Consider the following 61,308-nt stretch of genomic DNA (forward strand, 5'->3'; position numbering starts at 1 on the left):
GGAGCACAATGATAGCAGTGTACTCGCTGTTTGCACACAACTTGAAATATCAGAGCCCCACAGGCCCTAAAATGCACAATTAAGAATGAAACAACTCCTTGGAGCCCAGAGATTACCCACATCTCCCCCTCTGAAAATGTTTCACTCAAGTATCCTATAAAACTGGTAATTGCTTATGGCACCTGCACAACGTGGCTGTTGAGAAGGAACCTATGAAAGACCTCAGGTCACATGCCCAGGTTTGTGTCCTCCAGTGACTGTGCTCTCTGCAGGGGGCAGAAGGTTCAGGCAGCACATAAATGGTCTTCCCAGTTTTGGGAGAGGTAGGACAACATTGCCAACCTGTCCCATAGGAGATCTGAAGTTCTCCAGCAGGACCCTACAAGGGAATTGTCCACAGGGGAAAGGGGGTCAAACAAATCCACCACATGGGGTTTCTCTGGTAGAAACACAGAATATGCTGAATTGGAAGGAAACCACAAGGATCATCCAGTCCAACGCCTGGCCCTGCACTGGACACCCCAAGAATCCCACCATGGCCCTGAGAGCATTGTCCAAACACTCCTTGAATTTTGACCATCTTGGTGCTGTGACCACTTCCCTGGGGACCCTGTTCTGGTGCCCAACCACCCTTTCCTGCTCTGCTGAGCAAGCACAGACCTGTTCTTGGATGTGCTCCCTCCTCGAGGCTCTCTCATGGTAAAGGCAGAGCCCAGGACAGCAGAAGGCAGTGATTTGCCACTTGGACAGAGGGCAAAGGTGGGTTTATATGACTCTTGTACCCCAGTGACTCCCCTGAGCACTGTGGACCAACCACCCCAAGCTGCTGGAGGGGTTCTGGGCAACTTCAGGCATCTAATGCAGACAGAGGTGGTACCAGTTGTCAGCCAGGGAACAGGTAGTGAAAAAAATCCTCAAATCCAGTGCTGAGACTGGGACCAGAGGCAGCAGCACACTGGACAGTCCATGCTGGCAGCAGGTGGATTGAAACACAGGGCAGCACTGCAGACACAGACCTGGTCATTATTAACTGCTGGGCACTGGTTGTGGCACCCATGGGATGGCAAACATGCTGAAGAAATAAGTGGAATTGCAAACCAGTCAAGCCTGTTTGGACACTCACCTGCCAAGAGGGGTTTGTTTCAGGGCTTCCCTGCCCTGTCAGACCCACCTGACTGACTCTGAAATGGTCACAAACACCATTCGCTTATTTTGCCACCTTGATCCCATAATCTTTGCTAATGGGGCTTTTACAACTGCGGGATCAGACTGTGGAAAAGCAAAAATCAAAAAGGAAAAAATCAACTGTAGTGAGAAATTTCATTGCCCTATTTGACTGAATCAGTGAAGCACAGAGAAAAACAGACCCTTTTTGGGATGGTTAAATGTATACAGGAGAATTTTATATCACAGAGTCACAGAATCATCAAGGTTGGAAGAGACCTTCACGATCATCCTGTCCCACCCTCACCCAGCACCACCAGAATCACCCCTAAACCACGTCCCCAGGATATTAAATAATCATAAAAAACACAGACCAATGTTAAAAACTGAGAGGTCGAGTTTAAATTATGGCTTTAAAATATTAACATAGATTAATATTCACAGTTTCCAAAGGAGATAAGTTATTCATACCACGTAATGGAGATATAAATCCCTCTGCAGTGCCAGTCATTTTAGCTGCTGCCTTCAAATTACTTCTTCTCAACAACTACAAACAAGAGGAAGGGGTGTTAAGAATCTCACAAGACCGGCTTGGATTTTCTTATAGTAACAGCAAAATGTTCATTTAAAGATAAAACCTGCAGGCAGCAGCTGTCTCGACCAGACGGTGGCACTATAAGCACTTGCTATCGTGAGGGTATTTTAACTAGAAAATAAATAAATAAATAAATAAATAAATAAATAAATAAATAAATAAATAGAATAGAATACAGTCAACCAGGGTAACAACTGCAGTATCATTTTACAAGCGTGGCATCTTTTAATTTGTGAGATACCCTCTCAGATCGCTGAACACGCAGGAATTTTCTGTGTTACTGAGCCCAAACCATGAGTTTAATGAAGAGAATACTGAAAAGAAATGGAGTAAAAGTGCCTCATGACATTTTTTTTTTTTTTTTTAAACAAAGCTTTCAAAACAAAACCCAAAACCTCAAATAGCAGGGAGGAATCCCAGTGTGCTGCCAGATGACCTCTCTCACCGCACCAGCAGCAGCAGCACATGGATATCAAAATATATCCCAGTGAAAGTCTGGGACACTGAACTCCAAACTGAACCAAAGCAGGAAGGTCGTGGAGGTGCAGAATCCAGGAGGAAAACCTGGCTCCTCTGATGGCACAGTGGCACTTTTGCCACTGGCTTCTGTGCAGCCAAGATTTCCTGTTAAAGCTCACATCAAAATATCCCGGACTTTTCCAAGGGGTGTGAATCTATGTGCATGGGCAGGACCATTCCTGGTTTACAGAAGGAGAATCAACCAGAAAATGTGCCTGAAGGCACAATGGATGCTCTGCCTGTTGGAGGGGCAAAAAGGAACCATGCAGCCCTCTGGACATCACACCAACCAAGTTCCCTGAGTAACAGCAGAGTTACTGAATGTTTTTCTCCTACTTAAATTGCATTTCCTGCTGTTTCTCTGGAGGCAACCAGCAGTAGGAGGAGAGGGTACAGTTTTAAGATGTGCCAGGGGAGGTTTAGGTTGGATACTAGGAAGAAATTCTTTACAGAGAGAGTGATCAGACATTGGAATGGGCTGCAGAGGGAGGGGGTGGAGTCACCAACCCTGGAGGTATTGAAGATGAGACTGGATGTGGCATCAGTGCCATGCTCTGGGTGACACGGTGGTGTTGGGTCAAAGGTTGGACTTGATCTTGGAGGTCTTTTCCAACCTGGTTGATTCTGTGATTCTGTGATTCTTTACCTTCTTTCCTGAGTCACTTTTGTGGGATTATTCCTTTTTAAGAACTATTTCTTGATTTCCCAGGTTAAACTCTGAAGTGTTCTACCTTATCATTCTTTCTTTGAAAGAATGTGGAAAACACCCATTTTTGTTGACCGGTATTCCTTCTCTCCCCTGACATCAATGAATGGCCCATTCATAGATACTGCTTTAAATTAAGTGATTTTAAAGCATTTTCCAAATGAATCCTGCACCACTGCTGGTTTACAGATGGGGAAACATGAGAGAACTCCAATTAGAACAATGGTCCTGCAAACACTTTACAAGAGCATTAATGTGGCAACTTAGATACATCAAATTACTTGTGTGCTAAAGTGTTTGTGGATCAAGTCTTTGTCCACCCACAGCAGCTGCAAATGGCTTCTCTCCTTCTTCAAATACCTTGAAAAAATTGTAATTTTCAAGCAAAACATTGTTTTTAGCGATAGCTAATGGGGATTAGTAAATGGAAATGGGAAGTAGTAAAATCTAAAACTGCAGTAAAAAGAAATAAATCTCATTTGAAAACCAGTACAGATTAAAAATAAACAGAGGATTTTCCTTTCTTTCTTTTTTTTTTATTTTAAATGTAAAAAAATACCCTATACAGTAAAAATTTCCATGGTCTTCTTCATGTAGAAAAGTCAAAAATGGTGTTGCCAAACACTTTTGAAGTTTGATGGCAGCAACTGCATGTTTGAGGTTACACAGGATGTTTCAACACATGACACTGCAAATGCCAAGACATGAGACATGTCAGGGCTAATATCAGGCTAATATATAAATATCTGTATTTTTATATACAAATATATAATTTGTCTCAATTGTATAAAGTTGGATTTTTTTTCCTTAGCAAAATCACCATTATTCACTGCAGTGCAAATAAGAAAAACTAGACAACTGAACTCCAGAAGGTCACCTTTCTTTTTTTTAATCCTGGCCTAATGGAGACTCCCCTAATGGGGAGTTACCTTGCCTTAGGTTTACAAGAGGTTAAATTATTGTTGTGTTTAGTTCCCTCACTGAAATAAAAATGCCCTGAATCAAGGTGAGGGAAGAGTGGTTATCAAACCACAAATTTAAATATATATATGTGTGTGTGTATGTGTGTCTGTATACACACACACACACTCACACACACTTCATTTATTTATTTGTTAAATTTTTCTTCCTAGAATGCAAAGAAAGCTAAGGATGTGTCTCAGAGTGAATAATCAGACTGACTAAATGTTTCCTTGAGGAAACAAAAAATGAGGAAATATAATCATAGTTTGCTTCTTGCTTTTCTCAGAAAGAAAAAAAATATATTTTGACTTCTGCTTTCCCAGAAAAAAAAAAAAAAAACCAACAAAACAAAACAAAAAGAACCCAAAAAACACACTCACAAAATCTATATCCTTATGGGGACATGAGCTCACTTCTGCACACTTTGACAAATTAGTCATTCCCACTTGGTTCCTCTTGTTCAATAGCTTATCCTTGCTCAATTTATGGAAAATAAATCCAATGAGAATTTACCAGGCTACCAGAGCAGGAGGGGAATAGGTCACACTTCCCTCTGATGTTGTTCAGCTCTGCCAGCTGAGGTCAGAGCACTCAACAGTAACCCAGGAGCAACCTCACAGGAGACCCTCAGTCTCACAGGAGACCCTCAACCACCACACTGTGGGCAGAGTGGTGATGAATGGACAAATTTGGACATCTGCAGAACTCCTTGTGCAGAAATGAACCACCAGAAACCCCCTGATTTCATATACACTCTAAGCAGCCTTTTTTTGTGTCAGACTCATTTCATGGAGTCACGGGACCATTCAGGTTGGAAAAGACCTCCAAGATCATCGAGTCCAACCTTTAACTGATTTTCTCCGGCTCCCCAACTTCTCTGCCAGATCTTTTCTCCTTCCCAGCAGTGGTCTGAAGGAGAAGGAAGCCCATAAGGCAGAATCACACAGGGCTCTGGCTCCGTTTTGTAGGATCGCGGAGTCACAGAGTCATAGAATTGTTAAGTTTGGAAAGGACCTTTTAGATCATCCAGTCCAACCATCAACCCAGCAGCACCACCATGTTCCCCATTAAACCCTGTCCTCAGGTGCCAAATCCACATGTTTTTTGGACACTCCCAGGAATAGTGAGTCCCATTTGCTGGTGAGAATCACTCAGTAGCAGAACTAACCCCTGGTTTGCTCTGGCAGTCCAGCCTGCTCTCCTGTTTAAGGTTTTCTGAGGGCTCCATGTTCTCACTGCTGCCAGGGGCAGAATCACTACTGCTGTGAGCAGGAGCAGGATCTAACCCCAGGGGAGATCATTGTGTTCACACTGAGAGGCTGTTTGGTAAGTCCTGCCCAGAAGAGCATCAGGTCACTCCTTTTGACCCACTTCACTTGCTAATTTTGGTTTATCAGTAAGACAAAAAAGTAATTTTTCTCCCCAGGTTTGGTCATTACCTTCTGCCTCTTACCACAGCTTATAGCTTATAGGATAGTCTGTGATGTAAAATGGAATAACAAACTCAACAGAATTTCCTCTCCAAGTGCATCAGTGCTGTTTCCTCTGACTTAAGCTTTCAGCCAGGGTAGATAAAGAAAACTCTGATTATCTGATGGATGATACATGACCCTGAGAAGCTTGTACAGAGCAGTCCTTCTCCAGCAGGCACTGTGCCAGGCAGGGAGCAATGCTCGCTCCACGGAGAGCACTGGGAAGATGTTGGGAGAGCTCAGGGGGACAAGCAGGGTCACCCTGCCCGGAGCAAAGCAAACACGTGAGATTCAACTAAGCACCAAGAAAACTTGTAAGGGACCAACTCCACGGGCCCACTTGTGAAACAGCGTCTGTAAGCCCTCAGAAAATGCCTGAAGACAGCCCCCAAATCCCTGGTACTTCATTCCAGTGCAGGGGAACACACCCAGCACTGAACTGCCTCAAAATCAGGCAATCTGGAGCTTTCAGAAGCTCATGACACCAGGAACTCAAGACATAAATTTCTTCAGGCTTTATTTCACCACATCTGTCTGGAGTGCAGTCTCAGCACTGAGTTGTATCACCAAGCAGGGCCAAATTTACCCTTAATGTTCCAGAGAAGGACTACAATGTAGAGAAACCCTCAGAAAAACGCTGGTTTGCTCAACGTGAAACACTGTGTTCATTCAATCTGTTTTAAAGGTTTTTCATCAGCATCATGATTCCTGGCCTGTCATCCCTGTGACTGGAAACCTTTAAAATTATGGGGTTCCATGGCTACTGGGAACAAGGATTCTCTGGTGGCTGATGACTCCCTGAAGCCCTGGTAAGGCTGAGCAGCTTTCCCAAAGTGACATCCTTGTCCAACTGCACCAGGGGCAAGAGTACTGCAACTGTACATGTCACATATTTTACTGATCTATCAGAGATTTTGGAGATCCTACCCACTCTAGATGCAAATCTAACTTTAGAATTATTTTTTTCTGAACTGGGAAAGAAAACTTTTTTTTTTGCCAGCTTTGTGCACAAATACTAAAATACTAAAACTCCCTGAGCCACAGCTCTAAAACAGAGCTGGGATAATTCACTGCAATCATCAGCACTCAGGAAATCATAGACATCTTTTAGTGGCACCTCAGACACAAAACCAAACTCTCCCTGGTGCTGTAAAACACAGAAACTGAATCTAGATTAAAAATACATGCTGCTATTACGTACTATCATTGCCAGGCTCCAGCAGAACTAAATCATCTTTCTACTAAGGGAGAAAGCAACCTCAGCTAAAACCAGGGAGAATAACTGAAGCAAAAATCCAAAGTGGTGGTAGAGCAGTGACTGCAGAGGGAAGATAAAAGCTGCTGACAAGAACAAGCCAGGTTGTGACACGGCCTTTTGTGAGATGGTTGCCCTTGTTGCAGGAAAACCTGCCAAACCCAGGCAGGATCTCGGTATCCATAAATTAGAAGCAAAAAATGGCAAGATAAAGCCCTCTAAGAAACCCAAAGGGAGCAAGTAGGTGGCTGTGGTGAGAGAGCAGAGGCTGCTCCAAGGAGCTGCTTTCTGGCTCAGTGCTGAAGCTGTAAAGGAGGCCAAGACAATGCTGCTTCTTCAAGATGACTGGGAGGAAAAAATGACAGAGCTTTAATTAAAAAGTTTGTGTGTGGGAAAGCTGTATGGGGTCCTGGAAGGCAGGGAAGATAGTAAAGTTCTTGCTGGATAAGCAGCCTCATGCCAAATGAACGCTGAAGGACTGCCAGGCAGATACAGAGGGTGCAATCCCAGTGGGAATGGGTGAGCTTGATCCCCTGGTAGATAAATCTGGCAGCTGCTCGAGGGTCTCTGCCTCTCACACTGTAGAACCAAACCAAGCTGAGCCCCCACAGTATGGGGCCCAGGAGTTCTGCCTCCATTGCAGCCCTTTAATCACAGCTCTTTAATCACTCCCTTTTCATTCCAGACACAGGTCGCTAATCCCACAGGAAGGCTGGTCAGCAAACCTGGATTTTATAATCTTGTTCCTACCAGCATCTTCACTCTGATGCTCCTGCTGACAACAGGGACAGAGGTGAGACATTCCCAAAGTGCCCTCATGGCCAGGATGTCCCTCTGGAAGAGGCAAACCTGGAAGCAGCACTGGCATGGTTTGCCCGGAGAAGCTGTGGCTGCCCCATCCCTGGAAGTATCCAAGGTCAAATTGGATGGGAAACAACCTGGTCTAGTGAAAGGTGTTCCTGCTCATGGCAAGGGGTTGGAATGAGATGAAACTTGTCCCACCATGGGAGAGGGTACTTAGGACTCACACAGCTCTTGGAGCTGTGAGGGAAGGTTGCCACGTCACACTGACAACTGAAGACATCCCAGGAAAGCCAGGAAAAAGGATTTACTGGAGCAAATCTAGACAGAGGAAATTTCAAAGGTGTTTCCTTTTGAAAAGTTGAATGAAATGATGACAATTCTTCCTGTTCTTCAAAGGGAGCCTCCCTCCAGGGGTAAAAACCTGAAAGATTAAGAAAGAGTGAGACTCATCCAAGTAGAGTCAGAACTGGAACGAGAAGAGATTATTTTATTTTGTACTTTTTGTCTGACTTTTGAACAGTTACGGAAAAAAAAAATCTTCACTTCAAAACTTCCTGAGGCAGGAGCCACACCTTCCACCACAGAAAAACTCTTCCAAGTAATCCCATCAAAGCCAAATACTGCTTAGCTTATTTGATATACAGAGACCTAATGATTCCAAACCACCTTTTCCCTCTTCAATTCATCACCTTCAGGGAGAAAATATTCTTCTGGAATGCACATGTATTATCACCCTCACACAAATCTATTTCCAAGGCGTACAAGTGCCCCAACTCTTGCCCTGGAGTTACCTGTGGCAGTGATTAAAACCTCTTTTAATGCAATAGTAACATTGAATATTTGCAGTAAGTATCTACCAGGAGCCAGCAGAAGCTCCAATCAAGATAAGAGGCTGTGGTGGGATTTATTGACTGTCAGAAAGCTCTTGGTAGCTGAACTCAGTTGGAAAACCTCTCTGCATCGTGTAGAGGAGGCACAAGTTAACAGGCAAAGGTCAGAGGAGCTGGAGTTTTCTTGCCTCCCCCATAAACTCATATAAAGAGGGAGGAAGACAATCCTATGGAGCTGCTGAGAACAGCTCAAAGCTTTTCCAGAAGTATTATCCTCCCTAGGTCCTTCCTAAGCTGAGAGGGATGGTAAGTCAGGAAACAGAGGAAGCAGCAATGGCCACTGTACATTAAGGAAAATATATGAAGCATATGAGGTCTGAAATATTATAAAAATGGGACCATGTAACCACTTCTTATGGAACCCATACAAAAAAAAGGTGTGGACATCACATCTAGTGGCTTGTAACTGTCACACACACTGTACTGAGCAGGACAAAGCCAGATTTGATGAGAGAGAATGATTAGGAAAAGTCATGGTTGTGGTTAGAAAGCTGCATTAGGAAGAGATGAGAAGATCAGAGAATTTACACTTTGAAAATACCCCATCAGAGCTTCGTTCATTTGGCCCTGTAAACATGTTGCACTTTCCCTAAATGGCTGGATTCCAAAGCAAAGGCAGGGATTTCACCTGACCTGCCTCTACCTGCCACCAGGTAAGATAGCTGCACAGAGAGACACTTTCACAGCCAGGGAAGAACAGCCAAAGGGGGGGCACTACATCTGACCTGACCCATACGTGCAGAAGAAGGAGGTGAATCATGTCCTACAGGTGCCTGAACAACCCCCTGGCTGCAGGTGGAGCCTAGATGACTAACTCTGACACAGATATCAGGGCCACCTGATAATCTCTTCCCACTCCTGTCCATCCCATCTGTGTGTGTGTCCAAGCATCCTTGTGCCCCAGTACAGAAGGTGTGGTTGGTACGTTAAGTCCTCTTGAGAGTACAAATCACACTTGGTGTGTTCTGGCTCAGTAGCCCAATCCACAGGTCCATCTGGAAGGACTTTTGGGGCTCTAAATCATAGAATCATGGAATGGTTTGGGTTGGAAGGGACCTTAAAGATCATTCAGTTCCAACACCCTGCCATGGGCAGGGACATCTTCCACCAGCCCAGGTTGCTCCAAGCCCTGTCCAACCTGGCCTTGGACACTTCCAGGGATCCAGGGGCAGCCACAGCTTCTCTGGGCAACCTGTGCCAGGGCCTGACCACTCTCACAGGGAGGGATTTTTTTCTAATATCTAACCTAAACGTCCTCTCTGTCAGTTTGTAGCCATTCCCCCTTGTCCTGTCACTCCACACTCCTGTAAAGCAAGGCTTTAATCTGCCCTCACCTCCCAGAGGTTAGTGCTGTCTGGTCATGCTGATTGACAAGGGGACATGTCACCATCATGTGGGGTCATGTCACCCTCTCTGCCCCCAGCATTGCTGCCCAGCCCTGGCCAAGTTGTCTCATGGGAAGCCAACCAAAGCAAACGAGATCCAGCAGAAACCTCCTCCTTCTAAGTGAAGGAATAGTTGTCCAAACAGGCAAGTTTGGCTAAAATAAATTTAAAAAAAAAAAAAAAGTCTGTTGTACTGTGGAAATTTAAGCTTTTCTAAAATGTCAGACCACTCATCAGCCTCAGAGCCAGGTTCAGTGGAGCAGAAGCTAAGTTCATGCTTGGTTTCACACAGGTGTTGGCCAGGGAAGGACTTAAAGAAGCCATTGGCTCACATGAGATCTGCACAGATCATCAGAGCCCCTACCAAGTGTTCCTATACCTGTAAATACCACAAAGACCTGCCCCTATTCCAGCCAACAGCAAAGCTACCACTTGTCCCACCACGACCAGAACTTCACCCCGGTCATCCCTTTGTTTGTGTGCACAGCCAAAGGGGGAACATTACAGCCTGAAGGCAGGGAATTTATGGTCCTGTAAACAGCATTTCGATAAGCCATCCCCCTTGCCCTTCCCTGTTCTCAGTTGAAAGACTAACTTTCATTTACGGCGCAGTAAAAATAACCTTCCCCATATCAGCTTCGGTTTCTTTCTTACCACTTCATCAGAATGTTTGTTCTCCTTTATCACCCGGATCAATATTTATCCATGTGGGTGGAAACCGTTCCCTCTGCTCACCACGCCGTTATCGCGTTAAAGTTTAACGTCACTGGAGAGGTAGTAAATGACAACTGAGCCCACAGAACCTAAAAGGTTTTATTTATTTAATTAAATAATGCTTTTCTCTCAGAAAGCCTGACCGTATCGTTCCTAGACAGGATCCTAAACACATTTTTCACAGTAACGAGCCTCCATTGACTGCCCTTCTTTTGATAGTACAACTCCACCTTAAGAAGTGTCCGGCACAATCTGATCTCAGACTGGTTTCACATCACAACAGGTAGCTCCAGAGTAATGCTGATGACTTACAAAGAACTGGAATCAAATCTGTCACCTCTCTGTTTATCAAATATCTTTTTTTTTTCCTAACTGCACAGTTTCCCAACAGGAAAATTCGAAATGTTTCTTTCCCTTCAAAGGTTTTTCTAGACTGTCTGCTGAGAGAAATGTCTGCTCCAAACTCCCTGGTCAACACAATTTAAATAAGAGGGTTTGTTTATGTCTTTTTGGGGGGGAATTTATTCATTATTGAGATTACTCTCCAATTTTAACAAGCTTTCTAGTAATTATTAGCCACTACCAGGCAAGCTCTGAAGTGGCTCAGAGTTCGAGTTCAGTTCAGATAAACACACGAAAGTTCAGATGTTTATCCAACTGCTTGCCCTTCTTGAGTCTGCAGAACTTGTCTGGAGGCCTATCAAGTTCCCCATCTCTCTGCTCCCACATGCCAAGTCATGCCAAGAATGTTCCAGTTGTGTTTTTTCGTGGTGCTTTCGCATGTCTGGTTTTGGTCCTGTGCAGAACCAAGAAAGGCAAAGGTTCATGAAGGGGAAGATAATAAGTGAGCCTTTGAAGGAAGTTCCTTCCCTCTCTCAGCACACAGGGTGTTCTCAGGAACCTGCCAAAAGCTGTGCAGTGACCCATTCCTTGACAGAGGGCTGGTATCACAAAAAGTGTGAGCCCACCTATAACTTATGGCCCAATAATCTACGCCCTCCCTCCCCCAGTCCTTCAGATTAGTTTGACATTTCTAGGTGCCCTCTGCTCCAAGTTCTGCCCCACTCTGGTGCCTTCAACTTCCTCCTAAACTCCAGTGGTGTCCACACACTGAGCTAAATTCCCTGGAGTGACCCTACTGCCAGGGATGCTCAGGGCACACCTCAAGCAGGTCCAGGTTCCTCACCAAAGTTGCTCAGAAGGATTTATTTTTAAATAATGCTAAGGAAACAACACACTACAGCCTGTGGGGAGTCCAAAAAAGAACATCAGTCTCTAAAGTGAAGTCCCAGGTTCATAAACCCCTCCAAGCACTCAGGTCCTTTGATAGTCTGGTGATGAGTAAGAAAAAAATTATTCTACCTGTGGTAGTACTGGAGCATTTTCCAAAATGATGGAATTTAGGCTTTCTTTACATTTTCATAGAATCAGGGAATGGTTTGAGTTGGAAGGGACCTCAAAGATGATCCAGTTCCAAACTCCTTGCCATGGGCACATTCCACTAGACCAGGTTGCTCCAAGCCCCATCCAACCTGGCCTTGGACACTTCCAGGGATCCAGGGGTAGCCACAGCTTCTCTGGGCAACCTGGGCCAGGGCCTCACCACCCTCAAAGCCAAGAATGTCTTCCTAATATCTGATCTAAACCCACCGTCTTTCAGTTTGAAGCCATCCCCCCCTTGTCCTGTCACTCTAGATCCTTGGAAACAGTCCCTCTCCATCTTTCTTGTCAGCTCCTTCAGCTACTGGAAGGCCACAATGAGAGCTGTCCTTGTTTTAAGGAATAGCTGGAAAAGATAAAGCAAATCCATCTCACAGGTTTTGAGAACAAATGAAAGAACCCTTAACTTATATAAGCCAAAAAAAAAAAAAAATCCCAATTTTAAGACCACCTGTGCTTCTGTGCAGCTATGCACTGTTTTGTCTCCTTTTTAACATAACACATGGCCATTTTGCTCTAATAAATTATCACATTCACCTCTGCAAAATATGTTGAAATATTTCCCGAGAGCTGCTGAGGGAAATGTGTTCTTTTGTCACAATGCCTCGCTTGCCACAGCTCCAGATGGAAACAGGAGTCTTTAAAGTCTTGCTCTTTAAAGACTTGTTCATGCAAGATGGTCCCTCCTTCACTCGTGAGACAGAAAGAACAGGCTGTACACATTTTGCACCAGGAGATGTTCAGGTTGGACATTGGGGGGAATTTCTTCATGGAAAAGAAAACGTTGGAAGGGGCTTCTCGAGGAGGTGGTGGAGTCCCCATCTCTGGGGGTGTTCAAGAAACAACTTGACATGGTACTTCTTGTGACAAGGTTGTGATCAGTCAAAGGTGGGACTCAAGGATTTTCGAGGCCTTTTCCAGCCTGAATGATTCTGACTGTGAGGAGCGAGACAATTAAAACCAGGAAAAAAGGAGGTGGGGGAACATGGGAATATTAATCCCGTTGCATTACAACTTTTCTTATTTAGTGAAAAGGAAATACAATTAGGAGGAACATATTAAACACACCTACACAGATATCTAAACATCTCCCTGGTGCCCTCAGACTCCTGCCTGTGGAGGAAACAGGCAGGCGCCGCTTCCTTAATCAAATTAGAAAACTAAACTTAAAATTATCCCCCTCCAGAGAGATATTTACACCTCCAACCATATTCAGCGAAGTAGAATATGAAGCTGAAAGGAAATCACTGAATTATTTATTATGGTTTCCTAATGGTCTAGGCTTACAATTTCAGACAGTAAAAAATACAGTAGAAAATGACTGATTACAGCGTACACCGGAAATTTTGGGGAATTAAAAGAAAACTGCTTTGCATAATAATTGCACACTTCCATTTGGGGTGGAAAATTAAAAAGCCATTGCTCCTCACTAAAACAGACTGTAATTGCAAATAAGGGAGTTTGGGGATGGGGGAGGGAAAGAGGGAGGATAGGAGGAAAGAAGAATGATGGCAAAGATTCACGTGGAGTTTAACATGGAGGATTAGGGGATGCTCCTGAACACAGCCGAGGGCAGGAGGGACAAAAATCACCAAAATGCATCAGACAATGGGCCACTTTCTCTCCAGAAGGTATAAAATCACTTGGATAAGCTCCCACATGGTCAAGCAGCTCCCAAACAACAGGGCTTTCTCCTCATGAGTGAGACTCATGGGAGTCCTGGATGACACAGACCCTGCCTGGCACCCTGCCAGGTGTATTCTGCACTGGGAGCTCTGCTAGCAGCCCTGGGAATACTGCCTGGCACAGGAATCCGTTGGGAGATCCCTCGGTGGAAGTGGCAGCGAGGGGAGCAGGGCACTGAGTTCCACTGTGGGTCCCTGAGGTGTGGGGAGGGTGGAGGTTGGGGAGTGAGGAACCATCAGTGTTCCAGGCAGGGGCACTCCAGGGGGTTTGCACAAGCAACCCACACTCATGAAACAGAGGATTTGGGAACCAATTACATGTTCTACTGCACACACCGAGGACAGTTTCTCTCCCTTCTGTCCCAGCAGAATTCAGATGCAAGCTGAATTTTTCGCTCAGAAAATCTCTCCTCTGGTGCTCTCAAAGGCTTCCAGACCAGAAGCAGAAATCAATCTTTGTTGTTGGGTCCCCAGCACAGGAAGGACATGGACCTGCTGGAGGGAGTCCAGAGGAAGACACCAAGATATTTAGAGGGATGGAGCAGTTCTGCTGTGAGGAAAGGCTGAGAGAATTGGGATTGTTCAGCCTGGAGGAGAGAAGTCTTTGGGGAGACTAATTGTAGCCTCCCAGTACCTGAAGGAGCTGACAAGAAAGATGGAGAGAAACTATTTCCAAGGGATGGGGTGACAGGACAAGGGGGAATGGCTTCAAGCTGAAAGAGAGTAGGTTATATACTGCACACACAACCATGTCATTGGTATGCCGAGATGTCCCACAGCAAAGTGTAAAACTCGCACCTGAAGGCTTTATTGAAGGAAATATTCCAAAGTAACAGGTAAATTTATAGGCTTGGAATAGTCCCACATGAGCCCCTGAAGCAGTCAGAGAAATTGCTCTCTCAGCCTTCTGCCATAAAGGTTTTGCTTGCATTTGTGACCTAAGTCTTCGCTCACACCAACCAAAAGCTTTAAATGTGTCTGCACAAAAAACGCGCAGAGCTAGACTGTGGTGGACTTTCAGGGTGGCTTGCTGAGGTGCTGTTAAGGGCAGCCCATGAGTAGGCAGGCAGTTCCTGGATCCCAGGAATCTCACTTCTGAAGAGATTCCAGGGGAAAAGTTGTGCAATCTTTACGACTCATCCTGCCCATCCCACACAGACACACTCGGTGACCCGCGGATTGCTCCGAGACATGTCAGAAGCTCACCAAAGTGCTGGCACACAGGCAACTGCACGGATCGAGACTGTGGTTTACAACGTCTTTTCTGGAAAGTTCTTCAAGACTTTCAGGCACAAAGTAGAAATAAAATTTAAAAAAAAGTAAAACCAGTAAAACCCACTGGTTCATACCCAGCAAAGCCAACGCGGTTTTTTGTCCACCTGGAAATCCTCCCCAAGCAGCCACTGCAAACACCTGCAGAAGAATTCTGCCTGTCAGACTTCCTCTCCCATTTTTGAAGCTGCTGATGTCTGCAGGTCTGGGCTGGATGGAGTTCTCCATCCCTGGAGTATCACTTCTTTCTATTTTCATGCGTACCAAGGCAGGAGAAGGAACTGTATGTGGCTGGTATCTCCATGGGGTTTCCAGTCCTATTGCCAAGACAACAAAGGACCAGGGACCCACAGGGAGACCTGCCCAGCTAGAAACCCATGGAATTCTGTCCTACTGAGCTGCCCCAACATCCTAAGAAGAGAAAGCCACTCTCCAAAGAGCAGGGTGGATGCACCCTTTGCTCCTCTAAAATACAGGCAGAGCAGTGTCAGAGAGAAGGAGACAGAACAGGTACCTGCGGAGAGCTGGGAAAGGCATCTGGGGACATGAGACATTTCTCTTTTGAGACCCCACCCCCTGGAATACTGTGTGGAATACAGTTCTGGTGCCCCCAAAATAAGAAGGACATGGAACTGTTGGAGCAAGTCCAGGGGAGGCCACAAAGTTGATGAGGGGGCTGGAGCACCTCCCATATGGAGACAGGCTGAGGAAGTTTGGGCTGTTCAGCCTGGAGAAGAGAAGGGTGTGTGGAGACCTCAGAGCACCTTCCAGTGTCTGAAAGGGGCCTGTAAGGAGGCTGGAGAGGGACTGTTCATCAGGAACTGGAGTGACAGGATGAGGGGAAATGCGTTCAAAGGGAAGGAGGGGAAATTCAGGTTAAATATATAGAAGAAATTCCTTATTGTGAAGGTGGTGAGGCCCTGGCACAAGTTGCCCAGAGAAGCTGTGGCTGCCCCTGGATCCCTGGAAGTGTCCAAGGCCAGGCTGGACGGGGCTTGGAGCAACCTGGGCTAGTGGAAGGTGTCCCTGCCCATGGTTGGGGGTTGGAACAGGATGATCTTTGAGGTCCCTTCCAATCCAGATCATTCTGTGATTCTCTGATACATATTTCCAGACATGAGAGCTGTGACATGGATGCATATTCCACAAAAAAATCCATATACGAATGAATGACAGTTACACAAAGATAATCTCAATTTAAGGAGTCAGTACAAAACCAAATTACACAGTAGCCATGCAGTAAGTGCCAACCTAATGGGAGGTTTTTATTTTGGGGTCAGCTGGGAAATTTCAGTATTTTTTTTTCTCTTTGTTCAACTTCCAGTCATCCAAAAACATGCCGACCCAGCTTTCTGACCAGAGATTATGTAAGTGACTTTTCCTCATAACTTGACAAAAGCTGTTTCTTAACTGTGGGAAAGGGATAGAAGAGACTTCTTCCCCCCTGGACAAAGCACTTTGCTTCCAGAGCTTTCTTGTCTTGGCTACCAGAGGAGCTAAGTCAGCACATAACACATAGACTCCCTTCAAGCCTGCCTTGCATTTTTCAGAGCTGTTATTCTGAGATGGTGCTTAAAGCAGCACAGAAAATTTACATTATCCGTGGAAAAAAATGTCACTGACCGAACCAAAGCACAACACCAGGGAGGTAACACAAAACAGGACATGTTCGTATAAATGCACCCACATCCTTGATTTTGTAAGAGGACAACTAGAGAAGTTCAGATTTTATGCAAATTGGGTAAAAAATAGCCATCAGGAGATGGGAAGCCCTTGGCTTGCACAATGGATGACACGGGGAGTTGGAGGGGGAGAGCGTGGCCGCCCGAGTGATGGGGAGGAGGCAAACACGAGATGTTCCCACTCTGTTTCTCACACTGCAAGACGTGGGGAAAAGAGGAAATAGGTATAAAACACGCACAAACACACACACACACTTTTTCACAAAGCGCACAGTTACGCTCTGGGATTTATTACCGTCGGATGTTACGGCGGCCAAAAATACAACTGGAGAGTTTAGTCCAATTCATGGAAGACAAGTCCACCGTGAGCTGTTAAACACAGGAACAGCCTCTGGGCCAGGAAGTCCCCGTGCAGTGACTGCCAGGAGTGGGGAGGATGCACTGGAGGAACATGAGGATGTGCTTGTCCCCTTCTTGCCCCCTGCTCTGGGTGTCCCCTGCCTGGGGATGGGACAGACAACTCGCTGCTTTTTGGGCCTCTTGCAGTGGGGCTGCTCTTCTACAAGGCACTGAATACTCAGGTCAAAACCTTCAGGAATTTGAGTCATAAACACCCATCAGTCCCCTCAGGGAAAATGTTGTGAGCATTTAGGAAATGTCTTTCCATTTCTGTAACTTTTACCAAGATCTTGGTTTTGCTGCATCTGAGGATAAAAGACATAAGTGATAAAAGCTTCCAAAAGTGAGTACAGCTTTTCTGGAGAAGATGGCCAGGCTGGAACACTGGCATTCCCACCTCCACCCACCCTGTGAACAGGTCCGGTCATCTGAACAGCTCCAATATTCTGAAATATCCACTTACATCCAGAAATACAGGATCTGTGCATGATGAGTAGCTATTTGGGGGGATTTCCAGGTGGATTGCTCCCTAAAGTAACAGTACAGACCTGTCTCAGCCTGGGGAAAAAAAGAATACTGTTTATCCTTTCACTTTTCTTCTTAACTTAGTGCTTTCTGTATCTACCTTTTACAAGCAGATATTTAAAAATATTAAGTTTTGAGATCTCCAGGAATGCAAATATCCGGAATCATCCTCATTAGACAACTGAAGCCAACGTTTCACCATCCTACACGTCATCAATTCCATTCCTGAAGAGGCCACGGGAATTGATTTGGTTAGCAGTTTTTGTGGAATGCTCCAAGTATCAGTTGTTAAGTGGAAGCAGCCATTGCTTAAAAAAGGAAAGAGATTTGTGCTTGTTATGTAACTCCCAGAATCTCTTTTTCTCTTGTTTTTGCCAAGATCCTCTTGATAATGGTGTGAATTGTTTAGGCAAGCTCATGCAGCCTACAGACATATGCACATACAATCTCTAAAAGAACTTTCTGTTCCTTGTTCCCAGGTACACACCATACCAGGCTGCATATTTTAAAAACCTGCTATAGCCTGTTAATAGAGTGTGGAAATAACCCTGGAGGATAAGGCGCACAAGAGTTTATTACATAACTTCAGAAATTTTGGCCAGGAAAAAAATGTTGATCCCATTAAATGGGTTTTAATGAAGTCAAGACTTAGTGATTTTTATGATAATATCTTCATTCCAGTTGCTGCTCCAGCATGCCAAGTTCTGTGTCCCATTAGCCCCTCACCAAAGAACAAACTGTTATTGGGGGACTTCGTTTCTAATGTTTATTTGTAAAGGACAGGATGGGAGGCTGCTTATTTTGGCTTTATCTCGGTGCTATTATTCCCCTAAAATCTGATTATAAAGGGAATTCCAGCGAAGCTATTAATAAATGAAACAAAACTAAGTAATTCAGAAAGAAACACGCAGGGGACTGTTGTTCCTGCAGAATGCAGAGCCTGAGTGGTGCTTTTTGGTTGAGGCCCACTTAGAGATGAAGACCTTCACGTGAATTTAATACCTTTTAAACCAATCTCAGCTAAAGTGCTGTGGCTGCCTCATCCCTGGGAGCGTCCAAGACCAGGTTGGACGGGGCTTGGAGCAACCTGGGCTAGTGGAAGGTGTCCCTGCCCATGGCAGGGGGTGGGACTGGATAAGTTTTAAGGTCCCTTCCAACCCAAACCACTCTATCACTCTGTGATTAATGACTCCCCCCAAGATACTCTGTGCACTGAGATAACACTCCTCTAAGAATTGGACTCAAATTCCTGCAGAGAGCCCCAGGAAAAACCCCTCATTACAACAAATGTTTGATCCCAGAACCAGCGTGTACCCAACTGGCCACATTTCATTTCACTGAGGGGTTGCTTTTATCCACACTAAAATAACCTGGGAGGGGGAAACATCAAACCAAATGAAACTTTGTATGATTACACAGCATTTAAATCAGCCATGGAGACAAACCCTTCCTTTGACAACAAACTGGAAAAGCCCTTTAGCTTCCAGCCTCAGGACAAAAAGGTTTCGTTTCTGTCCTGGAGGGATTTTGTTGCTTCATAGCAGAAGTTCTTGACTATTTTGTGTCTCAGTTTGAAGAACCACAGTGAGCTTTATGTTCTCTGCTGCAGTTGACTGAGGAAGTGTTAAAATGGAAATGCTAAATGAATTGCTTTGAAAGCCTTGATTTTCCATTGAAAGTAGTTCACTGTATACTGTGGCTGAAAACTCAGTATATTTATGTGTCATCTAAATGTCTTCATCCCTTTCACAGTGTTTGATGAGATATTACTTTAGTCATGATGTTTATGCTATTTACTGAACATGCTTGACTACAAGAAAAAGGGAACCATGTCTCAAATTCCTGGAGACAAGTGGAGGAAAATCCCCTCTTCCTATAAAGATGCCCACCCCAAACCATGAGCACTGTGGATTGTATTTTGCCATAGGTAACCTGCTACACATTCCACCCACCTCCTGTGAATTCAAGTTTTCCATTCTGTACAGGAGTCCCTGCCACTGGGATGGGACCCACAGTAGAATTAATAAACGAGCACCAAGACAGATCTCCCAGTCTCTCCATCCCACAGTCTCTCATCTGGAGTGAATTTCCATGGGCCACATTAGCATGATCCACGAAGGCTTCTTGAAGGCTGAACTACTGGATGCTTTAAGTTTTTGACTTGTAAATCAGCCATCTGGTAACAGCATCACTAGAAGAAAAGAAATACATAAAAACCTACTCAGTCTGCTAAGTTCACAAAGACAGCACAGCCTGCAGTTCTTCCTTAATATTTTTCCCCATATTTTTTTTTCCTTCTTTGCCCTGGGTTGTTCTGATCCTCACACTTTGTGAGGATGAAAAAAAAAAATAAAAACATAACGCCTAGTGATGGTCCATACAACTAAAGAAAATATATGGAGGTATATATTGCATAAACCCCGTGAGATGGGCATGTACCAGTGTTCACAAGAACCAGAATGAATGATATAATGAATATATTTGAGACTGGGTGAGATCAATTACACACAGCAGTAAAACTGATGGAGGAGCTCCAGGTAAATGTCACGGGGCAGGATGCCAAGAGCTGTGAGTTCTTTATCTGAACAAACCCCAAGGTGCTTTAGCGTCAAGGGAAAAAAAAAAGACACTAAAGGAGGCAGAGCTACACTTACTCAGGAGCCATGACATCACTGATCTGCCTGAAGTACAGTGCAGAGACACATTTGCTTGTTGTTGCAAGTTCCACTTCTGATTTTACTTCTACTGGGAAACAACTCCATCAAGGTCACTGAAACCACAGATGTGAAAACACTGATCCCTCCGAGCCCAGAGTTGCTCAAGATTTGGTTTAATGATGATCTTTCAGGGGTGGCTTTTAAAACTCCTCCTCCTCCTCCCACCGTGGCAGTGGAGATTATTTCACATGTGGTGGTTACTGCCAGGCCTCCAAGGGTTAAGTTTCTGGGGTGAGATTTGCTATATTCAGAACTAAACTTCCTTTGCCCATCAGCACACTGAGTGTGTCAGGATATTGCTGCTGCAACAAGCAACAAAGCCTCCTCCTGTGTTTTAATGTATAAAAAGAAACACTTCCTGAGCAACAGACTCCGTCCATTGTGTTTCAGGTCTGATTTTTAAGTGGAATTGAGTGTGGGGACATGCAAGGGGCACAACTGCTTACAATAGAGGGAACAATGGGTAATGACAGGCTCTGGCAGTGGTAACTCTGACAAACCCTGCTGCTGGGGGTTCCTTATCACCCCACCAGGCTGGCTCACCCTCCTGCTGGAGATGGGCACCCTGCATTGGAAGTGCCAGGAGCCACATGTTTTTGTGTGTGTGTGTCAGGAGCTTGGCTGCTCTGGTTCACAGCCTGCAACTCCAAATAGGCTCATTTGCCAGGAAAAAAAAGGGTTATGTGAAAGCTGGGAAGCAGAGCGTGATCCTACGTTTCCTTCTGGAACCTCTGTCAGAGGAGTAGGAGCAAAATGCCCAGAAGAGGCAAGAACCTCTGAAACCACCACAGCTGTTTTCTCAGGGAGAAAGCACCAGGCTTTCAAACAGACTTTGTGACTTGTCATTACACTTTGGTTTCACCCTAGTCCTGCTGAAAACCACCAAAACCCTCACAGCTGACTCCAGATGGAACTGAAATCGGGTCTGTGCTGTGGCCCACAGGAGAAAGGATGCTAAAACTACTGACTTGGTGTTGTTTTCCCGGCCTTCCTTCCCACAGCTGAACAGAAGCACCCTTCATGCTTGCCATTGATCCCCAAAATGAGTAGCAGTGACCATAGGAGCTTAAGCAAGTGAGCTTAGAAAGGCTTAATGGCCAGCTTGAAATGTCTGGTGAGCACTCAGTTCAGCAGGAGCAGCAGCCAGCTGGTTCTGGGCTCTCCTAATCTGGTATTTGCAGAGCTCCTCGCTGCCAGATGACATTTGAGGCCTTGGATGGTTTCTCTCCCTTTGCTTGGTTTGGTTTCAAGTTTACACATAAACAGCCACTACACGAGACGCCAACAGACTTCGACTCAGCTCCTCATCAGAAAACGATTTTGTACTCCCACACCAATCCCACAAATGCTTCTGACTCTCTAACAAAGCAGCATTAAAAATGTGCTCCCTGTCATGACTTAGGGCTGAGATATGGCCAGTGCTGGATACAAGAGGGTACAGAAGGGACTCAAACCACCATTTCTGAAGTGCCAACTGTTCTCTCTTCTCTTGGGACATCACCTTTTGGTGGCTTTGTGGGGCAGGTGAAACCTCAGTGACATGCTCCTGTGAAACGCCTGCCATTCCACCTTTTCCAACCCCACAAATTAATTCTTACACTGCAGGACTAGTCAGAGGCCCGTGAGCATTACCACAGACCTGATTGGTGCGAGTGTAATTATGGCTCAGGCAGTGTTGATCTAAAAATAAAACCATGACTTCAAACTACAGGAGATTTTGGACCAGGAAATAACTGGTCCTGAGCAAAGGGAACCAGTTCAGGGGGATGATCCTTTTCAGACCCTGGGTAGCTTTGATGGAAGGCTTCTGTAGGGTCACTGGAAGGAGATCCAGGCTCATTCCTCATCTCCATCAGGCAGATGCACAAGTTGCTCTTTGCCTCAGTTTCCCATCCAGGCACAGCACAAGTCATGACCTTTCCTGGATTCATTATTTACAGCTCTTCTGAGCAAGGTCTATTTGTCCTCATATGTTTACACAGGACACAGGGAACAAAAATTTCCATTGAGACTCTCCAGGTGACAATACCCCACAAGAACAATGTGTGCCCCAACAGGCCCAACAGGATGACCCTGTGGGGAGGTGTTGGGAGGCTGAGGCACAGGGATGCTGGGGGTGTAAATCCACCCAGCACAGCCAGCAAGGGGCTGGACACAGCATGGATCATAGAATCATGGAATATCCTGAGTTGGAAGGGACCCACAGAGATCATCCAAGCCCAGCTCCTGGCCCTGCACAAGGACACCCCAAAATTCCACCATGTCCCTGAGGGCATTGTCCAAAATGCTCCTTGAGCTCTGTCAAACCATGACCACTGCCCTGGGGAGCCTGTTCCAGTGCAAAACCACCCCCTGGGAGAAGAACCTTTTCCTGAGATCCAACCCAAACCCCCCCTGACACAGCTTCCATCTGCCTTCCAGAGTTTATCTGCAAGGAAAGTTAAGGCATGGAAGTGCCAGGTCACAGAACTCAGGATGAAACACGTTGAAGCTCCTGGAGAGCCAGGTAGACCTTCCTTGAGGACTTCATGGATTCAGTTAGCAAAGCACAGTGTGTTGTGCAAGGTGTTCATTTTGACTAAAACAGGTTTTAGTCCTCCCATCCCCACCCCTGCCCAAGGAACAGGTCCACCAGGGGATGCAACTAGGGATAATTTTGCATGGGGAAAGCATTGATAAGCTCCATTTGGCAGAACTGCAGCCAGGAGAAGGCGTGAATCCACAGCCCAGGCTTCAGCCAGGGGTTTGGGATTCTTGTTTTCCCCACAGAAATTAAAACCTCTTGCATCAGCCTGAAGCAATCTCATTCTGATAAATTTATTTTGCTCTGGTTTCATCTGGCTTTGTCTGAGCAGCTCCAGCTCCAGCTCGAGAAAGCCAGTGCCTCCTTTCCTACTCCTTTGAATTTTGTTGCTCCCGAGAAGCAACCCAGGCAAAACCAGCAGCTGAGCCGGGAAAGGAGGAGTGGGAACTGGGACCGGCCTCTCCTGGGATGCACAGAAATCACCTGAATGAGTTTTGTAACCTGGCTGTTCTACCTGAGGGGAGGGGGAACACTGGTGTTTCCAAAATCTAGTGCTGACTTCAGTAACACATGTTCCTAATGGGGAATAAGTCTGTGATTCCCAGAAACACCAGGAGTATCAGGTCTTTTCCCCTTTCCCACTCCCGATTCCCTGTTAGCTCAGAGAAACGTCCTGGATGCCCTCTCTGTTCCTGGAGGGGCAGCACTGAAACAGAAGCAGGGAGGTGGGGCAGGAGGTCGACCGCTAAATCTCCTTTGTTTCTCCAGCAGGAGCAGCGATTTGGAAGCATTCAGGGAATGCCACCAACAACAAACACCAGGAGCTTTCCAGGCTGTCCTTACACATTTCGAAAACAAACAAACAAGAAGGGCACTCAGACATCCCCTGTGTGTTTGACAGAGCACTTTAACGCCAACACTAATAATTCCCAGAGGTTGTCACAGGACAAAAAAAAAAAAAATAAAAAAAAAAGGGCGAGTTTTGTCTATGATCTAAACATCAAATGCAGCTCAGGCTGCATCTGTGCACCTCAATAGCCAAAGCCTTTCCATCGCAGGAAGCTGAAAAGCTCACCCTGTCCAGATGTTTCCATAGGATGTTATCAGTGGTTCACAGAGGGAGCCCTTTGAGAGGCTGACAAAATACTCGATAAAGTCGAGAGGCAGGAGAATTGCACCCACCCTCCTCCAGGGCAGCATTCCCAGCAATCATCCCAAGCAGTTTTAACACCTTGGGTTAGGGAACAAAGAAGAATAACAGTTTACATTGAAACTGAAGGCAACTAAGCAGAAAACAATTATTAAAACTGGAATTCGGCCAGGACCGCCTGGATGAACAGTCCCAGTCTCCTCACACATAAAAAACACCATGAAACAGTGATGAGGGTTGAGCAGGGAAGGTCTGTTTTCCATCCCACCCAAAAGGTAGAGTCCTACCAGGGCTTCAATGGGACAGAGTTTCGTTAATGGTCGAGAGAAAGAGTGTCAACGACTTAATCACCAAACTGCTTCCGCAGCGCCCACGGCCCCTGTGATGAAACCTCACCAACTATTGATTAGTCCCAGCCCTGTTGAGTGTGCAAGATCAGATAAGGTCACAGCCTGAAGTGATTCACTGGCAACCTGGAACAAAAAAAAATAAAAAAAGGCCTCCTTACAACTAGCAACACTCATTAGCTGCACTACTTCATGGAAAATATGCATTTTAGAGGGAAAGAAAAACCAGTGCCAGGATTACTGTTCTAAATCCAGTTACACATTGCTAAGCATGAATGAGTGCTTACACACAGCTTTAAAATTCCTTCCAATTTGGAAAAAGAGAAAAAAAAACCCAACCAACCAAACACACTAAAATCTCTGCCTCGATTCATAGGCAAGATCTGAAAGATGTTTTTCACTTGTGCTGTAGCACTTAAAGAGGGTGTCCAAAGGTTTCTCAGGCTTTTAATTAGTATTTAAAAATTCATTTATCCTAAGAACACGTAGAAAGTTCCATCAGATCACTCAGGTGTTTATATAAGGAGCCTTTCTTTTGAGAGCATCAGACACCACTTGCACTGACTCATCCATCTGCGTTGTCTTCTTCCAGATCACAAACAACAAAGAACTGTGACTTTGATTGGAAAATTTCCTCTTCAACTTTTATTTTCCCCCTCCCCACATGATATTCACCAGCTCTCATAACAAACAAACAAACAAACAAACAAACAAAAAAAGAAGTCTCACTGGAAGTTCTTTGGCGACAATCGAAACGAGTGAAACACCGCAAAAAAGTGTGATGGAACCGCATCAGGCAGCAGAAATGAAACAGCATTTGAGAGCAGCACAGCTTTGGATGTATCCCAAAGAAGAGATATGCTGAGAATGTTTACAAATACAGGGATGTGAGTGCTCAGCCTGGAGTTTGTTGGCACGAGGGGGAATTCTCCAAGGGTTACTGTTTTCCTGTGGCAGACGTTCACCGGGAAAAGGGAAAGCCACAAGAAATGTGAAAGTCTCTGGGGTGGGTGATGGGCCTGTCCTAGTTCAGGGATGATTCCTTCAAATTAAGACAAAGAGTGCATTTTCTGCCCCCACTGCATCCCTTTGTACTTCTTGAAGAAGAAGTATAAAAGAACCACTTATAGACCAGTTTTTACAGGTCTATAAAACTGACCACTGGAAATTCTTCTGCTGTACAGGGGGTCTAAACACACATGGTCATTGGTTCTGTAATCCCAGAATATCTCTGTTTTCTCAGGATGAGGGAAGCTGTATCCAAGCAGCTTCTCAGAGGTCTTCTTCAGGCCACTAATCCCCCAGCTTTCTTCCAGGAGTTGAATTCCCTCTCTGAGCAGGCTGCTTACACAGGAATATCCTCCTTTCAGTGTTATCCTTTCTGCTGAGGTTCTCTGGAGCTCTGGGCGTGAGCGTGAATCTCCTTGGCTGAGCATTCCACATCACCACATGGAGTCAGAACCTCCCTTCTGGGGTCAGTGGCAAGGGAAACCAAACTGCTGGATTCATCCAAGCTGCTTTCCACACTGTGATGGAGAAATCCACATCCTAAGGACCCCATCCACGGCACTCGGGGAATCTGCTGAGTATCCTGGTTTCTCCCTGTGAGGACCTACAAGATGTCTCGCTGAACAGGGAGCATACTGTGGACATCATCATGTTTTGCTGGTCTTCTCAGCAAGTCTAACTCATGAAGAAACAAGAGTTTCAGCCGAAAGAATATTAACTCTTTCCTTTCTTTGTGAATGGGAGCGTTGTGAAAAAAAAACCTGAGCTAACACTGACCTAAAATACCTTTATCTAAAGAGTTGAGTGTGTCCTGCCCTGGGCCATCAGGACTATTAAACTGGAGGTGAAAAAAACAGAACAATACATTTAGGCTTCATCCACAGGGCCAGACCTTCGACTGGGGTGTACTGGCCAAACTGAGTGAGAAAAATGAGTATACAATGTAGAACATGATGAAATCTTCCTTGAATTTTAGACCTGTGCCTTGCTCTAGATTTTAGCACCCCCCGAAGTCTTATTCCCATTTGCACTGAAATGACTTATTTCCACACAATTTGACTTTTCTTTCACTTTGAGGCAGGTGGCCCTCTCCCAGCTCAGCTACCAACCTCTGGGGTGCACCTGCAATCCTCTGCCCCTTCCCAAGGAGAATCTCCTGCTCCCTTCGGAGCCCCCAGAGGATGAGAGGGCTCAGCCTCCCTCCCCAGCTCAGCACACGGCTTTTTTGTGTGTCAATACCATATATGGGAATATTTCAGCCCCAGCAAGCTGAAATTTCAGTGGATTCCATGAAGTGAACACACATTTCCTGTGAAAAACAGTGTGCCTGACAGCCCAGGCAGGGTCACAGTGCTCTGACAAACCAGTGAGTGTGGGCACTGCTGCCCTACACTGTCCTTGTTCCCAGGTCCTGCCTCTGATGATGGAGAAAGCTGAGCTCCAATCATGGAATGGATCTTTGTTGAGGTAATTATTACTAATGAGTACCAGTTTCTTTATAGAAATCCCAGGAGAGCAGCAGAGAGGCAGAAACAAGCAGTGCTGTGCAAGAAACGCTGTGCCAAAGCTCAAAGAGGTTGTATGGACCTGTAAAAGAGGAATCAAGGAATGACAGAATCATTTAGGCTGGAAAAGACCTCCCAAGATCATCGAGTCCACCCTGTGCCCCATCCCCACCTTGTCCCCCAGCCCAGAGCACTGAGTGCCACGGCCAGGCCTTCCTGGGACACCTCCAGGGATGGGGACTCCAAACCTCCCTTGGTAGCCCCTGCCAAGGCCTGAACACCCTTTCCAGCAAAAAATTCCTCCTCCTGTCCAATCTGAGCCTTCCCTGGCACAGCTTGAGGTCGTTTTCTCTTGTCCTGTCCCTTGTTCCCTGGGAGCAGAGCCCGACACCCCCCGGCTCACCCCTCCTGTCAGGGAGTTGTAGAAGAAGGAGATGGGAGGCTCTCCCTTCTCCCTTCCTTCCCACATCTCCACTTCAGCGCTGGTGAGGCCACCCCTGGAGTGCTGTGCCCAGTTCTGGGCCCCTCAGTTCAGGAAGGACATTGAGGTCCTGGAACAGGTCCAGAGGAGAGCAACGAGGCTGGGGAAGGGACTGGAGCACAAGTGCTGTGAGGAGAGGCTGAGGGAGCTGGGGCTGTTCAGCCTGGACAGAAGGAGGCTCAGGGGAGACCTCCTCACTCTCTACAACTCCTTGACAGGAGGGTGTAGCCAGCTGGGGGTTGGTCTCTTTTCCCAGGCAACTCTCAACAAGACAAGAGGGCTGGGTCTCAAGTTGTGCCAGGGGAGGTTTAGGTTAGATATTAGAAAGAATTTCTTTACAGAGAGGGTGGTCAGACATTGGAATGAGCTGCCCAGGGAAGTGGTGGATTCTTCATCCCTGGAGATTTTTAAAAAGAGACTGGATGTGGCATCAGTGCCATGGGCTGGGAACCACGGCGGGGTTGGATCAAGGGTTGGACTTGATGATCTCGAAGGTCCCTTCCAACCCAGCTGATTCTATGATTCTGTGGGGAGCTGGGCAAAGCCTTGCTTGGTCTGGATTGATGGGAACCTGCCATCGCCCTCCTGTGAGCACTCAGGAGGGAAACTGGGTGGTCACTCCACAGGGAGCAGGGCCAGCAGGAGGAAGAGATGGAAAAAAAATCTTCCCAGGGCAGGCAGTGGGCAGGGAAGTATCCTGCTGCCCATCCCAGGAAGGATGCTTCCACACGCTGCCAGGGCAGCTGTGTGGCACAAAACACCTTCCCCACAGACTGGCCACAGCTGTAAATGGGAACTTAGGAGCAAAGTTGTGCCTCTGAGCCATAAAATGACCACATTAAATAGGAAGGAAGTTAAATAATTATTCCCGTTGCTTAAGGTATGGGCTGACAACATCAAAAGGCCTGATAATTAAAAATACAGTAATGTTTTCCCAAAGTCTCTCCACTCTTATTTCCTCTTTCGAGCTGCTCAATTGGTGTTTTATGAAGTGTCATTTTATCAAGTTCTAAAAATAACTCCAAGCTTGTTAAGAGCTGTCTGTCCCTGTCACATAATACAGGACACTGAATGGCACAAAGCCTGCTTTGGCAAAGCCCTGGGGCAGGGAGATGAGTTCAGTGTCCCAGCAAGGTCCCACCAACTCTGCCTCCTTCATATGCTCAAGATTAAGCGTGGAAAAATTCCACACTTGGAGTGGAACACAGTCCACACTTCCACAGTCTCGGAGCGCTTCGTTCAGATGAGATTTGAGGGGGAAAAACCTCCCAAAATACTGTAGCAAAAGAGTGTTTTAAGATCTCTTAAAAAATTACATGTGACACATAGGAAAAACATAGAAAGTAATTATCTGAGTTCACATAGGAAAAACATAAAAAGCAATTATCCAAGTTCTGGAAAACTTCTGTGTGTTCCTGAGAGCAAAGTTTGGCAATATAGCACAAAAGCCAGGCTCTTGTAATAAATTATTTAACTGAGCTTTCAATTGAATAGTTGAACTGGTTTGTCTTGTATGATGGTCCCCAGCACCACAGACACCACAGGTCTTTAAAAAGACAACAAAATTGTGTGTAAAATCAATATTATTTTACAGCGAGCTCACCTGCCACACAGTGTGGGCGTCACACATCCCACCCTCTGTGCCTGGCAGTACAGACACAAATTCATCAATCCAAATTACAGCCAATTATTGGCTCAGCTACAGAGAGACAAGAAGCTGGAAGCACCAGAAGGCAGCATGAGCTGGGGCACATGTCCCACAGCTGCCCATGCTCCATGAGGACCTGCAGCTCACTCCTGATCCCCTCCATCCTCAGGTTGCGACTGTGAGAGGAGGGGGTAGTGCCACTCCAGCCCTTGGAATTCCCCGGCCCTCTCTCTGAGGGCGCCCCATTGATACTCGTTGGTATCATGACACATTTTTTTCGGCTGCCGAGTTGGGAAAGACGCCGATAGGATCATCCATCAGCACCTGATGACTGACAGCGTTGAGTAAGGCATCCAGCATTGCCCTGGGAGGCTGGGGGCAGGTTCTGCCCCTCCAGGCTGCCTTGCTTGGACACCTTCCCATCCAAGACGCTGCTCTGAGTCACCCACCCGCCTTTCCCCAGGTGGAGCTGGGAGCACCCAGCTCTTCCAGGTACACGGCCCTATCTAGGCCATCTGCCTGGGAGCAGATTTCCACCAGGCTGGGCCGGGGCTGAGCAAGCCCTTGTGGGCCCCATCCAAAGCTGGGGAGGCTGGGTCTGGTTTCTCCATGCTGGATCTCCTCCTCTTGATTTCTCCCACACGTGGCGTGCCGGCTCCGGCGGCGGCCGCGCGGTGACAGGGAGGTGAGTTTGCCGAGCGTGGGTGTTGGATTCCCTCACGCCTTCCTGAAATAAATAATCAACAGGGAACTGGCTGAGGGAGGCACAAAGCGGGCAGGGTGATGTGCTGCAGCTTGTACAAACCCCCACGGACAAGCAGCGGGGTGAGGAAGGAGGACTGTTACTCCCTGAGTGGCACCGTCCCGACCACACAAATTAAGGATTGTAAATAAAAATGATGAAAGACAAAAAGAGGGGAATGGTTTAATAGCTCCGGGATCCGTGTGGACACCCTGAACTTACCATGCCCTGAAATAATCCGTTGGGCTGTCGTTCAACACAGCTCACGTGACCCCTGAAAATTTCAACCAAAAAGAAAAATAAAAAATAAGGGTTTCATACTTGCACCACCTCACCTAATTCATATTTACAAAATTGAATGCCAGGCTGATGTTCTGTCCATCTCTGCCTAGAAGATTAGCAATTATTCCACATTTTCAAGCAGCCATGTTGCAAATAGTCAGTTCTGCTAATTGCTTTAATTGTTCAACCCCTGATTTAAATGCGAGTTTTTCAGCATACTGCTGGCGACTTAATTAATTATAATTATGTACAGGTCACGTTTCAGATATATAATCTTTATAAATGATAGACAGATGAGTAAGGAGAGGAATCCAGATCGCCAAACACAAGTTCAGCCCCCAATTAAAGAACCGTGCGCATCCCAAACTTAAACACTGCATAATAATTATTTCTATAAATAATAGTATCTAGAGAAGGAGCTGATGACAGAGCTGTATCCCAATAATTAGGAATGACTCCAACTTTGTTTACTATTCCCTAGAGATGCATGCCTATTGATTTTGTTTGTAAATGACCAGTTCATCCAAACACCTCAGTGTGTGTTATCAAATATTCAAACTGTCTGTTCAACCACCTGCTCTGCTGAAGTACAATCATCCCTGGGAAAAGTCATTCCTGGGGTGGAAGCAGTGTGTTGTCCAAATAAGGGAACCAGAACATTGGCCAACAATATGATACATTAATTCTCAGAGTTCTTCTCTTAATTTTTGGTTCACTAAAATAATTTCTGGTATGTTTTTAGCTAAAAAAAAAAAATAAAGTTAAATATGTTATATTTTTAAGTGAAATATAAAGTATGTAATTCTTTAAGGGGTGTTGGACTGGTATTTATAAGCTGCTGAGCTAATTCAGATATTTTGCTATTTTTATCACATTTTTATACATGATTGTGGCATTTGTGAGGTGGTTGACTGTTTTCTTTAATAATTTTGACCCCCTGGCCAACTGCAGTTCAATTTGACAGTAGACAGGAGGTCTCAAATATACTATGCTCTTACCTCTACTGAAAATGAGCAACTGAGTAGAGGAGAGGGATCTTTGTCAGAATCCTCACTGAGAGAGAAACCTTGGGAAGCCTGAATTAATCAGGAATCCAGCAGGGAGAGATGCAGGAAAACAGGCTTTGTGAAACTATTGGTAGGTTTTAAACCAGTATGCCCCAGAGAAAAAAATAGGAGACGTAATTCTCTGAAAGGATATTTCCCTTCCCTCCGAGCTCTTCCAACCTCCCCTCTGTTTCTTCCCTCTTCATCCCTTCCCCACACCAGCTGTGCTGAAAACACCGCTGCTGAAGCTACTCTGGTGGTTTGTCACCTCAACACCTTTTTCCTCGAGGCTTTACATCACATTGGCCACGGGTTTCCAGCCCTCACCGGGGACGTGACTCACGAGACCTCGTCCTTCCCACATTCCTGCTTTTGTGCCTTCTCACCAGCTCCCGCAGCCCCCCCTGAGCTCCAGAGTGACTTTGCAGCCTCTTCCACCCAAAAAAAATGCAAAGCAGCCGGTTATCCACTGGGCTTCTTCTGCAGAGCATGGAAAACACCTTTAAATAATGGAGTTAGAGAGCAGGTTGGGGTTCTGCGCAAATTAATTCACGACTTCTGCAAACCTCGGCTCAAAACCTGTGGTTTGCGTGTTAAAAAGCACAAGCTCTTCTTGCAGTCTTTAAACCAGGTGGCAGGTCCTTTGGAAAAGGAATGGATTGCTCTCCTTGTGGAAAACCTGACCCAAGAGCCTCACAGAGTCCCCTGGAGCAAAAGCAAGCATGATAATTGAGACCCAAAGGACGAAAACAAACAAAGAGAGTAATTGGTAATTTGACCTTTGCAGCTTGTTGGGAAGATTAGGGTTAAGAGCTTTACAAAGTTTGTTCTTGGATTTACTGTTTACAAAAGATTGAAAAAAGATAACCAGGAAAGATTTATCTTTTTTTTTTGTTTTGAAACCCAGAGACAAAAGATGGGCAGATCCCAAGTTCAACATTGCTAAGCACACACTTAAGATCTTCACCTGCATGATTAGTATCCCAAATAACAGAAAAATGAATGTAAACCTCCTATCCCACCACTACATATATGATTTACCATCCATCCTGAAACGCTGGAAATATGGGAAACTGGTAGGATTTAGGTAGGTAGCACTGAAATCTGGAAGACTATCACAGAAAGAAGAGCATGGAAGGTCCTCTTCTCACTGGGAAGTTGTCACTTCTAGCCTGAGTTCCCACTGTTCCTTACAGACTGGGTATATTAAAAAAAAAAAAAAGTGAAAAGAGTCATTAATGATTGTCCTGAAATAAAATAGAATATCTGATTCGCTCTCTAGGGATGGATAGGTGCCCATTTTCCATGCTTGCTCTCTCATTCCTGGTAAGATTTGGCAAACCTAAGTATTAATAACAGTGGCCATTTGCCAACTCACTAATTAATAAAAGCGGAACAGCCTTCAGACAGTCATGGCTTTCAGTCACTATGGATCTCGTTTGGGTGGGAATGGGTCCATTTGGCATCTCCTGGTGAAGCCTGGGAGTCACCCAGCCTCACCACTCATGGGCTTGGCACCAATTTTAAGGCTGATCCTGACAATACTGCTCTTCAGGCAACACTGAAACAGCAGCACGGGTCTCCTCTCACACCTCACCAAATACCCCCACAAAAGCTGCCTAAGACAGAGCCTAAGAAGTGGTGAAAAACCACTGAGTGCAAGTAAATATTCCCCAGCAGCAAGTGGTTCTGTGAGCAGCAGAATAAACGATGCTGGTGTCCCATGACTCGCACCTTAGAGTGGCTTATCTCATCTCTAATAACATAAAAATTCTTATCTCAAGCCTGAGTAAGATGTGAGCTCTGATCAAAGGTCCCTGTTAACAGCATTTATTTCTTGTGTGATTCTCCGGAAAAAAAATACAGTCGAGCCCATATTTCTTGCCTTTATCTCTGTGGGGACACAAGCTCTGGTGTCTTTTATCTACTCTGCTGCCTGTAATTTCTAAGACAGTCAAGAAGTTCATTTCCCTCAGATCATGAGATCCTTCCCAGCTTTGGTTAAAACCGACCAAATGGTTCAAAAGCTGTTTGGGGCCAACAGGAAGTCAGAAGGAAAAAAAAAGGCTGGGTGACTCCGTGACTCCCATTTCCTTAAGCTAAATCCAAGCTAAAACACATCCTTGCAGAGAAATCACAAGCCCGTGGAACAATTACTTGGTAAACAAACTTTTTCTTTAGGGATGTATTCCTTTCAAGGGAAGAGGAGGGTGCACATGCAGGGGCGGGAGAAAGAAATATCCTGGAAAAACTAAATTCCTTTGGGTGTTTTCAATATCCTTGAAAACAGCCAAAGGAATGAAGTGTGCTCCTTTAAAACCTCTTTACCTCTTTCTCAGTAACTTGAACTCTCCACTGGAGCGTGTAACGACACAGGATGCAGAGACCTAAGGAAAGCAAGGGAAGCTTTTAATGTCAAAATACATGATGTGGGAAGCCAGGGCATTAATTAAGGATTTATGGGACTTTTTCTGTGCAATCCTCAACCTTCTCTTTCCTTTTTTTTTTTTAAACAGTAAGAGATTGCTACTACGTAGACGCTGGTCCTGGTGGAGGAGAGGGCAGCAATTCCCTTTTGGGAAGTGTCATCTGTCCCCCTGTTCTGGCACTGCTGAGGGACCTCCAGGGCTGTGTCCAGTTCTAGGCCCTCATGGAAGAGAGACATGGAGGGGTTGGAGCGTGTGCAGGGAAGGGAACAGAGCTGGGAAGGGGCTGGAGCAGCAGGATGGGCTGAGGGAGCTGGGGGGGCTCAGCCTGGAGAAAAAGAGGCTTGGAGGGGACTTCTACAACTCCCTGACAGGAGGTTGTAGCCAGTTGAGGGTCTGGCTCTTCTTCTGGGTAAAATGTGACAGGATGAGAGGAAACAGCCTCAAGCTGTGTCAGGGGAGCTCAGGTTGGACATCAGGAGGAAATTCTACTCTCTACAACTCCCTGACAGGAGGGTGTAGCCCTGTGGGGGTCAGGCTCTCCTCCCAGGAACCAGCAGTAGGACAAGAAGGCTTGATCTTAAGCTGTGCCAAGGGAGGTTTGGGGTTGAATATTAGGAAGAAATTTTTTACAGAGAGAGTAATCAGCCATTGGAATGGGCTGCCCAGGGAGGGGTGGATTCACCATCCCTGGAGGTTTTTAAGGTGAGACTGGATGTGGCATCAGTGCCACGGTCTGGGAACCACGGCGGGGTTGGACGAAGGGTTGGACTTGATGATCCCAGAGGTCTTTTCCAACCCAGTTGATTCTGTGATTCCATGATTCTTCCTGGCAAGGGTGGTCAGGCCTTGGCCTGGGCTGCCCAGGGAGGTTTGGAGTCCCCAGCACTGGAGGTGTCCAAGGAAGGCCTGGCTGTGGCACTCAGTGCTCTGGGCTGGGGGACAAGGTGGGCATTGCGCACAAGGTGGACTCGATGACCTTGGAGGTCTTTTCCAGCCTAAATAATCGTGTGATTCTGTGGTTCACAACACTGCCCTAAATGTGTTTGGGGTTTGGGAGCTGCAGCGAAAGCTCAACCAGCCTCAGACAGGGCTGCAAACTACAGAAACACTGGGAAGGGACAGAGGTCCCAAGTGCAGGAAATTGGTATTTAAAGATGATTGGTGACCTTAAACCCTGGCACACACTGGGTATGAGTTCCCAGAAACACCAGGTTTCTGTGACGGCACAGAAGGGATTTAAAGGTGGTGAGATCAAAACCCCTATCTTTTAAAATGTGTTCGGTTTCTTTCATGACGGCCAAAGCATGTGTTCCCCTGAGATAAGGGCTCCACACAACAGTGGTTTCTCCTGGGTTTGCTCAGGAACACCAAAAGCAATACAGGATCTGCTTAAAGAAATCCGATGGGAATCAGCAGAGCTCGCTGGAGCAGCACCTGAGAGTGTATTGCTTCCAAAGTTCAACTTCCATACACGGGCAGAGTCAAAGCTGTGATGTGAGCAGCAATCACTGGATGACATTGATAAAAAGCGAATGAATGGTTATGTAAAGGTTGTAGTAGGATGTGTATTCTCATTTACAGGCTTCTGGGCAAGCATCAGCTTTCTCTGTGAATCAGCCACACTAAGAAAACCAGTTTGCACAGAGACAAAGGAAACAGATTGCACTACAGAAAAGAAAGAAATAATGTGCACAGTTTATTTCTCACCTAATTAAAAGATTTCCAATGCTGGGAAAAGGCACAAGGGCAACAAAGTCCCGTGGCTGTTTATCTGCCCGAGGCCAGAGAGCATCCACTTCACACCTGTGAGTGAGCAGTGACTCCAAAAATCTCGATGCTGTCAGCAGGATCAACTCCTCAGCTATGGAAACACTCATCTGGGTGAGCAGAAAAGCACATCTGGCCCACAGAAGGGAGTCCATGATGCTGGGGACAAAGCTGCATGGAGATTTGTGTGGAGAGGAACTGCTTACAGTGCTCCCCCACAAGATGAAGCTCCACCAAAACCCACTGTTCGTAAAAGAAACAATTTGAAGTAAAATCATATTTTTAAAAAAAAAGGGGGGAAAAAAAGACAAAAACCCAAGAGTAAAAAGAATACAAAGGTTTGATCAATCATGGCTTGGTTTTGCTTTTTTTTATATATAGGTTTTTTTCCAGAATACAATCCAAAAAATGCTTTTAAGACTGACTTTGTTGTTCCTGAGGGCAGGGGGGAACCCCAATGCTTAAGCTCCACAGATTCTCGTGGTCTAAGGAAATGATTTGCCCTTGTTTTATGCTAGCCTGGCCCAGAGTGTTTGCTGGCCAGTGGCATCACAGAGGGTGGCACTTTCAGTCCTGTTGTCACTAAGTGCAGAGCATTTGCAGCATCTGGGCTTCATGTGGGGCCACAGTCACACAGGACAGGGACAGGCAGCCACACCAGTGGCCCTGTCACGGCCTGCAGGAATGCCTGTTTTGCTGGGATCATTGCTAGCAAGGCAAGGGGACTCCAGGGCTTCTGCCACCAACAAAGCTGCACATGGGGTGAAGCAACACTTACGAGTTGGCCCCAGTTTGACACTGGTGTGGGACACCACCCTATAACCCAGGTCCCCCCCAAAGCTAATTATTTCCAACTTCAAATACAGAATTTTCTCACTAGAGCTCACTATTTGCTTGCTAATAACCCTCTATAAAACAGTATTGTTTCCAGTACTGGTACACAGCATATGTCCTGCATTCTCCACAAATATTAAACCTATCCCTGCCCGGCCCTTCCATATTTCTCCCTCATTTGCTGTTATGACAAAGATATTCTTGAATGAATCTTAATGACTCATCCCAAGTGTTGTTCTTTTGCATTCTGATAAGCACTAGACGGGGTGACTAATAGAGTATGTGCAACACCTAGACAACGTGAGCAAATCATTGTTTGCTTAAACCATATTAGATCCTGATAACAGATAAAGGCAGTGCACCTGCTCCATTGTCATAAAAAAAAAACCACAACCAACAACCAAAGCAGATACAGCAACTGCTGCTTATATTTGTATAAAGTGAATTCATCTTGTCGGTGTTCCAGACAACGTATGTTGTGGCTGATATAAAGCTTCCCTCTCTTGTAAAAGTGACTAATTTGACATCATGCCCCTGGGGAAGAAAAAGCAAAAAGACAGCCAGTTTGACTAAGACAGAGCAGTTCTTCACAGAGAAGGTGCCTGTGAATCAAAGACAGGCACCTTTCCAAGCCTACCAATGTGTGCACCAGTGGGCACGACCATGTAGGCACCCACTCATGGCTAAAGCTGGCATTGCCTTTCCTTTTCCTGTTTCTATGGGATTAGGGTTGAATTTCTTCAGAGAAAGGCCTGAACAGGCTTCCAACCAAAGGGTAGGTGAATAAAATGGGATATAGGTCTCCTATATATATTATTTTAGTCAAGGTCATTCAAATGGGTGATTTTTTGCTTCAGATTCTCCAGGCTGAGATCCTCAACACAGAGTGAGGGGAATGATCCTGACTACAGTGGTCTCCTGAATTTTTCCTTAGATCAGGAAAGAAGCCAGCAACTTCTCCCTCACTCTTAGTACTGAAAAATGCATGTTCCAGTAGAATCCCAAAATCATTTAGACTGGAAAAGACCTCCCAGATCATCAAGTCCACCCCACTTGCCCCATCCCCACCTTGTCCCCCAGCCCAGAGCACTGAGTGCCACAGCCAGTCATTCCTTGGAGACCTCCAGGGATGGGGACTCCACCATCTCCCTGGGCAGCCCCTTCCAATGCCTGACCACCCTTTCAATGAAGAAATTCTTCCTCATGTCCATCCTGAACCTTTCCTGGTGCAGCTTGAGGTTGTTTCCTCTTGTATTATCACTTGTTCCCTGGGAGCAGAGCCCAACTCCCCTTGGCTCCACCTTCCTTTCAGGTAGTTTTAGAGATCAATAAGGCCCCCCCACCCCCAGCCTCCTGTTCTCCAGGCTAAAAATAACCCAGCTCCCTCAGGTCCCAACACGTAGCACCTGCCAGCTCTGAATGAATTTCAAAATATTGTGTAAACAGAGATATTCTTATTCACTAACCACAGTAAGACTCACCGCCACTCTTTTTGTAAGGATGTGGATATGCACTGAACACGCAGGAGGAGGGACACATGGATGAAATCATAGTGTTTACTTGCCAAAAAGAATCAAGTGGTTAGATATGACTCTGTGCTCACTTTCAGTGCCACAAGTTCTGCCAGCACTCAGCCCTTGGATTGTACAGCTCACTACACAGAGAGAAGTCAAGCAAGTGAAAAAGGGAACCGGGAATTTGCTCTGGAAAGTGAGGGATCAATCACAGAATTATAGACTATCCTGAGCTGGGAGGAACCCACAAGGATCATCAAAACCTAACCCCTGGCCCTGCCCAGGACACCCCAACACTCCCCCCTGTCCCTCAGAACGTTGTCCAAATGCTCCTGGAGCTCTGGCAGCCTTGGGGCCGTGCCCACTGCCCTGGGGAGCCTGGGAAGTGCCCACCACCCTCTGGGGGAAGAACCTTGTCCTGAGATCCAACCTGAGCCTGCCCTGTCCCAGCTCCAGCCCTTCCCTGGGTCCTGTCCCTGCTCACAGCGAGCAGGGATCGGAGCTGCCCCTCCCGTGCCCCTTGGGAGGAGCTGCAGAGCCCGATGAGCTCCGACCTCAGTCTCCTCTGCTCCAGGGTGAATGAGAATGAAGCAGGTTGAGAATAGTAAAGAAGGCAATAGAAAAAAAAAAAAAAAGCTGAACAAACTCTATTATGCCAAGGCTCAGGCACTGACACACAGGAGTTTATGTCAGTATGAAAAAAATAACCTTAAATCATTGTTCCAAAAATATACCCAGTGCTCACACAGACAGTAGGTTCCCACTTACAGAAGCACAGGAGCAGCAGAGACAAGCAAGGCTTCCAAGCCATCGGCTCTCTCACTTTGTGCTGTAAACATCATCACCAACACACCTAAGGGCTAAGGTAAAGTTTTTAAATAGCTGTGACAACTTTTACAGATATGTGTGTCTGAGGGAGAAGTCATTTGATACACCCCCCTCTCAAACTTTTGCAGATGCAAAACTCATGTATTTTTTGGTGACAGGGGAAGAGAAGAGTGGCACCATACCCAGCAGGATGAATTACTGCCCTTACCTCACTGAAGGCCACATCACAGTGATTAGTGAGCTGACCAGGAGAATCATAAGCTTGTGCACAAAATGATTCTTAAATGAAACCAGCAGTATATGAAATGCAGGGAATGAAAGAAAAAACTCTGTTGCTGAAGGAAGCTCAAACATGCTTTTTTGAACCCAGTCATCCCAAAGAAATTATTAAACTCTGTTGTTTCTGAATACACTTGGCCTTAAAATATTAACATGTGCTTTTTATTTTATGCCTCAGAATGCATGAAATGGATTAAAAACACCCAAAATGGTATGAGCAATCTCTTAAGCACTAGCTAGTTTAACAACTAATCTTGTGCTTTAGTAGGAAAGGTAAAAAGGTTTAGGTTTTTCAGTCATATGAGGCATCATCCTACAGTTCATGTGTTAGGCATCTCCCCTGTCCGCTGGCAACATTATTTGTGCATGCTTGTAACATTTTCACTTAATTAATAAAAACCCAGAAGCACATAAGGACTTCAGATTTTTACACTTTATGGAGCTGGGAGTTTACCTGCTTTCTTTCAGTTTTATGAAGGTGAAACGTGGCACTTTATGGGCAAAACGTGGCGATTTCTGTTACTGCTCAAACTTTGCCGTAGTTTGTTTTGTTGGGTTTTTTTCCCTCTGTCAGTAATTACTCCTGTTGGTTTGCATGTGCTCAGAATAATGACACACACACACAAATAACTCCCTGCACTTTGTGACTCACTGAGATGCCCTCACAGAAATGATCTTGGTCACACTTCGCGCACCAAACACTGCGGAGAGAACTTTTTTTGGTGGGGAAAATCAGCGGGGCTTTAACTGTGAAGAATAAAAGTCCGAGTAAAAATTCGTTTGATACCCACCCCTCGCTCCCCCCCCCCCCCCCCCCCCCCCCCTTCCCCAAACCTGTATAAATATTTTGGTTTAGCTGCGTTTGAAAGGCAGAGTCAATGAGTTTCATCCTTTGTTTCGGCCATAATAGTGTCTTGTTTGAAGTCGCTATTTCGAGTCAGAAGAGAGCCGGGCCTTTATTTCTCTAAGATGTTATTTCCTGAGAGCCTTTATGCCGCGAACTTACAGCCGGTCACTACTGGAGCTTCATTGTTAATTGTCTTTCAGGGGCACAAATATACGGCCTTTTCTTTCAAATTCAGGACGGCTCTGTTTGTTTACGCTGCTGAATGCAAATGAACGGGGAGGCATCGCTGGGGCTGTAGGAATAGGGAGGAGGCACAGGGTTATCAGCTGTCCCGGACCCCTGAGTGCCCACCACACACCCCTGGGGGTCCCGCAGCAAGGGATGCTCCAGCCAAAACCTCCTCCTGGCAGCAGCAGGAGGAGGAGGACGAGGAGGAGAAGGAGGAGGAGGAGGAGGAAGGACACGTGCACCCCAAACATACTCAGGCAGAGGAGCTGAGCCAACATGCAGATGAGGGAGCGACACATACTTTGACAGCGCGACAGGGATTTTCACTCCTCTGTGTCCTCTCCCCGTGGCGCAAGAGGAATTCTGGAGGAGTAAGTCATCGCTGCTCCGGAGCACCGGCTGCAATGCAGCTCTTCCACATACCTCTCCGTGCTTTAGACCTCCACATTTTTAGGATCTTATTCCCCCTCTTTGTTGTCCCCTGTAAGAATTTCGTGTGCAGGCACCGTTCCCTGGGATGCCTTGACCATCAGCTGCTGCTCTTTGCCTCCAAGGAACCCACAGTTCAGCTTTGCAGCTGCTCAAATCAGAAATACGGGGCCAAATGACCCCCTCCTTGGACAACCATCCATTGCTTCCAGGCCAAAATGCCACGTTCTTAGGCACTTAAAAAAAAAAAAAATCTAACAAGTTCCTTTACCTTATTTCTCTACAAGAAGGTAGTTTCCCAGCTTATTTCTGAGACACCACTGCAGAGAAAGAGAGTTAAAAAAGCAGAAATAACTCCTTAGCACTCACTTGCAGTGTGGGTCCTCATTCAAACAAAAAAATTACAAGTAAGAAGGACTGAAAAAAAGCCTTATTTATCTGAACTACCACAGAAAAGGGGACTTTGCAACATGTTGTTCTTTAGTCTTTATCCCTTTCTAGCCACTTTACTCTTGAGTACCACCAGTTTTGCCTGCTAAAAAGAATAAAGCACCAGTAGATCTGCCACAACAAAAACAACAACAACAACAAAATCTCAAAAATTTGAAGCTAGATGCTGATTCCATAATTTTTCTTAAGTTGATACAGAATTCCCCCTTTTGTCTCTGGTTGACAGTGTGACAACACATGCAGGAAAAATAAAAATATGGGGAAGAGCTAAAGAAATTGTGAGGAGGATGGACAATTCCTAAAATAGAACCAAAACCAAAGCAAAGTAATTTTTCCTTTGACTCTCTAGCTTAAAAATGCTACATTTTGCAAATGAGCAGAGGGATCACAGAATTATAGAGTAGCTCAGGCTGGAGAGGAAAGTTGCAGGTCTCAGTTCTGACCTTCTGCTTTGGCCAGTCACGATCAGAGACTCCCACAGACAGAGCTTTCACTCACACTGGGAACATTCATTTCCAAATATCAAATTGGCATTTTCCCTGCTGCCACTGTGCACTTCTGGAAGAGTCTGGCTCTTTCTTTGCTCTAACCTCCCATTAAGTAGTTGAAAATAGCAATGAGATTCCCCATTAGCCTGCTTTTTTTTCCTCCAAACTAATGAAACCCAGCCCCTCCTCATACATCATGTGCTCACTAAGCACATACCACTTCTAATGGAGCAACAGTCTATTTGTATACCAACAATAAGTATTATTTAAAGAAATGAAATACTCTTACATAAGAAGAATTTCCCTAAAAATAAGGCACTTCAGTAGAGCAAAATATGGCTGGGTTAATAATTTTGCTCTGGGTCCCAGAATGTTAATTTAGCAAGAAATAAATAACTCCCAGCCTTTCATCTTATCTTTTTGACAGCTGTTTCCCCTATATAAAGGGTGTCATAATTGTTTTTGTCAGTGTTATAATTAAAATTGCTATGCAGCTGACATACAGTTTTTAATGGTTTCCCTAAGGATTATAACAGATGTTGCCTTATTAGATCAGGACTTTCCTGAAGTAAGAAATGTCATTGGCATAATCAAGACACTTTTTTAAGTCTCTCAGAGTAGACTTGTCACAATTTTCCTGGTAACATTTGACCCTGAGAAGTGAAATATATCCCACTTTTCTACAGAGAAAGTTTTCTGAAGAGTCTGAAGGAAATGCTAAAGAACTCTACTCTGGGGTAACGAGTTGTATGGTCCAGCTTTTGCTGCAGACAGAAATAACTGGGAAATATAAGAGGGAGCCCTGACAACTGCACAAGAAACTGTGGCTTTTTAATGACAAAAATATCTGCAGGTAAAGATAAAGGATCCATTGAAATCTGGTGAGGAACTGAGAAGTAGCAGTTGGTGGGCTCCTATTACAAGAAAAGCTACAACCCTATGACACAAGTGTTCATTTGAAATGGGAGGTAGTTTAAATAAAGCAAGGTATAACAGCAAGCTTAAAAACCAGCTCTCTAAGTGCAGTTTGGATCCCTGATGTTGACTGAAAATGCAGAGAAGTCGAGGGGGAAGCAAAAAGAAACTGTGGCTCCAGTGGACAGCCAGGCCAGGGATCTGGGCAGCACACATGGATCCCCTTGTTTGAAAACTCCCAAAGTGTTTATTATGATACATAATAAGTCAATTGTAGGTAACGTGGCAAGAGAATCAGAAAAATTAGGTGGCTCCAACCTAAGAAAAGCCACCCTGCCCCTTCCACCAAGTCTCTCCAACCCCTCAGGGGGAACTCAATTTGACAAAATAAATGTAACAGAAAGTTATTTCATATTTTTTGTGTCATTGAGCTCCTTGCAGCTTTCCAAGGGCCACCAAATTTTCCTCAAGGTGTGAGGAACGCCAACTCTGTTTCACAGGATCTGAGATTCACAGGCTGAAGCTTTCACATTGCATCTCATTTATATTAAGAACTCCCCAAAATAATTGTGGAAGGTGCAACATGACATAATCCCTGAAAGTTCCACAGTTCCAAGTGTCACAGTTTACTTATGGAAATCACAGAATCACAGAATCACTTAGGTTGGAAAAGATCTCTGAGGTTATCCATCCCAAACTTTGATCGATCCCCACCTTGTCAACCAGGATTGAGCTCTGAGTACCAAGTCCAGTCATTCCTTGGACACCTCCAGGGATGGGGACTCCACCACCTCCCTGGGCAGCCCCTTCATAAAATCACAGAATTATAAAATCATAGAATCATAGGATGGTTTAGGTTGAAAAGGGACCTTCAAGACCACCCATTTCCAACTCCCCCGCCGTGGGCAGGGACACCTTCCACTAGACCACGTTGCTCCAAGGGTGATTAGACATTAGACACTGGAATTTCTAATTACCCTTTCTGCGAAGTAATTCCTGCTAATGCCCAAGTAGACTATTTATACAGATATTCGGATTTTCAGGGGTTAACTCTCCTAATCTCATCCATCTCGCGCGGAGAGAGGCACTAATTAAAAACAAAGCACGGAAAACCGTCCGGCACGAATTATCTCGCGTAAAAAAAAAAAAAAAAAAAAAAAAAAAAAAAAGATAAAATAATATCCGCCTCTCCGCACGAGACAAAACTGCCTTTCCCCCCTCTTGTTCCTCCCCTCGCCGCGCTTGGGCATCACCGAGGAGCCGGCGGGGCCGCGTCGGTACCCGCGGCGGCGGCGGCCACGACAACAAGCGGAGGGGCCGGGCTTGCGGGGAGGCGGGTCCTGCCACCTCCCTCCCGCCCGCTGAAGAGCCGCTGCGAGGGCGGGAGGACGGCACAGAGCGGGGAGGCACCGGCGGAGCATCAGCGCCGAACCAGCGCAGCATCAGCGCAGCGCCGCGGGCCGGGGGCACCAGCGCGGCTCGGCCGGCAGCGCCCACGCACCGCCGGGCACCCGCCTGCCCTCCCTCCCTGCTCCCGCCCCTCCTCCTTCTCCGGGACTCTCCGCCGGGATCGGCCCCGCTGTTGTTGTTGCTGTTGGCCGGCGCGGCCACATCGAGGATATTTTGGCTCCCCGGCGCCTCGTTGTTTTGGGCTCTCTCCGTGTGCGCGGTGCCGGTGCCGCCTCCCCGGGAGCGACGCGCAGGAGCGCCGGGATATCGGGGGCCAGGTGAGGCGGGGGTGGCCGCGGGGAGGGAAGGGAAGGGAAGAGGAGGGAGAGAGGAAGGGGGGTGGCTCGTCGGTGCGACCCCTTTCCACGTCCGAGCGCCCCGACCCTTTCCACATCCGAGCGCCCCGACTCCTTCCACGTCCGAATACTCCGACTCCTTCCACGCCGGAGCGCCCCGATCCATCCCCGCCCGGAGGGATCGCGCCTCTGCCGAAGGGTCTCCGCGGCCGCCCGGTGGTCTCCACTTCCCCCCCCGGGGATGCCCATCACAGCCGCCGCATCCCCCGAGCCCCCTGAGCGGCCTCCCCCGGGGGCGATGGTGGAGCTGCGGGCGGAGGGGAGCCGGCACGAAGGGGTTAATGGGCAGCGCGCTCTGGATTTGGTTAGTACTTTAAAGGGACTCGGGGAAAAAAAAAAAAAAACAACAAAAAACCTTGGGCTGTGTGATCTCCCCCATCGAACTTTCATGTGGGCGAAGTGTGTCATGTGTGCGAGAAGTCATGCCGGCTCCCGGCTATCTCCCGCTTGGGGAGCTCGGGGGCTGCGCGGGGAATCAGTGCTCCGGTTGGCTCCTAACCTATTGCTAGGAAGCTGTGGTTTTGGTTTTGTTTGTTTTCTTTTTTTGTCTGAAAAAAATGCCATTTAAAAGAAAAACGACAACCAGACACATTATCCGCACCCTTCCCTCCTCCAAAAATATATATATGTGTATAAAAACCTCAAGGAAAAATAACAGTGGAGGTACATTAGATACATTGAGGGTACCAGCGTGCCTCGGTTCTCCATGTGGATGCTTCCCAGCTGAATCCAGCTGTGGGCAAGCACCTGGCTGTTGCTGAAAAGAAGGCGATCAGAATTCAGGAGTATTAGTTAATAAGTGCCTGATCCTGTTGACCCTGTTCTGGTTCACCCACTCAGCTATGCGGGGGTGTTGAAGAAGGTGTCCTGCCAGTTAAACCAATTATAGCTGGCAAGCAGCAGTCATCAGCATTAGTGGAGGAGCTGGAGGTGAGGCCCAGTCACACCGGAGTGTTTTCTGAACTTAAACAGCAGCTTTCTAAGCCCAGCAGAAAGCCAGATTTCAGCCCTCTGTGCCGTGAAAATCCGTGGTGCCTTTTCAGCTCTGCTTGCCTGGTGAGAACTCTGCAAGGGTTCCATATCTCGGGGCTGGGAATTTGTGCTGCAGATGGGAGAAAGCTGGTGTGCGATGAGCAAACGATACAGAAATTCCTTTGCTTCAGATATTTGGTTGGAGGAGGAAAACTGGAGTGTTGCAAAACACGCTGAGGATCTTCATATGTTAGTCGACTGGTCTAGTTTTTCCAAAGCTTTCCTTCCAGCAAGGCCATGGAGCAGCAGCCTAGCATGGAGAAACAGGGACTTGGGTTAATGAGCAATGCCATGGAATGCACTTGGTATAAACCTTTTGTATTAGGACCCTAAACATCTCTAAAAAACCCCAAAAAAACCCCAACATAAAACCCAGGAAGGAGAGTATCCCAGTCTTTTTAGTCAATGGGAAAATGCCTGACAGGATTTGTTGGAGAGGTCAGAATTGCACACAAGTGCCAGAAATCTTATTTCTAGCCCTAGCCGGGGATCAGACCTAAACTTGCTGAATATACATAAAATACCTTCCCAAATACTCTCAAATCTCTCAGGCTTACAGCCAGTTATCCCCGGACACCAGAGCAGAATTTAAAAGCAAAAACAGAAGAGTGTTAAAAATCGGTGTATTTTTTTTAGAAGCCGAACACAAGGATAAACAGTTGTTTAAACTGTGGCAAATTTAATGAACAGATTAGGATGCTTGCTGAGTGAGACTCATGCTGTGTAAAATTCTTTGCTGCTCAATGAGATGTGTAATTTAGATCAAATATTTGTACGTGCTGTTTGAGGTAAAAAACATCATTCAGTAGATTGCACTTTTTGGCTAACGTTATTGAATGTTCTTTTCAAAGTCAGTTATCTTATTTTATTTCAATTACAAGCCTGATACTGCTGTCTGATAACAGTGAAGTTGAAATAAGCCTTTCAGGTTAAGGACTCGTGTTATTTTTGTTATTTTCCTATTTTTTATTTTCAAGTGATCAGCTGTTTAAGAGGATGAAAGGGCTCCTTGTCATTGGCTGCTGAATGTTTTTATTTCCCTCCCTATTTATATGGACAGCTTTTGAGTGTCGTTTTTAACAAGCTGGGCTTATTTTGTTAAGCTCCTGATTTGCCACCTCTTTCTGAATTTAAGATTGTATTTACTTTTTTGCCTTGTGATAACATGGCTAATGAGAGAACTGGCTTGTAATAAGTGATCACAGTTTTGTGGAAATCTTGATAGTGTCTTATGTGCCTATTTAAATACAAGTGCACGTTTTCAGGCAGTTTTTGGGGAGCAGGAGAATTTAGCCCGATGCTGTGAAAAAGGGGAAGGAAAATTGTTGGGAGTGTAGCCTGATAAGGTATCATACACCGACACCTGAATTGCAGCATCACAATAAACCTGAACAATAGGCCATAAAACTGGCTTTATTCTTTAAGTTTCATCTCTCCCATAGGTCAGTAAGAGGATATGAGTCTTATCACTCTTTTCCTTAAGTGATATTTGGGAGAACAAGTTACACAGGCCTCTCACAACCCTATTCCTGGTAATAAGGGCGATATGATAAAGCTTTGACTTCAGTGGCATCAACATACTGACAGTGGACTCATTATCAGCTCTTTAAAAAGGGTATTTTACTGTGTAAACCCATTTCAATTAAAACTTAGGCCCTCTAGAGCTTTTATAAATATGGTAATCCTGTGTTTAGAAATTGTGCCAAGATAACATGGTTTGGAGATGCTCTGCCTGGTAAAGGCAGGAGGTTCCTGGTGCTGAGTATTGGCTTCAATGGTTATTCAGAAAGGGGTGAGAGGGGTGAATGCAGTAGGTGAAGGTGTATCACTGTCACTCCTCTTCCTTCCCTTTGAAAGCCAAAATCCGAAGTGAATCATGGCTTGTGAGTGGGAATACAGTAAGCAAAAATAACACAAAGCTGAAGGCTTAAGATAATGGGTGAAAGCTGGAAAAGGTCCAAGGAAATAGATACTTGGTGGGCAAAGGAATTCTGTGGGCTTTTCAGACTTAACAGAATCTTTGTAAAAGCTCTTCCAGTTAAAAAGCTGCTTGAAAGCAGGATGGGAACCGTGCCCTGTGTGGTTGGGATGTTGGCAAATGAGGAGGAAAGCTTTGCCTGTATCTCATTCCGTGAGCTGTTCCATGGTCTGCACTGGAGCAGTCGGATGCATCTGTTCACGTCTGCTTGCTTCCTGCATGGCAGTGTTTTTTCATGTGACCCCTCTCATTTTTCAGATGAGTGATTTTGGGATCAGGAACATGGATCAAGTAGCTCCTGTGTCGAACATGTACAGAGGAATGCTCAAGGTGAGTTCTCCTGAGTTGTCACCTCCTAAACCCGCCTGGGGCATCTCCCAGCTGATGAACTTATTGTGTTCTTATTGCACAGGAATTGAATAAGCCAGATTTTAACTGAAGGGCAACACAGGTTTTAACTGAAACCTTGTACCCTCTCATCTTCCACAGTATTCCCCCTGAGTTCCACAGAGGTGTGAAAAGCAGAACTGAAATAGGAAGGTGTAAATCTTGCCCCCTCAACCCTCTTCCCCAAGGAGGCTCCCTCTCTCTCTTCCCTAAATCCTAAGATTTTGAAAATGAGAGGTAGGTAAGGACTGAGCTCAAATTTGTTGTTGGTGGTGGAACCTGGGCTTAAATAAAGGTTAAAGGATGGGCACCAGGGGTGGTCTTTGTGTTTAACTTTGAGACTGGCAGAGGGCTGTTCTGATAGGACTGGTTGGGTTTGGTACATTCCCAAGCATTGTATGGAATAAAAGTAGGTTATTCACTTACTACTTGCAACTGTTACTAGTGGAAATCCATTACATTGTGAGAAAACAAAGATACTTGTTTAATATATTTTACCTTTAGATTGTGTCTGTTATCTTGTTTTGAGAGGGATTTACAAACTGAGGTCAGATGAGCAACAGACTGTAAAGATTCAGCATTTAAGGGTTTCCCTCCTCCCTATTCCTGCAAGTTGCATTTTAATCCCAGTGTCAGCTTTTCACACAGCACTGATAAATGTGAACCAAATAAAGGTTAGGGAGACACTTTTGACTCTCATTAAGTTTGAGGAATGTCCATGTTTTGAGGAATCAGTCAGTGAGACTGGTGTGCTGAACTGCTCTGGTGTTTTGTGTCCCCTCTTAGCTTTTTTTCTCCTCCTCACAGCTACAGTAAAACCCAAGAGATCCCCCAACTTAACAACTGTGTGCTCGGTAACACAGTGGTTATTTTAAGCAATTATTCACTTATCATAGAATTGAGTCAAAGTAGAGACCTGTATTTTACTATTTTGTAGCTGTTCACATTTATTTAATTCTGTAATAATTACTCTTAGGTTAAAAGGCCAATTAAAAGAGTTGCATAACTGATAGAACAAGCAGACTTTATTCTACACTATTTTCCCCTTTTTACTACTATTAAATCAAGAACCTGCTTAAACATTAATCTTCTCCTTTTTGAAATATGAGACTAGCACGGTATGGATTTTACTCATTCACATGCCACAGCATTTTTTCCAGTGACTCAGGATAAGGGTCAGCTATTTACACAAAATGCAGGAGTTTCCAGATTGTGTTGAAAGAACTTGCCCTTTCTTTGAGGTGCTGGTGATGACTCAGTGCTTTTATCTAGTAATGTATAAAGAATCTTTTACCGACAGATTTGGCAGCTCTTATTGACTTGTTTTATTCAGTTGGGGTTGGCTCTGCCTCTGCCTGGGGGGTACCTGAACCAAAGGCACACAATTTGTCTCTGCTGGCCAGGAGGTTTCTGAACCTTTAGCCAAGGTGTGATCCTGGTTGTGGTGACATGAAAAGTTTGGGATTGTGGAGGAACATCAACGCTCGTTTGCTGTTCCAGGAACGCAGTTCAGATCACTTTTTGCATCGCTGCCCTCAAAAATCTTTGCCTTGTCCTCAGCTAAATCCTCTCCTTTGGCATGAACTGGCAAACCAAGTGTTTGCCTAAAACAAAGAAGCATCTGCAAGTTTGTCTCCAGCTCCCTGAGCTGCAGTAGCTGCCATGAGCAGGCTGTGGTTTTCCAGAACAATGTTCTGTCCTCAGGTGCTTTTAAAAATCTCAGTGGTAACTTGTATCCATCTGTGCCTCAAGATATTGCAGATATGGGTTCTTTGTGACTAACAGGGAAGTTGCATAAGTTGTTTTTTGAAATTATTTCCGCCTTTCTTAACATTCTTTCTGCCCCCCAAAGACTAAGTGGATGGGGGATCTAATAAGGTACCAGTAGTTCCAGCACACACAGTTGGCACATGTGTCAAGTTGAAAGGATTAAAGTGTTCAAAAACATAACAATATTTATTGAATGCTGTCAATACAACAATAGAATCCCCTTTTTATCTGGAACACTTTTATCAGTCCTGTTTATCCCTTTCTGGATAATGAAACTGGAAGCGTTTCACTGAGCACTTGAAAGACTTCAAAATACTGCAAAACCAGTAACTCAGAAATATAAAAATCTCAGCAAAGGAGTAACATCTTTCCCCAAGTCCTTTTAGGCTGGCTATGTAGTTTCAAGTGATGTGGTTCAGATTAATATTTCCTTTTTTTTTTTTTTTCCTACAAAGAAAAGCTGCATAAACCTACTGTAGGTCTTACCCTGGCAGTTGTTTTCCTATAATTTACTGCTCCTGCCTCTGCTATTAGGTGGACAGTCAATTTAAAGGGTTAAGGAAATGAGGATTTCTTTAAAATTTAACTGAAAATAAATACATATATATATATGTATTTATATATGTATATATAGATATTTATATATGTGTATATATATATGTATTTATATATGTATATGTATATATTTATGTGTATATATATTTATATATGTGCGTATATATATTTATATGTATATATATATTTATATATGTGTATATATATGTATTTATATATGTATATATATGTATTTATATATGTATATATATGTATTTATATATGTGTATATATATGTATTTATATATGTGTATATATATATATATGTATTTTATATATGTGTGTATATATATATGTATTTTATATATGTGTGTATTTATTTATATATATATGTATTTATACATATATGTATATATATACACACACACATATGCATTCTGTAGTGTTAAAAGCCTCAATTCCAGGAAAACTTAAGAATACCCTTATTTGGCTTTACTGTAACCTGCAGAACATCCACCCACCCCACGCTGGTGGCTGGGTTTTATCCACATACAAGAAGCTGTGCCCTCATTGTGGTTCTCTTTCAAAAGCACAAGTTCAAGACCGTGGTTGTTCTCGATCTCCAGATCTAGGAAACCCAGCCCAGACACTTCCTAGCAGTGAAGTTCTCGCTTCTCGAGCGAAATGCTGACGTTGCCTTTGGTTTGTTCTGTTCCTTTGCAGCGTCAGCCGGCGTTTGACACCTTTGACAGCTCAAATGCTCTTTTTGCCGGGTATTTTTTCTCGCTAAACGAAGACCAGACGCTTCAAGAAGTGCCAACGGGATTTGATTCTACTTCTTATGGTAACTCTTCGTTTTGTTCCTTTAGCCTGGTCAGCAGGGCAGGAATTTGAGGGGGCTAACTAACACTTCCTGGCTGTACTTTTACAAGTGCAACGTGGATTTCCCTAGAAATAGTGATTTAAGTGCCCAGACTCCTGTGTTCTATCATGAGTTTCTTTGTGGATAGTTGCTGTTCTCTGTCCTGAAAGGGAGTAAGAACTGGGATTCAGTAGCTTTGTAGGCTAACTCTTCACAGAAGAAGCCTTAGTAGGTGTTAAAGAAGAACTGAGAGTTTAAAAACCTTAAAAAAGTTTTATGTGTTTTTAAACTTGCAACATCTCAACCATAATTAAGATGCAAGTATTCTGCAAGCTCCTTTTTTGACCCACTGGTGTTAAATCCCATTATATTTTATTCCATACCATAAAAAAATGAGATGGAGATGTTTACAGATTTTATGACTTTTATTTGTGTGTAGGACAGTATTTACCAAGAGTTCTCTACAAACCCTCGCCTAAAATGCCTGACAAAACAGGGAGCTTTGTCCAAAATGTGGATATTTTACCTGATGCTGCTTTTATCTCCCCTCAGGGAAGGGAAAAACAAACCCCAAACCTCAGAAAACCACAGGTGCTTTGTTCTAATGTGATTCTAATCAGTCACTGCTCTGGTCAGCAAAGCAAGTCCCAGCAGATATTAGGAAGGGTGTGGTAAAGACAGAAGTTAAGCACAGGCTGGATCAAGTGGAGCCTGTAGATAGTCTGGGAGAGCACGAAGAGGTGCAGAAATTCATCCCTGGAAGTGTCCAAGGCCAGGTTGGACAGAGCTCTGAGCAACCTGGAATAGTGGAAGGTGTCCCTGCCCATGACAGGGGGTGGAACTGGATGAGCTCTAAGGTCCTTTCCAACCCAAACCATTCTGTGATAAAATGAGGCATCTTCTGGTGAAAATTGCACAATATAAAACACTGAGTGGAAGCCAAACTTGGCCTTAAAATGAGATCTGCTTGTACATTTAAGGATCAGTTAAGTGGATTAGTGATTTACGCTGGCATTTAATGGTGCCAACTTTGTGTTCTGTTCCGTTATTTGCCCTCTGGGTACCAGCTTGTTACCAGTCACACTTGTTTGGTTCAGATGATAGAAAAATCTGTTGAGCCATGTCCTTGGGTGATGGAGAGATGCATGGAAAGGTGTGAAATACAGAGTTAAATGGCGCAGGCTGGCTCTCCACAACCTTCCTGTCAGTTGTTTAGCTCTCAAACTAATTGAAGACTGGAGTTATAAAGGAGTCTGGGGTCAAACTGTAAGTGGCAAAATAGGAATAAGCAGTCTCATTTCCCTAAAAACACCACCCAAAAAATAATAGTGAAGCTTCCCTGCAATGAAAGCACTTTATAAAGTACTGGTAGTAAATAAGGATCATCTATGTCATGGAAAGCTGCAAAGCTCTAATTAGTGATTCAGTCTTATCAAATGAGTAGCACAGAGATTTTAGGAAGTGGATCTGTGTTCTTTGGCTCTGACTTTAAAACAACAACTTTCCAGTGTCTTTTTTTATGCTTCAAATAGCAAAAACTCATGTCTTCTTCCACTGGCTTAAAATGTAATGTATCTTTTTCTCCCCTCCACCCCTTTTCTTTCTCCCAGAGTCCAACAACTGTGAATTGCCTCTGTTAACCCCGTGCAGCAAGGCTGTGATGAGTCAGGCCTTGAAAGATACTTTCAGTGGTTTCACAAAGGAACAGTGTCGGCTGGGTATCCCAAATAGTAAGTGTTTTGCTATTTATAAGAGCCCTTTTTTTTTCTTTTTTTTAATGCTAAGGGGGGGAGGCTGAATAGCAGCTCTTTGAAAAGAGAAAGGGTGATGTCAGTAGGAAACACAAGAATGGATCCTATGTGAATCTGGCACAGCTTGACTTGGAAAGCCCAGGCTTGCTGGTGTTAAAAATGGGTGCATGGAGAGCTCATGTTTTGGCAGCATGAGAGAGAATCAGCTATGCTGAGGACATCCAAGTGAATGCAGAAGGAAAAGAGAGGACTGTGGGGTTTTTAAAATCAAGAACACATTCATTCTGAATTCGTTGGGAACTAAGTAACTTGTGTAAACAAATTTTATTTTTTAAATTCACCGCTTTCTAATGAATCATTGGGCAAAGGTCAGGATTTGTCTCTAAATTCTGTAAATGTCCTTTCTGTCTTGCAGATCCCTGGCTGTGGACTGAACAGCAAGTTTGCCAGTGGCTTTCATGGGCTACCAATGAGTTTAGCTTGGCAAATGTGAACTTCCACCAGTTTCTTATGAGTGGCCAAGACTTGTGCAACCTGGGCAAGGAGCGTTTCCTGGAACTGGCACCTGACTATGTGGGTGATATTCTGTGGGAACACCTGGAACAGATGATAAAAGGTAGTTAGAGAGCCAAAAAGAGCTTTTTGGTTTAGGGCTCTGTTGGCAGAAACAGATATGGGACTCTACCTCAACACCAGTTTCACTATGAAGAGCTTTTATTACATATAAATTGTAAAACTTGGTTACTATTGTCTGAACTGTTAATATGTCCTTGGTATGCAAGGCTGAGTACCTATTGTGGTCAGGTTTTATTTGGGAAAAATCGTTGAAATAAATGAGCTTAAGATAAGACCACTGTAAATACCTCATTAAAAAAAACCAGTTAACCAAGAGTTGGACCTTGAAACACACACTGCAATTATTGTTGTGTATCAGTTTTATGTTGAAATTCAATTGGTGTGATGGTTTTCAAGCCTATTGGAAGTTGGTTGGGTATTTTGGGGTGGTTTCTGTCAAGAGAAAGACTGCAGTATTGTGTTAGTTAAATTTTTGTGTGTGTTGATCCCGAAATACTCAAAAGATTCAGAAGCTTTTCATGGCACACAGGTCATATCTTTAAAACTATAACCCCAAATTTCCTTTTTCTCCTCTCCCCAGACAGCCAAGAGAAAACACAGGATCAGTATGTGGAGAACTCTCATCTCACCTCTGTTCCTCACTGGGTCAGCAATAATTCCTTAAGTAAGTATTTTTTAGAGATTGTCTTTTTTTTTTTTTTTTTACATCTTTCAGTTACTTCCAAGGATGTCACAGATTCCAGTGTAAAAACAAAAGGCACCAGAATAGTTCCTGTGCTTGAGGAGAACATTTGAGTTCAATTGCTGCAGCCTTCTTTCCTTGTATTGTTTAATTGTCATCTAATTTATATCGGAAATCTTTTGAAGAGCAAAGGCTTGGAGAAAATTAAATTTCCTCTTGGAATGCCAAACCCTCCATCTGTGGAGCAGAATGACCACTCCCATCTGTAGAAAACAGAGGCAAAAACTGCCATTTACTGGGAAGCAGCAAGAGTTTTATGTTGAGGCTTTTTAAAGGCTGTGGAAGTGCAGTGGAGCTTTTGGAAGTGTGTGGGATGCAGTGCTGGCTCCCTCAGATTGTTTGATTGATGCTGTATTTTATTCTACCACAATCTTCAGCTCAACCTGATTACACCACTTAATGGTGAGGGCCTTACTCAAAACCACCTTAAACTTCCCCCTTTTTCCTGTAGCCCTTTTGTTTCCTTGGAGAACAAACAATAGACATTTGTGGCTGGCAGGTTATAGGGGGAGATTTGCAGAATCTGATTTGGTGTATTTAGTGTATTAGTTTGTTTAAGGGTCTGCAGGGAAAAATAATCTAATTCTTTCATTTCTTGTTTTCAGCTGTTAATGTAGATCAGAACTCCTATGGAATGCAAATGCCTGGATACCCTAAAGCCCTCAGTTATCCCAAACCCAGCCTCCTGACTGACGTCTGTCAGACTTCCACAGCACCGAATCTCCTCAATCCAGAACAAGAGTTTTCATTGTTCCCTAAAGCCCAAGCAGATGCTGTTGGTGTGAACTACTGCACAGTAAACCAGGATTTCTCAAGGAACAACCTGAATTTGCTGATGGATAATTCTGGTGAGTCGTTATCTTGCATGACACATTCAATTCTGAATGTGTTTTGCTCCTTTGCATAATTTATATGTGCAGGGTGGATTGAGAAGGAGGGGAAAAAACCTCCAACAATTCACAATTTTTTTTATTTTTTTTTTTATTTTATAAAGGTAAGCTGAGAGAACATGAGTCCAGTGACAGCGGTGCAGAAAGCTATGAAAGCTCAGATTCCATGTTGCAGTCCTGGAACAGCCAATCTTCCCTGGTGGATTTACAGCGTGTGCCATCCTATGAGAGTTTTGAGGATGACTGTAGCCAGTCCTTGTGCCTGAGCAAACCTACAATGTCTTTCAAAGACTATATTCAAGAAAGGAGCGATCCTGTGGAGCAAGGGAAACCAGTTATACCAGCAGCCATCCTGGCTGGCTTCACTGGTAAGCTGTGGAGCAAAATGGTCACTCCTCTTCTTGAGGTGACATCAATATTCTCCATAAGTGTGTGCCATGGGGGTAGAGACCAACATCAATATTCTCCATAAGTGTGTGCCATGGGGGTAGAGACCACTAGTCAGGAAGATTTTCAGTTTTAAATGTCACTAAACAAAGCCTCATAGGATTATCCACCCCCAGCAAGAACCCACAGGTATGTCAGGACACATGAAAATCAAATACACTTGTTGATCTGTTTGAAAAAGAGGGAAACTGGGACAAAATCTCCCACATTTGGGAATTTCCACCGGTGTTGGCTTGCCTGCTAAAGCCTTATTCCCGTAGTCCTTGCTGAAATTGGTTTGTCCTCCAAAACATTTGCCAAGCCAAGGAGTGCAGGACAAGCCCTGGAGCTTGAAATGCAGCTGGTTGGGAGGTGGGAGTGAAGGATGAGGGATCCATACGAAAGGGAAAGACCCAACTTGAGTCAAATCCTGTGTTTCCATGAAAAAGCTGGCTTGCTTTAATTTTAACACATTTAGGAGGTTTATGCTATAGAGTAAAACCTTAGGTTTCTTTCTGATTTTAAAAAGAGATAAATCAGAGTAATTACAAGATCTGTGATACGAGCCTGGTCACATGCATGTGGTTGTGGTGAGAGCTTGCAGAAGTATTAATTATGGTTTCTCCCTCTCTCTGCCAACAGGCAGTGGACCTATACAGCTGTGGCAATTCCTGCTGGAATTACTGACTGACAAGTCCTGTCAGTCATTCATTAGTTGGACAGGAGATGGATGGGAATTTAAACTTGCTGATCCAGATGAGGTATGTGGCTAATTGTGGTGAACAGAAAGATTTAGGGTCTGAACTGCCACCTGAAATGAAGTATTTCAGGAACTTATAACTTTGGTCATTAAAAATAAATAGGATGCACTTTCATTTTCTGACACTGTTATCAGTAGGGGAGTTATTTTATTGAGAGGTGGGATATAAAGTCCACTGAAGTCTCTTTATTAAAAAGAGGGAGGAGGGATAAATAATTAACTCCAAGGAACTTCATATCATTCACCTCTCAGTTAAAGAGCTGTCCTGTGCTGCTCAGTAGCATATCAGTGGTGAAATGCTGTTTTCCTGAGGGAGCAGACAATGTGCCAGAGTTCCAGAAGTCTTTGGACAATGCTCTCAGGCACATGGTTGGGTTTCTGGGGTTGTCCTGTGCAGGGCCACAAGTTGGACTTTGATTCTTGTGGGATGCTTCCAACTCAGGATATTCAGTGATAATTTTTTTTTGAGGTTGTCCTGTGCAAGGCCAGGAGTTGTGTATGGATGACCTTTGTGGGACCCTTCCATTTTGAGAATATTGAGTGTTTCTGGGGGTTGTCCCATGCAGAGTTGGCATTTAGACTTTGAAGACCCTCGTGGGACCCTTATAACTTGGGTTATTCAGTGATTTTTGGGGTTGTCCTGTGCAGGGCCAGGAGTTGGACTTTGATGATCCTTGTGGGACCCTTCCAGCTCAGGATATTCAGTGACTCCCCTTAAGAAATTCCTTAAGGGATTTCAGTGAAATTCCTTTAAAATTTGGCCTCCTCAAGCACGTTCTGGCCCATCCACCTCAAACTGGTATCACTTTTCAGTGACATTTGCTATCAGCTGCTTCCTCCTGAAGTTGCAGCTGACAATTGTCTCGGAGTACATTCTGTTGTGGGGTTGGTTACCAGTTCTTCTCCTGAAGTTGCTGCTGACAGTTGTCTGAGAGCACGTTCTGTTGTGGGGTTGGACATCAGTTCTTCTCCTGAAGTTGCATCTGACAGTTGTCTCACAGCAGGTTGTGTTGTGGGGGTTGGTCACCAATTCTCCTGAAGTTACTACTGACAATTGTCTCAGAGCATGTTCTGTTATGGGCTTGGACACCAATTCTTCTCCTGAAGTTGCTGCTGACAATTGTCTCAGAGCATGTTCTGTTATGAGCTTGGACACCAATTCTTCTCCTGAAGTTGCTGCTGACAATTGTCTTGGAGCATGTTGTGTTGTAGGGTTGGTCACCAATCCCTACCTGAGGCCGGGACACCCAAAGCAAACGAAACGCTCCGAGGAAACGACCTTAATACTTGAGTTTATCAGAAAACCCCGACTCTAATAAACCCTTTTTTTGGCTTTCCTTTCAGGTGGCCCGGCGGTGGGGGAGGAGGAAAAACAAGCCCAAGATGAACTACGAGAAGCTGAGCCGGGGCCTGCGCTACTACTACGACAAGAACATCATCCACAAGACGTCGGGGAAGCGCTACGTGTACCGCTTCGTCTGTGACCTCCACAACCTGCTGGGCTACACGGCCGAGGAGCTCCACGCCATGCTGGGTGTCCAGCCCGATACCGAGGACTGAGCCCCCCGCCCCGGGGAGAGGGGGGGAAAGACCACCTGGTGTGGGGACTCCGTGTGGGAAGGGAGCCTGTTCTCCCGCCTGTGCTCCGGCCGGGGCGCCGCTCTTGGGGAAATCGGGACCTTGGCGGGTGCGAGAGCCTGAGGGAGGTTTTGGGCCTCTGGGTGTTGTCGGTCGGCGCAGCCCCCTGGATCTGTGGCGAGGACACGGAAAACGCTCTGGGATGCTCTGGGATGCGGCGTTCCCGCCGCGCAAAAGGCGTTTTCGGCTACTTTTAACGCCGCCCTGTAAATAAAGGGGTGGCTTTAAAACCAAAGGTTGGGGTGTGGAGAGACCAGCGGTGCAGCAGAAGTGTTGCTCAGATGTTTTTAAGACGCCGTCACTGCTTACGTCGTGCATCTTTATCGCGTAAAGATTATCGTTGCATCTTTATTTAAAAACGAAAAGCTAATTTATTTGAAAACGAGCAGCGAGGAGACCGATAGTACTTTTGTTTTAAAGCACGTTTTATTATTATTATTATTATTATTATTATTGTTATTACTGCTCCAGGAATGTGCTGCACAGGTACATAAGCACTCCGTGTCCAAAACCAGATGTAGCAACTGTTAAAAAAAAACAAAACAAAAAAAACCAACAAAACCAACAAAAAAACAACCCACCCTTTAAAAAAAAGGGAAGGAAAATCATACCATTTCAATATTGAGTTTATATATATATATATTCTGTGATTCCTTTGGAAACTCTAATGTTCCTATTTAACAGATACTGTATAGTGTAAATTAAACTAATTGTATGTGTGGTTTTGAAATAGGATGAATGTAAACTTATCAGATGTGGGGGTTTTTTTCATGTTTGTCTAGGATATACAAACTTCTGCAAATATTTAATTGGCCTGAGAGACAACAGAAGTGCTCAGTATGCATGAATATGGGGGGGGGGGGGGGGGCTGGCTCAGAGTTTTGCCAAAGCTGGCAATTCTTTGTGCACTTTGGCATTTTTACAGGAAACTAATGTTGTATTCTGGGACATAAAAGGGCCTGTTTGTGGTTTCTTCTATAACTGAAAGTGAAAATATGAATATGGATAAAATTACCTTTTTTTTTTTCTTTGTAAATGGCATATGTTTTTTCAACTTCTATGCATGTACTTTTAAACAAAAAAAAAAATTTATATACGAGCCTTATTTTTTCAGTTCACTTGTCTCTTCTTCCTGCAGTTTATTCTGTATGATTAAAATATGAATTCTATTTTTGGAAATAACTGTGACTCCTTTTCAAAGATCAGGAGGGTTTTATGTAGCAGCTATTTTTACTGCAAAAAAAAAAAAAAGGAAAAAAAATCACTGGAAAAACGTACTTTGTAAGAAAGCTTTATTTTTTATCTGAGCTTGATGTACATTTAAATGTGTTGTACAGTGTGAGAGGTTTAAAAATATGAGTCTTCATTAAAACCTCTTGAAAAGAAAATGGTGTGTGTGCTTTTCCATTTAAAAAGTTTCAGGGGAGTTCCTTTCTTTATTTTTTGTTTGTTTAACCCTTGTTCACCTAAAACCTCTGCAGGATGAAAACAATAACCCAAAAAACCCCAAACCAGTCAGAATTTAAGGTTGTTGGAGAAAATACTGCAATAGTGCATAGGCTGGTGGGCTTGAGCCAAGCTAAATGTGTGCAACCACTCTGTGTTTAGATATAAATTCAAGTTAACACCTTTGTGTTGTGCCTCTGAAGGAAAAATATCAGTTCTGGGGTGTGAATCTGAGTGTAAAGTGATGGGTGAATATATGGAAAAACAGAGGTGTTAAGATACTTTAGCTTAAACTGTTCCTGTCTTGTACAAAGGAAGCCAGCTGTCTTTATCTCATACTCTTCTTCCTCCCTCCGCCCTCCACAAAAGCTGGAAATATGGAAACATTCGTGCATATTTAAAAAGTTAAAAATGCAATTATTAAATGATTCCTCCAGGCCTCTTGATCTTTCAGTCTACCAAACTTGCCTTGCCCTGATGTTGTTTTCAGCACAGTCATTCTGGTGTGGCAGCATGTTAAAAACCATGGGGTTGGGGTTTTTTTTTTAGGAATGTGCCTTTCTAAGTGGAAGGAGATGAAAGGGTGGGCACGTGTCTTGTAGCATGGCCCTGGTTCTGAGCAGCTGCAGGCACGTCTTCAGCCTTGCTTTTCCTTGTCCTTATGAAGGAAAAGAATCACAAAATGGTTTGGATTGGAAGGGACCTTAAAGATCATCTCGTTCCAACCCCTGCCATGAACAGGGACACCTTCCACCAGCCCAGGTTGCTCCAAGATTCATCCAACTTGGCCTTGGACACTTCCAGGGATCCAGGGGCAGCCACAGCTTCTCTGGGCAACCTGTGCCAGGGTCTCCCCACCCTCACAGGGAAGAATTTCTTCCTAATATTCAGTCAAACCCTGCTACATAGTACCTGTGATCCTGATAAGGGGAGACAGTTATTTTGCAGGAAAACAACGTGTGGGCTGTCACGAAGAATGTGTTTGGGTTTTTTTTTCCCTGGGTGTCTTTCTCACGCTGTGGCTACAAAGCACTGATGGTCCTCTCAATCTGTATGAGTTCCATTTGCAATCTCTTTTCCTTGAACACAGAACTGTTTCTTCATTCAGCCTGAAAGCTAAATGACATCCCTGGAGGTGTCCAAGGAAGGACTGGACGTGGCAATCAGTGCTCTGGGCTGGGAGACAAGGTGGGGATCGGGCACAGGGTGGACTCCATGATCTTGGAGGGCTTTTCCAACCTGAATGATCCTATGGTTCGACTCTGTGAAACGCTGTTCTGCTGCCTGAATTGGGTCCATGCAGCAGTTCAAGCTGTAACCCAATGTGACCCAGAAGACAATTATTAAAAGATATTTTGTCCCACAGAGAGCACAGCTCTGTTTTCTCAGCCACCCAGCATCAAAGAGGCTGTTGAAAGCAGTCTGGCTAAATTCTTCACCTTCTCCAGGACATGCCTCCCTGCCCTTCCAGCTGCCAGCTTTCCTCATGAGACAGCAGTCAAAATAAAGTCTTGCACTTGGCACCTACCCACAGTTGGCATGTCACCTCTAATAACAAACTTTGTCTTCAAAGTCTTCTTTTTCCTTTAAAAAAAAAAAAAAGAAAAAAGTAGAATCCCGTCCTAAAGAAAACAACACCTCTGGGTTGGGAAATCTGTGACCCACAAATGCTCCATGTCCAGGAGGCTTTTCTGGGAAATATTTGTGTGCTGCACCCTGTTCTCACACTCACCTCAGGTCTCAGCTCTCAGCCAAGTCAGGTGCAGGTGAGGACCAGGAGAAAGGGGCAGAGGATGGATCAATTATCCCATACTTTATCTCCACCAGTGGGAGGAGGATTGAGTAAACCTGGCCACCCTCTGTTGGTCCATTCCCCATGGAAACCCCCACCCCTTCATGGGGAATCCTGCCTGTTTCTTTTACTACTGACTTAAGGACTTCTTACCTTGTCCAACCTACAAGGAAGGAGCCCCCCAGCCACTCTCTACTCTCTATTCCTCCAGCACTGGAGAGCAGCACCTCACCCAGTGTCTGAGGTGAGGGCACACCAAGGTTTTGCTCAGCAGCAAGACAAAGATTCCTTCTCAATACCCTTCCTCATGGCACCTTCTGCTTTTTTTGGCTTTTTGGCACATTGAGCTGATGATTTCAGAGAGCTGTCAGTGATCCACTTTCTAGTAGCTCCCATTTCCAAGTGTAGTATCTCCATACACCCAGGTTGGGTTATTCTTCCTTGGGTGTATTTCTTTAAATTAACCTCCACTGATGCTCACCTACCACCTTTTTGTCATCTCACACCATGTTTTGAGGTTCCTCCTGGAGCTCCTCACCAGCATTGTGGCATTTGACTCCTCAAACTACTCAGCATCATCTGCAAACCTGGAGGTTTCACAGTCCCCTCAGGGATTTCTGGCCCTGGTGGCTGATTATGTGCCAAGGACCAAGAGGGCTGATGCAGGATTCATCCCTTCCTCTCTTTCCAGTTTCCAGCTCTTCCACAGGTGTCTGGTTGGCTCCAGGTAAGACACTTCAAGACAGATCCTTTGCTGCTCTTCTAGTATCTATAAATTAATAAAATGAAAGGAGAAAGAGAGAGAGAAAGGAAGAAAGGAAGAAAGGAAAAAAGAAAGGAAGAAAGGAAGGAAGGAAGAAAGGGAGGAAGGAAGGAAGGAAGGAAGGAAGGAAGGAAGAGAGAGAGAAAGAGAGAAAGAAAGAGAGAAAGAGAGAAAGAAAGAGAGAAAGAAAGAAAGAAAGAAAGAAAGAAAGAAAGAAAGAAAGAAAGA

General features: G+C 44.9%; 1 protein-coding gene across 1 annotated transcript; it reads left to right on the top strand.

The window, feature by feature from the left end:
• The first annotated feature begins 43,397 nt into the window (after nucleotides 1–43,397).
• ETS2 (ETS proto-oncogene 2, transcription factor) lies at nucleotides 43,398–58,315 on the top strand. Its single transcript, XM_027639641.1, has 10 exons — nucleotides 43,398–43,655; nucleotides 47,002–47,073; nucleotides 50,158–50,278; nucleotides 51,907–52,026; nucleotides 52,463–52,663; nucleotides 53,204–53,287; nucleotides 53,971–54,213; nucleotides 54,360–54,623; nucleotides 55,324–55,442; nucleotides 56,786–58,315. The coding sequence occupies exons 2-10, from the start codon at nucleotides 47,002–47,004 to the stop codon at nucleotides 56,999–57,001; spliced, it is 1,440 nt and encodes a 479-aa protein (XP_027495442.1). The 5' UTR covers nucleotides 43,398–43,655; the 3' UTR covers nucleotides 57,002–58,315.
• Nucleotides 58,316–61,308: the final 2,993 nt, after the last annotated feature.

Source organism: Corapipo altera, unplaced genomic scaffold, assembly GCF_003945725.1.
Source record: "Corapipo altera isolate COAL_440 unplaced genomic scaffold, ASM394572v1 0, whole genome shotgun sequence".
Lineage (NCBI taxonomy): Eukaryota > Metazoa > Chordata > Aves > Passeriformes > Pipridae > Corapipo > Corapipo altera.

Coding starts and splice junctions, on each gene's coding strand:
- ETS2 (XM_027639641.1), top strand. CDS start 47,002: ATGAGTGATTTTGGGATCAGGAACATGGATCAAGTAGCTCCTGTGTCG. Junction 47,074..50,157: donor TGTACAGAGGAATGCTCAAG/GTGAGTTCTCCT, acceptor GTTCCTTTGCAG/CGTCAGCCGGCGTTTGACAC. Junction 53,288..53,970: donor GGTCAGCAATAATTCCTTAA/GTAAGTATTTTT, acceptor TCTTGTTTTCAG/CTGTTAATGTAGATCAGAAC.